Genomic DNA, 71,659 nt, shown 5'->3' on the forward strand with positions numbered 1-71,659 from the left:
GTGGAGACGCTTCAATCAAAACATACAATGCTATATATTCTACACAAAAAGCACAACTTTTAATTAAAGGAATTCTCTCATCAGAATTTAAAATCGAAAAAGGTGCTAGACAAGGATGTCCGCTCTCTCCACTGTTATTTGATCTATCAATGGAAGTTTTGGCGAACTATATAAGACTTGACCCAAAAATTAGAGGTCTTCAAAGTGGAAATGAAGAAAACAAAATCAAAAGCTATGCAGATGATGTTGTTTTAATCTGTCAAAATCCAAAGGAAACAATTACGCATTTACAACACCACATCAATAAATTTGCCAAATATTCTGGCTATAAGTTAAACAAAAACAAGATGAAGATATTGACATTCAACCTTTCAAAGGAAGAGGAGACTCAAATCTCTAAAACAACAGGATGTCAAATAACCAAACTTCCGATAAAATATCTTGGAATAAACATATCATCCCAAAATAAGATGCTATTTAAAAAAAATTATGAGAGAGTCTGGGGACAAATAGAAAAAGATTTAAACAGATGGTCAAAGATGGATATTTCCTGGTTAGAAAGAATATCCACTATCAAGGTGAACGTACTTCCAAGACTCAACTTCGTATTCCAATTTTTACCAATAAGCCTAACAGACAAAATGATAGAAGGCTGGCAAAGACAGTTAAACCACTTTGTTTGGAATGAGAAAAAACCAAGAGTAAGATTCAAAGTACTGCAAGATGACAAGAAAAGAGGCGGATTAGCATTACCAAATCTTAAATTGTATTACCAAGCGGCGTGTCTAACATGGATTACGGACTGGATTAAACAACCAAAGGACAGAAACATTACATTAGAAAGAGTTGATTTACAACGAGGTTTCCATAAGGCGTTATGGATCTCGAAACCCCATTCCCAAGCAGGAAGAATATCAGAAGATTGTGATATTAAGCCACCACTTCTAAATGTTTGGAACAAGTATAAAAAAAGAAGAAGTTCTTCCCCGCCACCAATAATGTCTCCAATGGAAGCATATCTAGAAGATGCTGTGCCAAATGTGCCCTACATAACATATCAAGAACTGATGAATTCTGAAAGGGAGATCAAAAGTTTTCAAGTCCTCCAAAAAGAATATAAGAATATCAACTGGCTGACATATCTTCAATTAAGATCCTGTCTTAAACAAGATTGTCTAAAAATTGGAGATATGAGAGATCTAACAGAGTTTGAAACAATCATAACCAAGAACAATCAGCACCTTTTGGGAAAAATTTCTTAGCGGTCACTGAAATAGGACTCAGAAACCGAACAGGTCAAAATTAACATGCTAAAATGGATGCAAAACTTTGGCGAAATGATAACCGTGGAAACATGGGGGAAACTGTGCACGCAAGAACTAAAATACACAGCAAGAGAGGAAGTAAAAGAAAACTGGTGTAAGATGTATCACAGATGGTATATCACCCCCAATATGATTTCCCGTATGGAACAAACGAACAAGAAAGAGGGGGCATGTTGGAAATGCCGGGAGACAGGCGGTTCTTTCTTTCATGTTTGGTGGACGTGCCCGAAGTTACAAGTGTATTGGGAAAAGATTCGTGGGGAAATACAGACAGTGCTCAATTTAAAACTTAGCCCGGATCCAAAAACTTTTCTGCTGAATATAACACCATCAGATTTACCAGTGAGACTCAAAGAAAAAGAAAAAAAAAAAAAGAAAGCCAACATTGTGGAAAGCTGCTTTCTAGAACAGGCACCCTCCTCCAATAGAGTGAAACAGCATGCAAGTTAGCAAAATTCCTCATCCCAGAGCCTTTTGCAAACCAGTAAAACATTCTGGTTAAATACGCTGCATCCACCGGCCCGCTCTGTTCTTATCGCTCTTCAGCTCCTGTGACATTTTGAGATGACGGCCCCTTGAACAAAAAGACAATAGAGGCAGGGGTTTCTGCAGGGATTGTTCATGAGCAAGCACCTGACTTTGGACAGGTAGAAGGAGGAGGAGGAGGAGGAGGAGAATTGGCTTTTATATGCTGACTTTCTCTACCACTTAAGGGAGAATCAAACTGGCTTACAATCACAACAGACACCCTGTGAGGTAGGTGAGGCTGGGAGAGTGTGACTAGCCCACAGTCACCCAGCTGGCTTCATGTGTAGGAGTGGGGGAAACAAATCCAGTTCACCAGATTAGCCTCCGCCGCTCATGTGGACGAGTGGGGAATCAAAAAGGCTATCCACAGGCCAGCGTGGTGTAATGGTTAAGAGCGGCGGTTTGGAGCGGAGGAGTCAGATCTGGAGAACTGGGTTTGATTCCCCACTCCTCCACATAAGCAGCAGAGGCTAATCTGGTGAACTGGATTTGTTTCCCCACTCTGACACAGGAAGCCTGCTGGGTGACCTTGGGCTAGTCACACCCTCTCAGCCCCACCTACCTCACAGGGTGTCTGTTGTGGGGAGGGGAAGGGGAAGGTGATTGTAAGCCGGTTTGATTCTGCCTTAAGTGGTAGAGAAAGTCGGCCTATAAAAACCAACTCTTCTTCTCAGAAGCAGGTAAGAACTGCCTCCTTTGACATAAACTACTAGGCAATTTTAACTGAGCCCCCCCCCCACACACACACACCAGTTAAGTGCTTTGTTTGTGGTATACTTTGTTGGCAAAACTCTCCCGACACTATGAAGGGATTTGCAGACCAAACAGCAGGCTACCCGAGGAAAGAAGGAAACGATCCGCTCCACCAACGATCCATGAACTTTTCTGCTGGATCCATCCCTATGTGTCCATTTTACACAAAAGCAAGTTGCTAACCCATATGGATGCAAAGGTCAGAATGAAAATACATTAGCCGTACTTTCTGAAATCTCAAGAGCCCGGAGGGTGGCTGGATAAGATTCCAGTGGTGGTAGGCAGAGCTTCAATGCCCTCTGTACCTTTTTATCCCTCTGCAAATCCATTAAAAATTGTGCAAAATAAAAATGACAAAATTATTCAAAATGCTAATGTAAATGCTTGCTATTTGCATAATGTTTCCAAATTGCAACAACGGCTAAATTTTTTGTAGCGCTGACTATGCACAGCCCTGCATTGTGAAGATATCTTTACAGTCCTCTTTCTGTGAGCGCTCTCTCAGAATAAGTTTTCTTCTCTGAAGAGAGGAAGTTCCATGCAACAAACATTTGACTTACCTCAGTGTACTTATAGTCACTTCTCTCCTTTTCTTTTTGACGTCAAGTCACAGCTGACTTATGGCGACCCCGTCGGGCTTTCAAGGCAAGAGATGTTCAGAGATGGTTTGCCATTGCCTGCCTCTGCAGAGCAACCCTGGAATTCATTGGTGACCACCTGTCCTAACCAGGGCCGACCCTGCTTAGCTTCTGAGATTTGATGTGATCAGCCTAACCTGGGCTATCAGGGTGAGGTCAAAGCCGCTTAGCAGTCTGGTTACATCAATTGTCTGTCAGGTAGCAAGTAAAATCTTTCCATGCTGATCAGAAATCACACACACGAACACACGAAGCTGCCTTATACTGAATCAGACTCTCGGTCCATCGAAGTTAGTACTGTCTACTCAGACTGGCAGCGGCTCTCCAGGATCCCAGGCAGGGGTCTTTCACATCACCTACTAGCCTGGTCCCTTTAACTGGAGATGCCGGGGACTGAACCTGGGACCTTCTGCATGCCAAGCAGAGGCTCTACCACTGAGCCACGGCCCCTCCCAATCCTGGGAACCTGAATTAGTGGTGGTAGCAAAACAATTCTTACTACTTGGTAAGATGATAGAAATGACCAGCTTACCAAGTGATCACACAACCACTGCAATAAGTTACTTTGTGGTATACGATTGTTTGAATTCATCCAGAGAGACGTAAGTATTCCTGTTTAAAAAGAAGGGCCTGTCTAGTAGATCAGCTTTTTCCAAGATTTTTTTTTTAAGTTGACTTTCTGTGCAATCGGGACCCTGTGAGAAGACCCTCACAAGCAAAACTACAATCCATACACCCTGGAAAGTTTGAGAGAGAAGAAGGCCAAGCCAGGGCTTGCATTGCCAGTACCTGCTGGGCACATTCACACGAATATTTCCGCAAAATCTCAGAGGAAAGTGAATCGTAAGAACATAAGAAAAGCCCTGCTGGATCAGACCAAGGCCCATCAAGTCCAGCAGTCTGTTCACACGGTGGCCAACCAGGTGCCTCTAGGAAGCCCCCAAACAAGACAACTGCAGCAGCACCATCCTGCCTGTGTTCCCCAGCACCTAAGACAATAGGCATGTTCCTCTGATTCTGGAGAGAATAGGTATGCATCATAACTACCGGTAGTATCCATTTTAACTAGTAGCCATGAATACCCCTTTCCTCTATGAACATGTCCACTCCCCTCTTAAAGACTTCCAAGTTGGCAGCCATCACCACATTTTGGGGCAGGGAGTCCCACCATTTAAGTATGCGTTGTGTGAAGAAATGCTTCCTTTTATCCGTTTTAAATCTCTCACCCTCCCGCGTTCTAGTATTATGGGAGAGGGAGAAAAACTTCTCCCTGTCCACTCTCTCCAAACTGTGCATAATTTTATAGACCTCTATCATGTCTCCCCTCAGCCGCCAACTTTCCAAGCTAAACAGCCCTAATCGTGTTGTCCTCACATGCAAAAGAAAAAGAAAGAGCGAAAGGAAGAACAAAAGACATCCCAGTCCTATGGTCATTGATGAGAATAAAGCTGTTAAAGCACTTTGAGGCTCTAACTGAAATACCTGCTTGTGCAAATGCACGGTCTTTACGAGAGCCAGTGTGGTGTAGTGGTTACGAGTGGCGGACTCTAATCTGGAGAACTGGGTTCGATTCCCCACTCCTCCACACGAAGCATGACGGGTGACCTTGGGCCAGTCACAGCTCTCTCAGAACTCTCTCAGCCCAGGCGGAGGCAGGCAATGGCAAACCACCTCCCAACGAACGTCTCTTGCCATGAAAACCCTGCGGGGTCAGCTGTGACTTTATGGCACTTTCCTCCACCACCGCGGTCTTTAGATGAACCAATTTATATATAGGGATTGCAGTCCGAAAAAAATAGCTGTGAATCCCTGGTTATGCACACATACAGGTATCTGCATATTTACACATGTAGGCATGAACACTTGCTGGCATGCAAGTTTACCAGGAGAGACTCTCGCAAAATTCTCAGCCTTGATTGAGTCACCATTTAGAGGCAATTGTGGGAGCCGTTTTAATTCTCACAGTCCGTCTCGCCTAACGGATGGCACGAATCATTACAAGTGTTATCGTGAGTCAGAGACTAGTCCAGCTGTAAACAAAAGGAGGTCAGTTGTTGCAGTCACTATAAAATGAGCACAGGGGAGAGGAAAATGGCGGCCAAGGGAGACGCTCTTCCGGAAGAAGGCCCCCCCGCTTGCTGGCTACAGGCAAGGGGAACTGGGACTCCTCGCATTTGGCCTCTTGCAAGCCCGGCTATCTGGGCACGACAGCCAGTCTCTGGCGGGGCATCGTTGTCAACGCTCCTCGAAGCCAGGCATGGGGAAGGCACGGGCAAAGGTCTCGACACGTTGCCGGAGGTCAGCCAAGCTCCTCTTCGTCTCTGGGTCAGTCAGCAAGAAAGATTTGAAATCTTGAAGCTTGGCTGTGGGGGGAAAAGAGGAGGGGGAGAGGGGTCAACTCAGGATGGCACACACACAGGGAAATGGAGGTACGGAGGCCTCCCCGGAGAACGCACACCATTCGTAATTAGGCATAACTAGGGATGCCAGCCTCCAGGCGGGACCTGGGGATCCCCCGGAGTTACAGCTTATCTCCAGATTGCAGAAAACTATTCCCCTGGAGAAAATGGATGCTCTGGAGGGTGGACTCTACGGCATTATGCCCCTCTGAGGCCCCTGTTCTCCCCAGGCTCCATTCCCAAATCTCCAGGAACTTCCTAACCCAGATCTGGCAATTCTGCCCCCTCATCCCCCACCCAGTGGCCATGGGCAACCGGACATAACCTTGGCATAACCTTGCTTTCCACTCTGCCCTAAAAACACCAGGGACTTACCAGTTTTCTTTTTGACATCCAGGCCAATCTGGATTCCTTCATCCATGAATTCTACCACTTTCTGGAAATCAGATTCCCGGAAACATCGGGAGGTAAGAGCAGGGGCCCCTGTGGGGGAATGGAAGAGTACGGGGTAAGGGTAAAAAGCTCTTACTTTTCTAAAAGATCAACCATGTGCACGAACAGCCATGAAAACACCACGGCCCTTCACTCTCCTTCCTCCGGCCTAATCCTACTGAATGGCTGCCCACACAGTGATCATCAAGAGCAGCCATCCGTTGGCAAAATACTAGGCTTCCCAATTAGTGTGCCACATAAAGGAGCGTTCTTGTACGTTTAGGATGTGTGGTTCTGCCATGATAAATGACAGGCAAAGGGGTGGGAGCTGGAAGAAAGAGACACGGGTTCAACTGGCCCAGCGTGGTGAAGGGATTAAGAGCAGTGGACTCTAAGCAGGTGAACTGGGTTTGATTCCCCACTCATACGCATGAGCAGCGGACTCCAATCTGGTGAACCGGGTTGGTTTCCCCACTCCTACGCATGAAGCCTGCCGGGTGACCTTGGGCAAGTCACAGCTCTTTCAAAACTCTCTCAGCCCCACCTACCTTACAAAGTGTCTGTTGTGGGGAAAGGAAGGCGATTGTAAGCCGATTGGAGACTGCTTAAAGGTAGAGAAAATCGGGGTGTAAAAACCAACTCCAGATTAGAGACCACAGCTCTTAACCACTGCTCCATGCTGGCTTTTATAGCTGCAGGGACATCTGCATGAGCATGCAGGTGAGTATGCTGAGACTTAGAATAATAGTTGGAAGAGACCACCAGGGTCATCTAGTCCAACCCCCTGCACAATGCAGGAAATTCACAACTACCTCCCCCCTCACACCCCTAGTGACTCCTACTCCATGCCCAGAAGATGGCCAAGATGCCCTCCCTCTCATCATCTGCCTACGGTCATAGAATCAGCATTGCTGACAGATGGCCAACTAGCCTTATCTTAAAAGCCTCCTGGGAAGGAGAGCCCACCACCTCCCGAGGAAGCCTGTTCTACTGAGGAACCGCCCTGTTAGAAACTCCTTCCTAATGTCTAGATGGAAACTCTTTTGATTTAATTTCAACCCGTTGGTTCTGGTCCAACCTTTTGGGGCAACAGAAAACAACTCGGCACCCTCCTCTATGTGACAGCCCTTCAAGGGCTTGAAGACGGTTATCGCCTCAGCTCCTGACCCTCAGGACGATAAAGAGAAATGCAGAGTTATGGATCATGCGGTGAAAGGTCACATGCTGAGAGTGAGCAGCGGCTCTGGTCACCTGTGCATCCCTCATGTGCTGCTGCCGCTTTTCCCCCAGTGCCAGAAGTCAAGTAATTCCAAAGCTGAAGCCCGCAGCCAGTATCAGTTGTGTCAGCTAAGCTGATTTGCATCTATTGACTTCCTCTGCATAATTTATTTTGCTTCGGCTGGTTACGGTGAAAAGCAGAGATCCACACGAGGCACTCCAAGCACCACTTTTGGCTTCCATGATACTTTTCAAGCTGATTCAGACAGCCTTAAGGACTAGAAACGTTGCTTTTGAAAGAGGGGAATTGAGATTTTTTTCCCCAAGATGTTGAACTGCACTCCTGATACTAACTTCAGAGCACGCACTAGGAGCCACCATGTTGTAGCTGTTAGAGTTTCGAACTAGAGTCTAGGAGGTAAAAGGTAAAGGTAGTACCCCGTAAAAGCACCGGGTCATTACTGACCCATGGGGTGATGTCACATCCTGACGTTTACTAGGCAGACTATTTTTATGGGGTGGTTTGCCAGTGCCTTCCCCAGTCATCTACACTTTACCCCCAGCAGGCTGGGTACTCATTTTACCGACCTCGGAAGGATGGAAGGCTGAGTCAACCTTGAGCCGGCTACCTGAAACCGACTTCCATCGGGATCAAACTCAGGTCGTGAGCAGAGCTTGGACTGCAGTACTGCAGCTTACCACTCTGCGCCATGGGCCTTTTAGGCCATTTCTTGCATGGTAATTAGCAGTGCATTCCAGGCTGAAGTGCCCTGCATATTTTTTTGAATTGCACGCTGAAGCCGGGGCATACCTGCTTCGCATTACAAAGGAGCCCATTTAACGCGACCTTTGGTATTTGTCACGAAGAATCCCCCTCAAGGAACAATACAAAACAACAGAGGTGTGTTAGCTATGCATATGCTAATGGCTATGCAAACAGGAACAAAGGAGCAGGCGAGTGAGGGGAGTGGAACTTCTTCTGCATCAGGACTGTGAAAGGCATTTTTTAAGTCGCATTTTTAAAAAGAGCTTTGAGCGAGCATCAAAACTGACTATGCAAAAATGGCCTTAGAGTCTAGGAGACCTAGTTTCAAATCTCAACCCTGCCATGAAGCTTTGCGGTGTAACCTTGTGCCAGGTGACTCTCGCAGGTGCATAGGCAACAGCAGAGGGGTGTTTGTGAGAGTAAAACAGGAAAGGACGATGTTCATCACTTTGAATTCCTTGAATGAAGGGTAAGATAAATATGGACAAAACAGGCAGATTTTGGGGAACATACACTGTGCACCCACCTCCCGATCTCCATACCTCTTCCCTCTTTTCCTTCCCTAGAAACCTTGGGCAAAAACTAATCTCTAAAACTCCAGGAGTTTGAAAGCAGAATCTGAATTTCCTTAGCACAGTTTGTATTAGTGCAAATTACACACGGGCCTGGTAAACACCTTCCCACTTCAATTGTGTGTTTTGTTCTTAAATTTACAAAGAAACTAAAAGTTGAGCTGAAAATTATAACACAATATTGATATGATTTATTATACAGTGTAAAGGTAGTCCCCTGTGCAAGCACTGGGTCATTCCTGACCCATGGGGTGATGTCACATCCCAACATTTACTAGGAAGACTTCGTTTGCGGGGTGGTTTGCCATTGCCTTCCCCAGTCATCTTCCCTTTACCCCCAGCAAGCTGGGTACTCGTTTGACCGACCTCGGAAGGATGAAAGGCTGAGTCAACCTTGAACAGGCTACCTGAAACCGACTTTCGTCGGGATCGAACTCAGGTCGTGAGCAGAGCTTGGGACTGCAGTACTGCAGCTTACCACTCTGGGCCATGGGGCTCATATTATACAGTGTATACTGAATTAAAAACATTGGGCCTTAAATATACAGGCTGATCAATTAAAAGGACACATAAAAATAGTTGCTAATATTCCAACCAAGAAAAACATATCCATATAAAGGTATGCTGTGTAGAGCGATCACCTTCTATATCGTGTTGGCCCGTTGTCACTTGTTGTAAAACATGGTATTTTCACCATTTAAATTGGCTCAGACAGAGGCCTTACAATGTATTTCCAATGTCGTACAGATGTGTATATCATCAATCAATGATAAAACGTATTGTTCTTAAATTTCCCTGAGCTTACCAAGCCGCAAACCTCCCGGAGTTAATGCACTCTTATCTCCTGGACAGGTGTTCTTGTTCGCCGTTATGGACACCAGTTCCAGCACCCGCTCGGCCCGGGCCCCGTCGATGCCTTTTGGCCGCAGGTCCACAAGCACCAAGTGGTTATCCGTGCCCCCTAAGCCAAAGACAGATAAACAGAAGTTTTATTATCTGCCTTCCATACTCACAGCCACCTTCTCGATACCCTACAGGAGTGTACCCCCAAACATTGTAACAGCCAGGTAATTACTAACCTGGATGGCCCAGGCTAGCCTGATCTTGTCAGATCTTGGAAGCTAAGCAGGGTCAGCCCTGGTTAGTATTTGGATGGGAGACCACCAAGGAAGTCTATGGTTGCTATGCAGAGGCAGGCAGTGGCCAACCAATGTCTCTTGCCTTGAACACCCCATGAGGGGTTGCCATAAGTTGGTCACTGCACTGGTCCAGTCACACCTGGATTACTGTGTGCAGTTCTGGAGGCCTCACTTCAGAAAAGATGTGGACAGAATGAAGCAGGTGCACAGGAGAGCGACACGGATGATCAGGGGCCTGGAGGAGGTTGAGGGGGGACATAGAATCATAGAGTTGGAAGGGACCACCAGGGTCATCTAGTCCAACCCCCTGCCCAATGCAGGAAACTAACAACTACCTCCCCCTCACATCCCCAGTGACCCCAACCCTCCCCCCACCATGCAGGATCCCAAGCACTCCTGACAGATGGCCATCCAGCCTCTGCTTAAAGACCTCCAAAGACGGGGACTCCACCACCCTCCGAGGCAGCGCATTCCACCATCGAACCGCCCTCACCGTCAGGAAGTTCTTCCTAATGTTTAGGTGGAATCGCTTTTCTATTAGTTTAAATCCATTACTCCGAGTCCTAGTCTCTGGAGCAACAGAGAACAAGCTAGTTCCCGCATCAACATGACATCCCTTCAAATATTTAAACATGGCTATGTTTCCCCTGAACCTTCTCTTCTCCAAACTAAACAAACCCAACTCCCTAAGTCTCTCCTCATAGGGCATGGATTCCAGACCTTTGACCATTCTGGTCGCCCTCCTCTGGACACGCTCCAACTTGTCAACATCCTTCTTAAATTGTGGAGCCCAAAACTGGACACAGTATTCCAAGTGAGGTCTGACCAATGCAGAATACAGTGGTAGTATTACTTCCCTTGATCTAGACACAATTCTCCTATTGATGCAGCCCAGAATTGCATTGGCCTTCTTAGCCGCCATATCACACTGTTGACTCATGTTCAGTTTGTGGTCCACTAAGACTCCCAGATCTGTTTCACATGTACTGTTGTCAAGCCAACTCTCTCCCATCCTGTACCTGTGCTTTATGTTGTTTCTGCCTAGGTGAAGTACCTTACACTTCTCCCTACTGAAATCCATTTTATTACTTATGGCTCAGCTCTCCAGTCTATCAAGGTCATTCTGAACTCTGACCCTACCCTCCAGGGTATTAACTACCCCTCCTAACTTGGATTGCTCTCTTTAAGTATTTGAAGGTCTGTCACCTAGAGGAGGGCAGGGAGCTGATCCTATTGGCAGCAGAGGATAGGACTCTCAATAATGGGTTTAAATTGTGGGTGGAAAGGTACCGGCTGGATATTAGGGGGAAATTTTTTACAGTAAGAGTAGTTCAACAGTGGAACTGGCTCCCTAGGGAGGTGGTGAGCTCCCCCTCACTGGCAGTCTTTAAGCAGAGGCTGGACAAACACTTGTCGGGGACGCTCTAAGGTGATCCTGCATTAAGCAGGCAGTTGGACTAGATGGCCTAAATGGCCCCTTCCAATTCTATGATTCTATAAATCAGTTGCTACTCGACGGCATGTTCTTCTTCCCTTTAGTGCCTCTTTTCTTCCCACTGCTGTGCCTACACCAGAGAGTTGCCACAAGTTGGTAGCAACTTTATGGCACTTTCCATTGCCAATTACTGACAGTATAACTAGAATCACCCTGACGCGTTAAGCTAAAAGTCTTCCCAGTCCGGCGTTCCTCCGCTAATGAGGTCCTTTTTCCATGTCTAGAAGATACAGGCAGACCTTTCCCTCCCTGAAGGGTCCTCTGCGCCTTAGTGGCTAGCAACCCAAAAATAAAAATCCTACAACAATGAATTCTATAGCTTAACTATGGGTTGGCAGAAGAGGTCATTTTTATACCAATCCTGAACTTCCTTCTAATCAGTTGTATGAACAAAATGCTCTACGTTATCTTTTTCACATCTCTTAAGTCTTGAACGCATGAAGCTGCCTTGTACTGAATCAGACCCTACTAGTGTGAGGTAAAGGGAGGCTTTGGGCTGGGATGTAAAGGTCTGGAACAGCTGTTGATGGGGTAACAACAGCAGGCTGTTTCAGGGATGTAGGGTTAAAGGTCAGAAGGGTTGTGGAAGACTGTGAAATGGATTGTGGTCAGTGGGCAGATGGCTAGACCTGTGTTCAAATACTGTCTCAGCCAAGGTCCCAGGTTCAATCCCTGGCATCTTCAGTTAAAGGGACTAGGCAAGTAGGTGATGTGAAAGACCTCAGCCTGAGACCCTGGAGGGCAGCTTCCAGTCTGAGTATGCAGAAGGTCCCTGGTTCAATCCCTGGCTTCTCCACTTAAAAGAATCATGTAGTAGGTGACGTGGAAGGCCTCTGCCTGAGGATCTGGAGAGCCACTGCCAGTCGGAGTTGACAACACTGATCTTGACGGACTAATGGTCTGATTCAGTAGAAGGCCCCTTCATGTGTTCATGAAGGACCACTTGCTCCTTACCCAAAGCAAAGAACTGATCCTAGCCTCCCTCTACCTCACACTATGGCAGCCATTTTGTGGTTGGGTGTGTCCACTATGGCAGCCATTTTGCGGTTGGCTGTGCATACTCAACCTTCTCTAAATTCCAGAAATTCCCACAGGCTTAACAAGCTTTGGGACACCAGTACTAAACCAATGGCCTGGTTCAGAGGCAAGAAAATTCACACGTCCATAAGGCTAAGACAGAGTGCTAAAAAGCATGGTCTGAGGAATCACATTCCAGGCAGCAGGTGATACGGTACAGCCCAGCCAAAACTGCACTAAGCGACCCTCCAAATGGTACATTCCAGCTCAGAGGCAACCCATAACGCTCGCTGTACCTGAGACGAGGGTGTATCCCCGCTGCAGCAGGGACTCCGCCATGGCTTTAGCATTCTTCAGCACCTGCTGGCTATACTCCCGGAACATGGGTGAACTGGCCTGCAGCAGGAGAAAGGAGGTCAGGTAAGCCAAAAAACCCCCACAAAACAACCAACACAACTTTAAGCAACACAAGTTACGGCATCTGATCATATCTGCCCACCCACACCAGTTCTCTCCACTCCTGCCAACATTCATCTGATCAAAACAACTATACACTTGAGCTGCCAATGTCATATTGATAAAGAATATTGCAGCCACTATGGCTAAACTCCTATTTCCTAAAAATATTATAAATCACAGCTTTGATTGGTTATTAAACTCACTGAGTTGTATTTTGGTTATTACGTTCACTGAGTTGTATTTAACACAGTCACTCAGTTTTGTATGTACAAATGACAGCCTTTAGTACAGATCAACACTATAAAGTGGCTTAAGGTTCCAAATATAAAGTGGCTTGACAATAACGGGTGGCTGACGAAGGACACCACGAAAACAGGGATTGTTTTACCAGATACCTGTCCTACCCTTTACCATGGTTTGGACTGTTCAATCTTGACTGGAACCTTAAGCAGCTTTGTATTTATGTTGATCTGTACTAAAAGCTGTCATTTGTACATACAAAACTGAGTGACGGTGTTAAATATTCATCTGATGGCTGAGTCCTTTCCCTTCAGTCTCTCTAAAAGGTGGTCATTCTAAAAGAAAAATTGGCCAACTGAACAGTCAAGCAATGATCAAGCCAGCACGGTGTAATGGTTAAGAGTGTCACACTAGGATCTGGGAGACACCGGTTCAAATCCTCATTCCTCATCAAATCCTATTCCAACACACAGACCACGACACCATGCTGGCTTCTTGATTTGATGGGACGTTGGACAACGAATGTGGTCAAGTCAAGTTTATTAATACGGTCGACTGACCAATCACGTGCCAGCACATCAAAATTTCCAGACACAATAGTTTTGCACCGCAGAATCACAGACTGCCCGTACATATAAAGGTGTAAGGTCAATAAAAGCAACCCCTGGTTAAAATTATCATATTAAAATTGATAAAATTGTAAAATATTCTAACAATCATTCTCTAGTAAAGCTCTGCGTATTTTAATAGCAACAGCGCAGAACTTGGCAGTTTGGAGCGTAAGCTGAGGGTCTTCTCCTAATAGGAGCTTCTTTGCCAAAAGCTCAACTGACTCATCTGAGAATTTACCAAGTAGGGGAGAAATAAGTTTGATCTAACTTCGTGATAGAATAGGCAACATATCAGTGCATGTTCAGTGGTTTCAATGTCCCCTGTTCCACATGGACATAACCTCTCTGATCTAGGAATCTTCTTACATTTCCCTTCTAAAACAGCCAATGGTAGGGCCTGGCATCTGGCAAGGGTAAAGGCCTTCCTATAATTAATAGACTCAAGATGATAAAAATAAGCTGCAGGTGAGACCAAGTATCTAGATTTATCAGGTACTAGGGAAAATGGTGATTTTCCAAGGTCTGTCTGGCGTTCAATGTCTTCCATCCTTTGCTTCAAGAAACATGATGCTTGGTCTACACCCATGGCTAACAGGGTAGGTGGAGAAAGGCCCAGGGAGGCCATTTTATTAAGGACCATCTTCAGCCATGCTGACTGGAACTTATCCTGTAGAAGCAGGGGTAGCTGTCCTTGAGGGATAAGATTAAATTTGGGCCAAAGAATAATGGAAGCATTATTACAGACCCTTGCCTCCACCCTCACCAGTCCTGCCTCAGCAACAAATGTGGTCAAATAACAATACCGGCAATATTTGATGGGTCAGCTGACCTGTGTCTAGGGTTGCCAACCTCCAGGTGGGGCCCGGAGACCTCCCGCTTTGACAATTGATCTCCAGATCACAGAGATCAGTTCCCCTGGAGAAAATGGCTGCTTTGGAGGGTGGGCTCTCTGGCGTACCCTGCTGAGGTCCCTGTCCTCCCCAGGCTCCATCCCCAAATCTCCAGGTGTTTCCCAACCTGGATCTTTCAACCTGATCCCCCCTTCCCCTGCTGGTGGGCCAGGGGGACCTGGCAACCTTACCTGTGTCCCAACTCAGAATGGGCCCTCTGTTGCCACAACACTGCAAGCAAACATGGGCTGGCAGCCTTTCCAGGATCAGGATCAGGACCAGGACAGGCAGAACTGAGGTTCAGAACAGTAGGCAATACAGAACTGGGTCCAGAAAACCAGGCACCATTTCAAGGAAGAGGCAGGGAGCACTGTTAAGGTGCAAAGCAATTGCTCTTGGCCAATTGCTCTTCACCAGCCTGTTCCTGCTTCCTGGTGCAGGGACTGCTGGGAGTTTGGGGGAATGGGGCCAATGTGTGTGTGTTAAGTGCCGTCAAGTCGCTTCAGACTCATGGCTACTCTATGAATGAAAGTCCTCCAAATTGTCCTATCTTTGACAGCCTTGCTCAGATCTTGCAAAGTTAAGGCTGTAGCTTCCTTTATTGAGTCAGTCCATCTCTTGTTGGGTCTTCCACTTTTCCTGCTGCCCTCAACTTTTCCTAGCAAGACTGTCTTTTCCAGCGACGTGTCGTCTCATGACATGACCAAAATACGATAGCCTCAGTTTAGTCATTTTAGCTCCTAGGGTCAGTTCAGGCTTGATTTGATCTAGAGCCCACTGATTTGTTTTTTTGGCAGTCCACGGAATCCATAACACTCTCCTCCAACACCACATCTCAAAGGAGTCTACTTTCTTCCTATCCGCTTTCTTCACTGTCCAGCTTTCACACTCATACATAGTAATAGGGAATACGATGGCATGAATTAATCTAGTCTTGGTGGCCAGTGACACATCCTTAAACTTCAAAATCTTTTCTAGCTCCTTCATGGCTGCCCTTCCCAGTCTCAATCTCCTAATTTCTTGGCTGCAGTCTCCCTTTTGGTTGATGGTGGAGCCAAGGAATAGAAAGTCTTGAACAATTTCAATTTCAATTGAAAAGGGTACAATGAGATCTAGCTAAACCTCATTCCAGGTCAGCAAGGCAGAGAAAGGCAGAGAAGAGGAACTTCTCTGGGTGGCATGCCTCCAAAAGCTATGCACTTTCCCTCACACACCTTCCCCACGGAAAAAGACAGAGTGCCTGCCAACATACAGACACAGACGCTTCTTTCTTACCTGCTTTAGGGCCACGGCAACAGCAGCAATGGCATGGTTGTGAGGCCCACCCTGCAGTGACGGGAACACCGCAAAGTTGATCCTCTCCTCCAGATTGTAGGGAATCTCCTTGCCCGTCTTCTTATCCACAGAACGGACACCTTTGCGGTAGAAGATCAACCCAGACCTGCAGGCAACAAGGTGGTGGAAAGGTCAAAATTCAGGTCCACTCAGCACATTCCCTCTCCTGGTGTCCCACCACAGCCTCAGGGATGGTGAAGATGATGATGAAGAAGAAGATGAGGATGAAGAAGATAAAGAAGAAGATGGAGAACAAGATGAAGAAGAGTTGGTTTTTATATGCCGACTTTCTCTTTCTTTTAAGGAGTCTCAAACTAGCTTAAATCGCCTTCCCTTCCTCTCCCCACAACAGACACCTTGTGAGGTAGGTGGGGCTGAGAGAATTCGGAGAGAACTGTGACTACCCCGAGGTCACCCAGCTGGCTTCAAGTGTAGGAGTGGGGAAACCAACCCAGTTCACCAGATTAGCCTCCGCCGCTCATGTGGAGGAGCGGGGGATCAAACCCGGTTCTCCAGATTAGAGTCCACTGCTCTTTAACCACTATACCACACCGGCTCTCAAAGATGGCTACCTCTGCAAGGCCATTTTTTCCCAGCTTGGGGTCTTGACTCCCGCCAAACCAACCTGCACCTAAACAAAGCCCTGCCAACAGGGCTGGGCACGTGCCATAGTTCTGCAGGAGACCAGAGCAAGAGAAGCGTGCAGAACCCATGGCGGTATGGAGGACCCTCAAATCTCCCAAGCAGCTATCTTCCCCACCACCACCACCAAGCAGGCTGGCCAGGGTCCAAAGCAAACACGTCCCCTGCTTCCTGGTCCTGCTCACCTGGCCCCACGTAATGTCTTGTGGGTTGTGCTAGTCACCAAGTCAGCATAGTCAAAGGGCGACGGGATGACTCTGGCTGCCACCAAGCCACTGATGTGGGCCATGTCAGCTAGCATGTAGGCCTTCACCTCCTCACACACCTGACAGAGAAGGACAGGTTAGTCGGCTGCTCATGTTTCTGTGCCCATGAAGAAGACAGGTGGTTTTTATACGCCACCTTTCTCTACCTTTTTAAAGGCGAATCAAACTGGCTTACGATCGCCTTCCCTTCCTCCCCCCACAACAGACATGTTGTGAGGTAGGTGGGGCTGAGTGAGTTCTCAGCGAACTGTGACCAGCCCAAGGTCACCCAGCTGGCTTCGTGTGGAGGAGTGGGGAATCGAACCCGGTTCTCCAGATTATAGACCGCCGCTCTTAACCACTACACCAAGCTGGCTCTCACAGATGACTCAGGGGAGCAGCTCTGTCATCCCAAGGGCAGTCCAGCTGAAGGCCCGCCTTACCCACATATCCAGAGTCCTTCTTTCATTAAAAGAAAACGGGGCCAACCCAGGAGTGCCACCAGTTTTTATTCACACAGACAGTCCCGAATTTTGGTCCTTGCACCTGAATTTCTATTGAACTCTACAGGGGAGGGAGGGAGGGAGGGAGGGAGGAGAACAGAGTCTGACCCCGGTTTCTGCTCATTCAGCTTAACTGTTGTCTGCCCTCCCACTGCACCCAAGGGGTACCTTCTTTCTTTCTTTCTTTTTTGTAAAGATTTTTATAATTAAGGGAATACAAAAAGGAAAAAAAGGGAAGGGTAAAAACCGTTTGATATGCAAAAACAATATAGCAGATTCAATGAAAAAATAAACTTAGTCGAATACATTATCATATAGCAAGCATGAATATTAATCGAGTAAAATAAAGTATATCTAAATATGTAATTATAAAAATATAAAAGTCGACTTATAAAAATATAAAAGTTGAATTATAAAAATATAAAAGTAGAACCAAGGGGTACCTTCTTGATGCGGGCATAGTCGATAAGGCGGGCGTAGGCACTGGTGCCAGCAATGATAAGACGTGGGCGGAACAGACGGGCCGTTACTTCCAGTTGGTCGTAATCAATCAGCCCCGTCGCTGGCTGTGGGGAAAGGGGGAAATAGGTCAGTGGACAGGAACTACGGCAACGCGGCATCATCCCTGTCCCAGGAACGCAAACACACTCACACACACCAACACACGGGGATAGACACACTGTGCAGAATCATGGTAACAGGGACATAAGAAGAGCCCTGCTGGATCAGGCCAGTGGTCCATCTAGTCCAGCATAGTGGCCAGACTGTTCCTCTGGAGGTCCAACTACAGGGCGTAGAGGATGGGGACTTCCCCTGATAGCACAGCTGGGCATGTTTAGCCTGAAGAGGAGAAGACTGAGAGGGGATATGATAACCATCTTCAAGTCCTTGAAGGGCTGTCGTATAGAGGAGGGTGCCGAGTCGTTTTCTGTTGCCCCAGAAGGTCGGACCAGAACCAACGGGTTGAAATGAAATCAAAAGAGTTTCCGTCCAGACATTAGGAAGAGTTTTCTAACTGTTAGAGCGGTTCCTCAGTGGAACAGGATTCCTAGGAGAAAAGAGCAAGAGTCCAGTAGCACCTTAAAGACTAACAAATATTTTCTGGCAGGGTATGAGCTTCCGTGGGCCACAGCTCACTTCTTCAGACACAGCTAGAAAGCTCACGAAAGCTCATACCCTGCCAGAAAATATTTTTGTTAGTCTTTAAGGTGCTACTGGACTCTTGCTCTTTTCTACTACTGCAGGCAGACTAACACGGCTACCCACTGTGAAGGCTTCCTAGGGAGGAGGTAAGCTCTCCTTAACTGGAGGTTTTGAAGCAGAGGCTAGATGGCCATCTGTCAGCAATGCTGATTCTATTACCTCAGGCAGATGATGAGAGGGAGGGCATCTTGGCCATTTTCTGGGCATGGAGTAGGGGTCACTGGGTGTGTGTGGGGGGAGGCAGTTGTGAATTTCCTGCATTGTGCAGGGGGTTGGACTAGATGACCCTGGTGGTCCCTTCCAACTCTATGATTCTATGACGTTGCCTCCTGGCACTAGGATTCAGAGGTTGACTGCCGCTGGAGGCGGAGGTTCCTCTGAATGAGGTCAGCATCCAGCAGCCTTTACAGCAAACCTGGCCCACGTATGAACAGCCATCGTCTTAGTGCTTATCTTAGAACTTAGCCTGCTTCTTAGAACTGGGAGCCACAGCAAAGTAAACTGTATAGGTCCCACCACCCATATTAACTACCATGACTTTCCTAAGTGAAAATTAAATCACACTTCCAGAGGGGTTAAGTCTGTTGCAGCAGAAACAGACAAGGAGTCTCACGGCACCTTAAAAACTAACACAGCGTAAGCGTTTGCAGCCTAGGCTTCATCTGAAGAAGGGGATTCTACCCCACAAAAATGTAAACTGGAATAAAATTGTGTTTGTCTTTTAAGGTGTCACAAGGGCTGCTACTAATTCAATCAAACCCCGGTTTCCCAGCTCCACAGCAAATCGGTATTCCCCCCAAACACACATACATGAAGGGGGTGGGGGGAAAGATGGCGCAAATGAAGCAGGCCTGCGCACCACTTGGGTCTCGGCAACTCGGACTTTCTGGGGTCTCAAGAAACAAAAGGAAAGAAGAAGGAAGAAAGAGGAGAAGCGGAGTTGGTTTTTATAAGCCGACTTTCTCTACCACTTAAGGAAGAATCAAACCGGCTTACAATCACCTTTCCCTTCCCCTCCCCACAACAGACACCCTGGGAGGTAGGTGGGGCTGAGAGAGTGTGACTAGCCCAAGGTCACCCAGCTGGCTTCGTGTGTAGGAGTGGGGAAACAAATCCAGTTCACCAGATTAGCCTCCGCCGCTCACGTGGAGGAGTGGGGAATCAAACCCAGTTCTCCAAATCAGAGTCCACCGCTCCAAACCACTGCTCTTAACCGCTACACCACGCTGGAACACACAAGACACACTGATACACCTGCTATTTCTGTTCACTCACATTTAGCTTGTAGGGCATGGATTCGAAGAAAATGGACGTAGCCGAGATACGCTTGACATCCGACATATACCCATGGGTCAGGCTGGTGGGAAGAGGGAAAGACATGCTGTCAGGACGAAACCGAGACCCTCGGCCACCGCTATGAACCTGCCGGACCTCTGCGGTCACCTTCCAAGCCCCCACCTCCTCACATTAGGTGGGGAGGCAAGTAGATCTGCCATTATTACAACCCATCTCCAGGCTGCAGAGATTAGTTCCCCTGGAGAAAAGGGCCGCTTTGGGAACTGGTTAAAAGGACTGGCTTTAATGGAAATAGAACCATATATGATATTGATTTACCAGGACTATGATATGTTTGAAATGAGTGTTAGGGTGAAATGGAAGACTTACAATACAATTAATCTTTAATGGAAATGGAGGGAGGTGTAGGGGAAGTCAATAATTTTTTTGATTATATACAAACATCTTTACCAACGGTTCCTATTTGTTTTTATCTTTTACTGTTTATCTCAACTGTTAAACTATGTGTTTAATATTTTTGGAAAAATTTAATTCTTAATGGGACCATTTAAAGAATACTTTTTGATCTAATTCCTTATTTACACCTTTTATTAATTTTATATTAGGTATTGATCTAATGATGTTAGATAGGATAAGAATATGTTAATTAAAATAGTATAGGGATTAGTTCCGTTAGCAAAAGTTTATACAATTTATTTTCAGACGGAAGAGGGAGAGGGGGGTCAATTTATTGTTAATTTAGTAATATTATTTGTTTTGTTTTTTACTATTATTACTATTTTTTAATATTGGATATTGTTTTACATGTTGATATATCAAATTAAGAAAATAAAAAATTATTTTTTTAAAAAAAGAAAAAAATGGCTGCTTTGGAGGATGGGCTCAATGGCATTGTACTCTGCTGAAGACCCTCCCCTCTCCAAACCCCTCCCTCCCTCGGCTCCACTCCAAAATCTCCAGGTTTTTCCCAACCCAGAGCTGGGAACCATAGTGGCAACCTAGGAGAGGGCCTTCTTGGCTGTGGCCCCCAAACTCTGGAACTCTCTCCCTAGGGCCGTGTTGGCGAACCTATGGCACGGGTGCCACTTCCGGCACGCGTAGCCCTTTCTGCCGGCACTCACGGTTCCTCCAAGCCGCTGGCCTTTCCGGCTCTTCCCCACCCCGGATGGGGGAGGCTGTAGCCCAGGGGTGGGGAACCTCCGACATCATTGGCAGTGGCCCCCGGACTCTCCCACAGAAGCTGCCGCCATTGCTGCCGCTGGAGCGTGCGCGGCCAGCCAGGCGGGTGGGAGAGCGGGGAACAGAAGCCGAGCGCCCACACTCGGCATGGCTGGCGGCTTCTCCGGCGCCCTCTGGGCCTGTGTGGGCGGAGGGGCATGGCTGGTCGGTGGGTGCGAAGGAGGCGCCCTCTGCCCCACCCTGCTCGCCTCTCACAAGCCTGCCGCCGCGCCCCACCGAGTGGCAAATCCAAGGCAAAACCTCCCATGCATAAATGGCCTCTTTCTTTTTCTGTCTCCCTCTGTCCTTTTCTTTCTCTCCCTTGCTCCTTTTCTTTCTCTCCCTTGCTCCATTTCTTTCTCCCTTTCTCTCTCTTTTTCTTTCTTTCTCTCCCTCCCTTCCTTCCCTTTCCCCCTCCCTTCCCTTCTTTCCTTCCTTCCTTCTTTCCCTCCAGCGGCTTCTCCAGCACCCTCTGGGTCTGTGCGGGCGGAGGGGCGTGCAGTCCTATTCTACCTTTGAAGTGCCCACAAGCTATCCTCCAAACACCTTTCCATTTGTCTTGATATGTAGAGAGAAAACACTAAGGAACTAGTTGCCAATCTCCAGGTACTAGCTGGAGATCTGCTATTACAGGTGATCTCCAACCAATAGAGATCAGTTCCCCTGGAAAAAATTGCCACTTTGGCAATTGGACTCTATGGCACTGAAGTCCTTCCCCAAACCCTGCCCTCCTCAGGCGCCACCCCAAAAACCTCCCACTCATGGCGAAGAGGAACTTGGCAACCCTAGCCTCTCCCTCTGGGCCCCCTCTGGGGGTGGCATTCAGGTTAAATTGCCGCATTGGCACTCAGCAATAAATAAGTGGGTTTTTGGTTGCAGTTTGGGCACTCGGTCTCTAAAAGGTTCGCCATCACTGCCCTAGGGAGACTCATGTGTCCCCTTTTGTTACCATCTTCCACCAGTCAGTGAAGACTTTTTGGTTTTATATGGCATCCTCTCTGGGATCCCTCCTTCCCGCCCCGTATTTTAATTGTTGTTTTTATATACATGTTATTTCAGCTCTGGTTTCAACAGCATTTAAGATGTGATTTTATTAGGCATGCTTTTGATTTGTTAAGCGGCCTTGGTGGCCTTTATGAGGGCGGAAAGGCAGGATATAAATTTTGAAAATAAATAATAAACAAAATTAACTCTTCCATCCAAAGAAAGCCCCACAGACTAGTTAGATAGCCCTCCTTCAGGCAAGATGGATTTAATAAGGCAGGATGAGATTTAGTAATTGCAACGGACCGTGTGGCCGGTGAGGAAGAGAACCATTCCCAGCAAACTCCTCTAATGAAGAAAGACACCGGAAATGTCCGCAAGCCACACCTACTGCCACGGGACGGTCACTGCCCAGGCAGGCAAATTTCCTTCTTGCACCTCACAGAAGAATCACACAAAATCAGCCCTAAACATAATTGCTTGAAAAAACATGCTTTCCACCCTTCTATCTTTTTAATTTAGCATCCAGCCCGATGAAGAGTTCTGGTGAGCTCGAAAGCTTGCCCCGTGGTTTGGGTCAATTCAGTCGGCCCTAATGTAACCTGTTATGTGGGTTTTGTTCTTGATTATGTATGTCTTTCTGCCATGGAACCTGTGGCTTACCTCACGGGGGATTTCATCTGCAGTTAACAAAACCGGCAACCCTCTCCCACATACAGGCCCTCTTCTCCCTGCCCCTTGATTTGGCCATTTGTTTCATCTTCTCCCCCTCAACACAGACTTAGTTAGCCCCACCAGTCTCCAGCCTTCTCTGTTACTATTGTGCTTCATCTCCAGCTGGATCAGACCAAGGCCCATCAAGTCCAGCAATCTGTTCACACAGTGGCCAACCAGGTGCCTCTAGGAAGCCCACAAACAAGACGACTGTAGCAGCATTATCCTGCCTCTGTTCCACAGCACCTAATATAACAGGCCTGCTCCTCTGATCCTGGAGAGAATAGCTGAGCATCATGACTAGTATCTGTTTTGATACTAGCCATGGATAGTAGCCATGGATAGCCCTATCATCAGAACATAAGAAAGGCCATGCTGGATCAGACCAAAGCCCATCAAGTCCAGCGGTCTGTTCACACAGTGGCCAACCAGGTGCCTCTAGGAAGCCCACAAACAAGACTACTGCAGCAGCATAGTCCTGCCTGTGTTCCACAGCACCTAATATAATAGGCATGCTCCTCTGATCCTGGAGAGGATAGGTATGCATCATGACTAGTATCTGTTTTGATACTAGCCATGGATAGCCCTATCATCAGAACATAAGAAAGGCCATGCTGGATCAGACCAAAGCCCATCAAGTCCAGCGGTCTGTTCACACAGTGGCCAACCAGGTGCCTCTAGGAAGCCACAAACAAGACGAGTGCAGCAGCACCATCCTGCCTGTGTCCCACAGCACCCAAGATAATAGGCCTGCTCCTCTGATCCTGGAGAGAATAGGGATGCATCATGACTTGTATCCATTTTAACTAGTAGCCATGAATACCCCTTTCCTCCATGAACATGCCCACTCCCCTCTTAAAGCCTTCCAAGTTGGTGGCCATCACCACATCCTGGGGCAGGGAGTTCCACAATTTAACTATGCATGTGTGAACATAAGAAAAGCCATGCTGGATCAGACCAAGGCCCATCGAGTCCAGCAGTCTGTTCACACAGTGGCCAAACAGGTGCCTCTGGGAAGCCCACAAACAAGACGACTGCAGCAGCACCATCCTGCCTGTGTTCCACAGCACCTAAGATAATAGGCATGCTCCTCTGATCCTGGAGAGAACAGGTGTGCATCATGACTAGTATCCATTCTGACTAGTAGCCATGGATAGCCCTTTCCTCCACTGAACATGTCCACTCCCCTCTTAAAGCCTTCCAAGTTGGCAGCCGTCACCACATCCTGGGGCAGGGAGTTGCACAATTTAACTATACTGCAGTTATTCCAGCTGCAGTTATTCCAACTGTTGACGGTTCTGTTTTATTCTCGCAGGCGCTTCCGTCAACTACAACTTTTCCTTTGACTTCCCTCACCCAGGTTCCGCTCCCTAACCAGTACGTACTGGCCTCCGTCGGGCAAGTCCAGGCCCATGAGGCGCTCATGGGGCTGCAACAGGGCCGTGTACGCTGCAAAGTTGGCAGGGGACCCGGAGTAGGGCTGGACGTTCACTCCCCAGCGCTCGGGATCCAGGTCAAAAGCTTCCAGAGCGCGGCGTTCGCACAGCAGCTCGATGCGGTCCACCACGTCAGCACCTCCATAATACCTGTGTCAGGAGGTAAATGGAAGAGAAGCATTGAAGACAGCCCATCCACAACCACAGTGCTTCTCTAATAACTGAGCCAGGGAAAGACAGAATTGAATACCTCAGCCTCACCCCACGTATAGTTATTCTCTCTAGGCCACCAGTATGTTTAAGAGAGTTTACCACGACAATCATCCCCTAACAAGAGTCTCCTGGATCCCCCCGCCTTATCTGCACCTAAGCCTTCCACAATCGACTTTTCTTCTGCCCCCTTCTTCATTACCATATCATTTCCTCAAATTTCCCTTTTCCGACCAACCCTCAATATCTAATATCTAAACCCGACATGGCTTGCTTTCATGGCCAACGCCTGTGATGCCACACATGCAGCAGCAATATCTGTAGGACACAAATATCTTGGCCTCCCCTATCTCTTTTAAAGCCCTACATGACCTGGGACTAGGGCATCTGGAGGGCCGTCTTCTCCCGTGTGTTCCTGCCCAGAAACTAAGATCACAGGATGAGGGTCTCTTAACTGCCCCACTGACCAAAGAAGCTTGTCTGGTGGTTACACAAGACAAGGACTTTTCCGTGGTAGCCCCACAGTTATGGAACAACCTCCCCAGGGAGGTGCTCCTGGTTCCCTCACCATTGATCTTTAGGAGGCAGCTGAAGACAGTTTTATTCATTAAAGTATTCCATTAGTTTTTCTGCCTTCCTGCAGAAATTGATTTTAACTAGTGGTTTTCATGCATTTTATTTTATTATTATTATTATTATTATTATTAAGAAGAAGAAGAAGAAGAAGAAGAGGAAGAAGAGTTGTTGTTTTATATGCTGACTTTCTCTACCACTTAAAGGAGAATCAAACCAGCATACAATCACCTTCCCCTCCCCACAACAGACACCCTGTGAGGTAGGTGGGGCTGAGAGAGCTCTAAGAGAACTGTGACTAGCCCAAGGTCACCCAGATGGCTTCCTGTGTAGGAGTGGGGAAACCAACCTGGTTCACCAGATTAGCCTCTGCCGCTCATGTGGAGGAGTGGGGAATCAAACCCGGTTCTCCAGATTAGAGTCCACCGGTCCAAACAACTGCTCTTAACCACTACGCCATGCCGGATCTCATTTACATTGTAAGCCACCTTGAGTTCCTTTAAGGTAAAAAGACTGAAGCTACATGTTTTAAATAAATGAACGAATAAATAAAATCTCCCTTCATGGCACATTTTTCTGCCACTCCCATCCGCCTGCTCTCCTTCTTCTCTTGTCCTCTGATCCCTTTCATTATTTATTGATCAGAAATGTTTGTAGATTGTCTTTTCACATAAGGAGGCCCAAGGGAGCTCACAGGAAATAACAGCACATAAAATCATAAAAGTAAGGTGCCTGGCAACTAACTAGATAAAACGCCACCATTTCCATGGAGAAAATAACCACACCATCCCAATGGAAACTAGACAAGCAGCTAAAACACAATTCGGCCCAAAAGGGGGAAAAAAGCCCTTCTCAACAATACTGTTTTATAAGCTCTTCTAAATGAAACTAGGGATGTAATAGATCTTGACTCAATGGACAGCCCGTTCCAGAGCTGAGAATACCCTAGAATGGGCCACCATTTTTTATTTCTTCTCCTCGTGCTCCCCCTTTAGAGAGCAGAGCCAGAGGGGTTCAACCGGAATCCCCTTTATCTATGGTCCAGAAAAAGCCTGAAGTCAGACCTAATATCTATTTACCTCGTATTTTTTTACCCTGTCTTTTGTTCAAAGGCGTTCGGGGCAGCATTCCTGGTTCTCCGTTCCTCAGTTTATACGACAACCCCATGAGGTAGGTTAGACCGAGAGAGAGATTGACTGGCCCAAGGTCACCCAGCAAACCTCAAGGCAGTGTTGGGATATGAACACGGATCTCTGCGGTCCCAGTTCAACTTCACCACACTGTCTTTCCTACTGCCTCCACCCTCCATGATTTCTACGTGACGAGTGTTAACGGGTCGGTTCCAGGGCCCCACCAAGGCCTGACAGTAGAATTTTGGTTCTCTGTATGGTGTTGGTGGCAATTGCAAATCAAAATCCTTTCCCCTCTGGAATAACTTCCCCTTTCCTTCCTGCCCTTAGCCACTGCTTTGCATTACGTATGCGCTGTTGCAAACAACCACTAATGCAAAACAGGCTTCCCTCCTGACCAAGGTTTGCAAAGGCGCCGCAAACCACGGTTGTGCTCTGTGGTTTTCAAAAGAACCTTTATTTGCACTAACTGTGGTTTACATGGGTGTATATACGATATGAACCCATGCGTAACAGGAAAAGAGCAAAGAACTTGGAGGCGGGGGGGTGGGGAGCTGGAGGAAGATATGTTAAGTGTGAGGCTGGTACCCAATTTTACAAACCATGTTTTTTTAGGGAGCCAACCTTACATCTGCCACCAGACACAAGGATCAAGAAAAAACCAGGCCCACAATTCAATTCACTTTGAAATAATGCTAAGAACACATCTATAACATTAATGCAGATTAGCAGTGCAATCCTGAACAGAATTATGCTTCTAAGCCCATGGAGAACTTGCAAGCTAGTGAGCAGCCCCAACCAGTCAACCTCCCTTAATCCACTTTTGTGCATCTTCTTGCAAACCAACTAAGTCGTTTCTGTTACCAACACTGCCACACCATTACCTTTTGCCAGGATAGCCCTCCGAATACTTGTTGTTCAGACAGGAGCCCAGGGCTTCCAGTGCAGCTCGGCTGCAGAAATTCTGAGGTCAGGGGCACAAAGAGAACATGGAATCACACGAGAATCAGAGAGATGGGTGGAAACATCCAGCATCCAGATATGATACAAACAAGGCCATATTTGAATACTTGAAGGGCTGTCATATAGAGGATGCTGCCGAGTTGTTTTCTGTTGTTCCAGAAGGTTGGGCCAGAACCAGCGGGTTGAAATTAAATCAAAAGTTTCCGGCTAGACATCAGGAAGAATTTTCTAACAGAGCAGTTCCTCAGAGGAACAACTTCCTTGAGAGGTGGTGAGCTCTCCTTCCCTAGAGGTTTTTAAGCAGAGGCTAGATGGCCATCTGTCAGCAATGCCGATTTTATGACCTTAGGCAGATGATGAGAGGGAGGGCATCTTGGCCATCTTCAGGGCATGGAGTAGGGGGTCACTCGGTGTGTGTGGGGGGGAGGTAGTTGTGAATTTCCTGCATTGTGCAGGGGGTTGGGCTAGATGACCCTGACGGTCCCTTCCAACTCTATGATTCTAGATGGGTGGAAACATCCATTATCCAAATCTGATATAAACATGGCCAAAGATGAGCCTTCTCTGATATGGTATAACCAGGGGTAAAAGTAAGCAAGTATGGGCTTGTAAGGAGTACTGATGAGAAAGGGGCCAAAAGGTACATCCTATCTTCCGCTTTCAGCCCCCACCACCATGGCTGCTTTCACGCATGATGGATAATGCACTTTAGCAACTGTTTGAAACTGGATCGCTAAAGTGCATTAAAGGTAAAGTTCCCCTGTGCAAGCACCGGGTCCTTCCTGACCCATGGGGTGACATCACATCCCGATGTTTTCTAGGCATACTTTGTTTACGGGATGGTTTGCCAGTGCCTTCCCCAGTCATCTTCCCTTTACTCATTTTACCGACCTTGGAAGGATGGAAGGCTTAGTCAACCTTGAGCCGGCTACCTGAAACCGACTTCCGTCAGGATCGAACTCAGGTCGTGAGCAGAGCTTTGGACTGCAGTACTGCAGCTTACCCCTCTGCATGTGAAAGCAGCCCAACATGTCAAAGTGGCCCAAGAGAGACAGTACTTTCACCCCTGGGACAACTAATGCAAATTCAAATCTCCCTTCTAGAGCTGTGCATATCAATAAACTGGAGCCAAAAATAAGCCAAAAAATTGGAATTTCAGCTTATTTCGGGCTTTGGGTTTACCGGTAGCAAAAGGCAGGGGAATTAGCCGAGCCGAATAGGCGATTCCCGGTAAAGCCGATTAGAGAATCGGTTTTTTGGGAATCAGCTTTCCCCCCAGCTTTTGTTGCAAGGAGAGCTAACTTTGCTTTTTCCTGAAAAAAATCATACCCCATAAACCCGAACCTGAAATTTACCCAAAAAAGTTTTTTGCACACCCCTACTCCCTTCCATTGGCTGGCATGCACTGAAAGAATCCAGAAGCCTTGTACCAACAACATATCCACACATTGACTGAACACAAGGGGAGGGAGAGAGGGCACGGGCATGCTGGCCAATCGCCAAGTGGTCTACATGGTGTGAATGCATCCAGGCGATATCTGTGCATAGGTTCCCTCCCCATTATCAGCCAGGTTGGGAAAACAGTGTCACAGGGAGGGAGGGGTCACAGAAAGGGAGCATATGAATGGGTACTTCCTCTGCATGTTTGTGCCCTCCAGATGAATTGGCAATCATGGGGAGGCAGGGAGAAACACACATGGCCGCTCTCCCTCCCCGCACTGTGAGTCGTCCCATAGACAGGTTGTCCTTACGGGGCTACGCTATTTATGATTCCAACCACCCCACTGTTACATACACAAGATCACACCTGCATCCCCCTGTTTTAATTAGTCCACCACCATGGGTCTTTGGTTCAGTACTGATAACCACCCTGGGGGCCTTTAAACCATTCTGTTTGTTGCTCAAAGAGTTAAGCAAGGCTGGGGGGGAAATCCCAGCTGTTTTGAGCTCTAAAAGTTTGATGGCTTTTTGAAGAAGAAAAAAATCCTAGTGCTAAAGAACTTTGAAAGCTTTTCAAGCCCTACAAAAACAACAATATTGTCACCGAAGACAGGGATTCTTAAACTTTTTCCACTCACAACCCCTTTTTTGTCCAAGAAATTTTTACGCGACGACGGGTATATAGGTATATAAAATAGGTATACAAATCAAACATTTACTGATAATAAATCATAAAGAAATTTATACTGTTGCCAAATGTTTCGCGACCCCCACATTCTGTTACGGTTGTGACCCACAGTTTAAGAAGTTTGACCTAAAAAACTGAAATATGTTTACATGTCATATAAAAGATCTTTAAAGTAAAAAAGGTAAAGGTCCCCTGTGCAAGCACCGGGTCATTCCTGACCCATGGGGAGACGTCACATCCCGACGTTTTCTAGGCAGACTTTGTTTGCGGGGTGGTTTGCCAGTGCCTTTCCCAGTCATCTTCCCTTTACCCCCAGCAAGCTGGGTACTCATTTGACCGACCTCGGAAGGATGGAAGGCTGAGTCAACCTTAAGCCGGCTACCTGAAACCGACTTCCGTCGGGATCGAACTCAGGTCGTGAGCAGAGCTTTTGACTGCAGTACTGCAGCTTAACACTCTGCGCCACGGGGCTCCTACAGATCTTTACCTCTCTTTAAACATTACATTTTATAACTTTCATATATACCCAACATCACTTTTAAACATGTGCAACTGTCATATTTTTACCTCCACTTAACTCCCGTTCCATCAATACATCCCTCTCAAACTCCTGTATATATTACATACGCTATTAACTATAGGTTGGAGCCTGCTGATGATTTCCATGTGCAAAGCAGAGGGGAATTTTTCACTAATTTGTGCCCTCCCCAATAGCAGATCCCAGACTCCTTGGGCATCTCCTGACTCACAGAAGCAGCATCTCAGGGGTATTATGACTCTAGCAGGAAGGCAGGCATGCTCCGCTGATGGAAATCTCTCCACCAGCAGAGATTTTTGGTGAGATCCAAACCTATAGAATTTTTGTAAAGCCTCTTATACATCTGAATGAAAGGGAAGGCAGCATGGTATAGCCCGATCTCATCAGATCTCGGAAGCTAAGCAGGGTTGGTATAGAATCATAGAGTTGGAAGGGACCACCGGGGTCATCTAGTCCAACCCCCTGCACAATGCAGGAAATTCACAGTGGGTGGAAATTAAATCAAAAGAGTTTCTATCTAGAAATTAGGAATAATTTTCTAACAGAGTGGTTCCTCAGTGGAACAGGCTTCCTCGGAAGGTGGTGAGCTCTCCTTCCCTGAAGGTTTTTAAGCAGAGGCTAGATGGCCATCTGTCAGCAATGCTGATTTTATGACCTTAGGCAGATCATGAAAGGGAGGGCATCCAGGCATCTTCTGGGCATGGATTATGGGTCACTGGGGGTAGTTGTGAATGTCCTGCATTGTGCAGGGGGTTGGACAAGATGACCCTGGTGGTCCTTTCCTATTCTATGATTCTATAGGGTTGCCAGATCTAGGCTGGGAAACTCCTGGAGACTTGGGGATGGAGCCTGGGGAGGACTGGGATCTCAGGGGGTACAGTGCCATAAAGTCCACCCTCCAAAGCATCCATTTTCTCCAGGGGAACTGATCTCTGTAGTCTGGAGATGAGCTGTAATTCCAGGGGATGCCCAGGTCCCACCTGGAGGCTGGCATCCCTACCTTTGCCCAACACCCCAGAGAGAAGCAGCCAATCAGAGCAAACAACTCTGACCTTGACAAGCCAGTGGTCTGACTCAGTGGAAGGCAGTTTCACGTGTATGTGTTCGTGTGTGACTGAACTGTCCTGTATCTCCCCTACGGGGCCAAGGCACGGACAGCCATCTTCCCATCACTCACCTCCGAGGCAATAAGCTCCAGCCCCCGGCACTGCCGATCCTTCTCCTGCCGTACTAGTTCCCACATCTCAGGGTCGCTCTCTGCCAAGCTCTCTTGCCCCGTCCATGCCGGAGCATCCTTGGCGGACGCAGTGGCCGCTTTGCTGTGCTGGGCCCGCAAACTTCCCCCGGCCTGGCAACATCTCCTGAGGGGCTGGCCCGGTTTAAAAAAAAAATAGCATGGTTATAACACAACCCGTTCAGGACTTTTGAGTGCCATCGGCAGAAAATCCACCCTTCCCACGCGTTAATGAACACAGGACATAATCAACCAGGATGTTTCCATGTCCAAGGAATACTTTGAGCGCTTGCTCTATTGGGGGGGAAAAACACGTAGAAGCGGTTTGATTTAGTGAAAACCCTTCCTGATTCCAGGCGACTCACCAGCCGGATAGAAGGCGTCTTCACGAGAAGAAGAAGAGTTGGTTTTTATATGCCGACTCTCTCTACCACTTAAGGGAGACTCAGACCGGTTTACAATCACCTTCCCTTCCCCTCCCCACAACAGACACCCTGTGAGGAAGGTGGGGCTGAGAGAACTGTGCCTAGCCCAAGGTCGTCCAGCTGGCTTCATGCATAGGAGTGGGGAAACAAATCCAGTTCACCAGATTAGCCTCCGCCGCTCATGTGGAGGAGTGGGGAATCAAACCCGGTTCTCCAGATCAGACTCCACCGCTCCAAACCACCGCTCTTAACCACTACACCACGCTGGCTCTCTTGCCAGCGAACGTGTGTGCAACTGTGTACAGGGTACACTTAGATTTTTCTTTTTATGTGTCGGATAGTTCTCATGTTACATACAACGCACGTATAGTAGAAGTAGAGGAGGAGGAGGAAAAGGAGGAGTTGGTTTTTATATGCTGATTTTCTCTACCTTTTAAGGAGAATCAAAACGGCTTACAATCTCCTCCCCACAACAGACACCTTGTGAGGTAGGAGGGGCTGAGAGAGTTCGGAGAGAACTGTGACTGGCCCAAGGTTAACCCAGCTGGCTTCATGTGTAGGAGTGGGGAATCAAATCCGGTTCACCAGATTAGAGTCCGCCGCTCCTGTGGAGGGGTGGGGACTCAAACCCGGTTCTCCAGATTAGAGTCCACTGCTCTTAACCACTACACCATGCTAGCTCTCTGAACGTGTGATTTAAACCCCACATTTATCCACATACTGGTCCCCAGTTTCATTCGTAAAGTGAACGTACATTGGCTCTTTCTTCCTGCACATGCATGCAGGAAGCGTGTAGTTTCATTGTAACTGGTGAAGAGGGCTACAGAAACAAAGAGATGTGGTCCCGATTTGGGGAGGAAGAGGAGGGCAGTTTCTAGGAGAGGGCTGGCAGAGAAAATGGCAGAGAAAATGGCAAAAGCAGTGTGCTAAGAGCTAGCTGGGGCCCACACCAATCGGGCCCCGAAGCTTGCGCCATTCATTTATGCACTCAGGAAAATTCTGCGCCCGCTCGAGGAGGCTTCCAAACAACATCAATTATCAAAATAATAAATGTTATCAATTATTAATATAAAAAGAAAGAAAGCCATCCGACATTAAAAATAGCACAAAACTATCCATGAAACGAACAGCAGAAGCAGACCCGAAGACAGTATGGTAGGCTGAGCAAGGCTCAAGCAGGAGAGCATTCTGCAGGCAAGGCGCCACCACTGTAAAGGCCCTGTCTTCAGTTGCCAGCCACCTCGCATTTGAAGACGGGGGCACAGAGAGCAGGGCTTGTGAGGAAACCTGAACTGATGGGGGGGGGGAGTATGGGAGGAGACAGCCAGTCGTGTGCCTTCCCACCATTCTGACTCCATTCTTAAAATGGATTTTTTTTCACAAGGTCACAAGACCCTTGGGTTCCCTTAAGACCTAGCAAGCCTATTATGAAATGTAAGGTAAAGGTAAAGGTCCCCTGTGCAAGCACCGGGTCATTCCTGACCCATGGGGTGACGCCACATCCCGACGTTTTCTAGGCAGACTTTGTTTGCGGGGTGGTTTGCCAGTGCCTCCCCCAGTCATCTCCCCTTTACCCCCAGCAAGCTGGGTACTCATTTGACCAACCTCGGAAGGATGTAAGGCTGAGTCAACCTTGAGCCGGCTACCTGAAACCGACTTCCGTTGGGATCGAACTCAGATCTTGAGCAGAGCTTTTGACTGCAGTACTGCAGCTTAACACTCTGCGCCACGGGGCTCCTATTATGAAATGAACATCCTGCAATACAGTTAAAGGGCTGCAACTCTTGATGCTTCCTGCTACTGGTCACGGCTGACCTACGGCAACCTCTGGTGGGGTTTTCAAGGCAAGAGGCGTTTGGAGGTGGTGTGCCATTGCCTGCCTCCACGTGGGCCGAGAGAGTTCGGAGGGGACTGCTTTGTCGGCAGCTGCCACCAAAGCCCAAGGATCCATACTGTGTTATTGAAGTTAAGCTGCGGCAATCATGTTGTGGCTGGCTCCGCCTTCTGCGGCAGCCATCTGTTACTACGCTAGGGTTGCCAACCTCCAGTTACCAGCTGGAGATCTCCTGCTATCACAACTGATCTCCAGCCGATAGAGATCGGTTCCCCTGGAGAAAGCGGCTGCTGTGGCAATTGGACTCTGTGGCATTGAAGTCCCTCCCCTCTCCTAACCCCGCCCTCCTCTGGCCCCGCCCCAAAAACCTCCCGCCGGTAGCAAAGAGGGACCGGGCAACCCTACCCTACGCCCATTGTGCTGTGTCAGAATTCCAGGCTCAAAAAGGTTGGGGACCCCTGCTCTGACTCTGAAAGATACCTGTATTATTACTCGGTCCACAGATGAAGATTTAACAGAATAAGAAATGGCTTCAAGCAACTTTAGTATAAACAGCAACTAAAATATCTTGTACAGCTGCCTTGCTCTAAGACTTAGGTCATATGACCTTAGGGCACGTCCACAAATTACCAGCTCTTTAATTCTGCTAAATATAGTGGAATGTCCCTGAATTATAAATTCAACCATTACAACACCGATAAGATCCCATCAAGCCCCCACTCTCTACTCTATGACAACTGCCCTAAGTTTCCCAAAAGGGCAGTGAAACAACTTAACAGGATCTACTTTATCACAGCGCATCTTCATTCCAGCCTCCTGCAAGGGTGGCATAAATGGGGAGCCTTATTCCATATTTCACCACTACTCCACCCCCACCCCACCCCCGCAAGGTAGAAAAGACAGAAACCAAGGTCAGTGACATTTATGCCCAAACAGGGATTTGAACCCAAGATTTCCCCAGCCTCGGTATTCCATTCAGTATATACCCTGGCTGTTGGAGTTGTTGACTGGGGTTTTCATTTACAGTCATGTGCATGTCCGAACTACATCATCATGCAAACCATACGAGCGCAGAGGGTTTAACGTTACAACCTTCTGCAAGGCACCTGTTTTCCTCACTGAGTCGTTAACAGTACTTTAGATAAAGTCATAAAAGCGATATATAAAAAAATCACCATACTAGCAGGCAGCAAAAATAGCAGCTCAGTCGAGAAGTTAACCAGCTTCTTTCTAAGGGGCCCCCAATGGATTGACAGGATAACATTTGCCATCTGCGTGGCATTACACCAGTGGAGCGGAGAAAAAAAAGGAGGAAAAATATTGCCACTTCAATCACAGAGAAAGCGGCAGGGTGAGAGAAATAAGAAGGGTGTGTGTGGACAGGACAGTCAATTTCAAGGCTGGCTGAAACAAAGCGGGCTTTGTGTTGCGTAGGGGTAAGCGGGCTTCATTCATGCAGAATAGCTAAGGCATCAGGTTCTGCTGCTAACGCTGAGTTGGCAAGTTTGGCCCGGAAAGACAGAGAGAGAAAAAGTTTTGCCCGGGCAAAAGTTTGCAGATTTTCCTTCTGAACAAGTTTCAAAGCAAGCCAGGTCAGCTCAGCAGCAGGTTGACGGCAGCTGGAAAGAAAAAACACACGGCTCTCTTTTCTTTATATAAAAAAAAAGGATGGGGGGCCGCTAAGAAAAGCGCCTTTGAACCATTCTCTCCGCAGATGATGTAACCGACTCATCTCGGTTGCATCAGCGAGAAGGGAGAGCTCAGGAATGCCACGAAAGCGCGTCCAAAGACTGAAACGTGTCTCAGTCAAAACCAAAGAATCTACTCCCTCTCCAAACCGCATTAGATTTAAAACAGGAGGGGAAGGGGGCAACACACAAACACATGTTTGTTTCTCACAACAAGAAAGCAATTGTTCTCTAATCGTAAGCGTTTTCACGGACTGCGGCCGATCGGCCCTATTTTTAAAAACGTTAACTGTGTTACCTAAATCCACAGAGCGAGCTGGCAAATCAGAAAGCCGTTTTCAAGGGGCAGGCCGCTTTATTGACCAGGTTCAAGGAGTTTAAACAGCAGGTTATCAGTACAGCAGGTGCCAGAGAGACTTTGGTAAGGTGATAAAGCCAGCCAACTGCAGGTTCTTTTTAAAATATTGTCGAAGGCTTTCACGGTCAGAGTTCATTGGTTCTTGTAGGTTATCCGGGCTGTGTAACCGTGGTCTTGGAAGTTCTTTTCTTTATTCCCCCCCCCTCACCTCCACTTTTTTCACCCAACTCTAAGGCCTCTTTCCTAATGCCTTCCCCCCCCCTTCTTCCCCCAAAGCTGCAATGTCAGATAGGACAGCGCAGAGAGTGAGGAGCCGCTTACAAAAATTAGCCTATAAAAGTCAGCATAGCGTGACTGCTTGGAAGGGCTCCGGCAGATAATAGCGTCTCAGTCTTGAACGTGGAGATAACTCTTCGCCCTGCGCCGCATCCAAGAGCCATTAGCCAGAATTAAATAATAATTGAGCAGCAGAATGGCAAAGATCTGTTGGTGCTATCACATCCGTCGCTATAACCCCCAGGCGGGTATAAACTCCTTACCCAAGACGCTTGCGCTTCTCAAGTTGCACAACTTAATGCTCCCATTGCAAACAGACAGAGAGAGGGACCAGCATCATCAGGGATAGATCTTGACAGCGGATGCAGAAAACTTTACTTTCTTGTGCAGAGGCTGTTAACAGCAGGGAGAGACAGGGGCAACTAGCTATAGGAAACAGGCTTTTCATAGGCCCCTGTACCCCTCTCAAGGGGGGTGGGGAAAGGGGACTGGAAGGTCTGAACCCACAGGGCTGCTTTGCAAAAGAAATAAAGCCCACCCGCAGCATCAAGATGTCCCAGGTCTTGGAAGTCTTTCCAAGAAATTGCCTCTGTGACTTAAAAGCTGCTTCCCCCCACCCCCCACTTCCCCAGCCCCTAGCTGGCATACCTCTGCACCCAACTTGGGTGTCCAAAGAACACTGATCTCTTCCCCCCCCCCTTCCTAAAATAAAACATAAAACTGTCATTCACTCAACGCCTTACCTTGGCAAAATGTCTAAAGGGAAAAGGCAGCATGACAGCCCAAGGCGGAAGGAAAGTGCCAAACTGTTTTCTTTTTTTGCAAGCTTGTTGCCCCAAGGAGTCCCAAGAATGAAAATCAGAAGAGAGGCGGTGGGCTGGGGAAAGGGAAGCACGTGGCCCTCCCTCCTCCACTGCCAGTGACTACCGGGTGCGAAAGGGATCACGGGAGATGTAGTTTTCCCGCGGTCCTTGCTCTGATCTCTAAACAGGCGGCTAGGTTGTGTGTGTGATAAAGATGGTGCAATGCCTTGAAACTAAGGCTCGTTTCGCCATTGGTTTTCATTATATCACAAAACAATGAATAACAGAATCTTACGCTCTATATGCGTATATGTATTTTTTCTTTTATATGTATACTTTTTCTTTTTCTGTTTTCTGTTTTCTTTTTTTTGGTTTTATTATAAAAATGCAATAAAAAAATTATTTTTTAAAAAACTGTATTTTTACATTCACTCCACCGTCTGCAGGGTTGCCAACCTCCAGGTGCTTAGCAAAAATAAAGCACCGATTACTAAATAGACCAGCTGCGTGAAACAATAGCATCAAGCTCCCTAAGTGATATGCAAAAGTGTGATTATATTATATACAAGGGCAAGGAGCCAACAATGATAAGGATACATACATGAGCATATGTACAAAGACAGAATGTAGCTAGCAAGCTACCAAACAAGATGGTCAGTTTCAACAGTTTCAACAATTGTCTTTCAAAGGTAAGTACAATGACTTATTCTATTCATGTGTGTGTTAAGTGCCACCAAGTCGCTTCCGACTCATGGCGACCCTATTAATGAAAGTCCTCCAAAATGTCCTATCTTTGACAGCCTTGCTCAGATCTTGCAAATTGAAGGCTGTGGCTTCCTTTATTGAGTCCATCCATCTCTTGTTGGGTCTTCCTCTTTTCCTGGTGCCCTCAACTTTTCCTAGCATGACTGTCTTTTCCAGTGACTCTTGTCGTCTCATAATGTGACCAAAATACAATAGCCTCAGTTTAGTCATTTTAGCTTCTAGGGTCAGTTCAGGCTTGATTTGATCTATAACCCACTGATTTGTTTTTTTGGCGGTCCAGGGTATCCGTAACACTCTCCTCCAACACCACATTTCAAAGGAATCTATTTTCTTCCTATCCGCTTTCTTCATTGTCCAGCTTTCACACCCATACATAGTAATAGGGAATACGGTGGCATGAATTAATCTAGTCTTGGAGGCCAGCGACACATCCTTACACTTCAAAATATTTTCTAGCTCCTTCATGGCTGCCCTTCCCAGTCTCAATCTCCTTCTAATTTCTTGGCTGCAGTCTCCCTTTTGGTTGATAGTGGAGCCAAGGAATAGAAAGTCTTGAACAATTTCAATTCTATTCTTATTCTATATATTTCTTTCCAGGGAAGAAGATGGAGCCTGGAGCAGGTAGAGGCACATCCAGCTTTTGATGTGCCTCTATCTGCTCCAGGCTCCATCTTCTTCCCTGGAAAGAAATATATAGAATAAGTCATTGTACTTACCTTTGAAAGACAATTGTTGAAACTGACCATCTTGTTTGGTAGCTTGCTAGTTACATACTATCTTTGTATATATGTTCATGTATGTATCCTTATCATTGTTGGCTCCTTGCACTTGTATATAATATAATCACACTTTTGCATATAACTTAGTGAGCTTGATACTATTATTTCACACAACCTCCAGGTACTAGCTGGAGATCTCCTGCTGTTACAACTGATCTCCAGCCTATAGAGATCAGTTCACCTGGAGAAAATGGCTGCTTTGGCAATTGGGCTCTATGGCATTGAAGTCCCTCCCTTCTCCAACTCCCGCCCTCCTCAGGCTCCACCCCCAAAATTTCCAAGCACTACCCGACCCAGAGCAGCACCCCTAACTGCACCATCCCCACGTCCAAACCAGGGAGTGCTAGGGTTATTGAACCACACAGTTGCTATACTCTTCTCTGATGCCCTTCACATTGGGGGGGGGCAGGAATAACAGGTAAAAATTCAACAGGTGCAGCTTCCCCATCATTGCATTTTAGTGTTGAGGGAGACAGAACTTGTTTGATTTTTTTCCTGGAACCGTTAAAGGAACAAGGGCCCTGCCAGAGAGGAAAATCCAAAGGAAGGCAACCCTACATTTTATAGGGTGACAAGTGGCTCCAGCAATTTGGACAAACAAAAATCCAACAGGTGTCACATTTCTTGCCCTGGAAAGCAAATCTCAGAGAAAAGACCTCACTCCAGAATGCTGCAAGAAAAGAAACATGTAAACACTAGCTTTTGAGCAATCATCTTTAGCAGGCAAGCCGAAAGAGGTCTCCTAAGAAGTAAGCCCCATTTTATTCCCCAATGCTTACTTCCAGGAAAGTGTTCCTAGGCCTGCAGCCCCATGGGTCCTTAAATTAATTAATTTACTAAATGCCAGGGGATCTGAGCAACTGAGCAATTTCTTTGCATAAATTAAAAATGGATCAAACCAACTGGAAATCCTATCTGGAAAAAGTTAGGTTTGGGGCTGCTGCCTGCAGTGACCCCCTGGTGTCCTCCTGGTAGGGGTGCCAACCTCCAGGTTGTGGCTGAAGATCTCCCACTATTACAACTGATCTCCAGGTGACAGAAATCAGTTCACCTGGAGAAAATGGCTGCTTTGGAAGGTGGACTCTATGGCATTATAACCCACTGAAGTCCCTCCCCTCCCCGAACCCCACCCTCCTAAGGTTCCATCCCCAAAATCTCTAGGTATTTCCCAACCCAGATCTGGCAACCCTATTTGCTGGTGTGTATTGGGTTGCCAACCTCCAGGTAGTAGCTGGAGATCTGCTGCTTTTACAACTGACCTCCAGCTGATCGAGATCAGTTCACCTAGAGAAAATGGCCACTTTTGCAATTGGACTCTATGGCATTGAAGTCCCTCCCCTCCCCCAAACCACTCCCTCCTCAGTCTCTGCCCCAAAAACCTCCCGCCGGTGGCAAAGAGGGACCTGGCAACCCTAGGTGTGTAGCTAATGGGCATCACTGAGCAGACTGGTTCTGTTGCAGCGTCAAGAGACTGGATAATACAAGTAGTAATAATATTTAGCAGTTATATTGTGCTTCCCTTAAGTGCCGAAAGGGCTTCACCTACATATCTTAGACCAATAGCCAGACCTATGCTTCAGACTTCATAACTCATTCCCTTCTTGGGCAAAGTGCTTGAGTGAATGGAGGCCAGCCATGCGGCAACAATCGTTCTTAGGTGAAATGGATTATCTGGAGTCATTTTGGCTACAGGCCTGGTTTGAGGAATGAAACTGCCTTGGTCACCCAGATGTTCTGCGCCGGAAGCAGAGAGAGTGCTACCCAGATGGTGTGGTGGTGGGAAGTGCTGTCAAATCGCAGCCAACTCATGGGGGCCCGGTAGGGTTTTCACGGCAAAAGATGAGCAGAGGTGGTTTGCCATTGCCTGCCTCTGTGTAGCAGCCCTGGACTTCTTTGGTGGTCTCCCATCCAAGTGCTGATCAGGGTTGACCCTGCTGAGCTTCTGAGATCTGATGAGATTGGGCTAGCCTGGGACATTCAGGTCAGGGCAGAGATGAGCAGGGGTGGTTTGCCATTGCCTGCCTGTGTAGCAGCCCTGGACTTCCTTGGTGGCCTCCCATTCAAGTACTAACCGGGTCTGACCCTGAGATTGGGCTAGCCTTGGTAGGGTTGCCTGCTCTGGGTTGGGAAATACTGGAGATTTTGGGGGCAGAGCCTGAGGAGGGTGGGGTTTGGGGAAGGACTTCAGTGCCATAGAGTCCAATTGCCAAAGCAGCCATTTTCTCCAGGTGAACTGATCTCTGTTGGCTGGAGATCAGTTGTAATAGCAGGAGATCCCCAGCTACTACCTGGAGGTTGGCAACCCTAAGCCTGGGCCATCCAGCGTGGTGTAGTGGTTAAGAAAGGTGGTTTGGAGCCGTGGGCTCTGATCTGGAGAACTGGGTTCGATTCCCCACTCCTCCTTATGAGCGGTGGACTCTAATCTGGTGAACCAGGTTGGTTTCCCCACTCCTACACATGAAGCCTGCTCAGTGAGCTTGGGCTAGTCACACTCTCAGCCCCACCTACCTGACAGGGTGTCTGTTGTGGGGAGAGAAGGGGGCGGTGATTCTAAGCCGGTTTGATTCTCCCTTTAGTAGAGAAAGTCGGCATATAAAAACCAACTCTTCCTCTTCTTCTTCTATATTAAAGTTAGGTCTAACTGAGGTAGTAACTCTGTCCCTGGCTGTACTACTTGAGAATGCAAACAGGATTGATGAGCTCTCTATACAATATATTCCCTTCACATAGGCAACATTGGCCGGGGGTGGGGGCTGGCCTTGTCTTCTAATAGATATGCTTTTTGTGTGTGTTTTTGTATGGAGGAACATTCAATCTTGCGGGCCCTCCTTTATAGCCTAAAAAGCAATAGAGCCCAGAGCGTTTTACCATCTCCTTGAGAACTAGGCCTATGTTTCAGCTTTGGCCTGTCACTTTGGCAACACAGAGGGGATTCCCTTCAGGAGGGTGGGGAGACATCCTATACTGTATTTTAGTCCTATGGTAAATTATTGCTAAGGAGCACTCATATCTATGGATAATATGAGGCACTAAAAATACCCCCAACAATTGCTCTTAAATAGGGTTGCCAACCTCCAGGTACTAGCTGGAGATCTCCTGCTATTACAACTGATCTCCAGCTGATATAGATCATCAGCTCCCCTGGAGAAAATGGCTGCTTTGGCAATTGGATTCTATGGCATTGAAGTCCCTCCCGCCAGTGGCGAAGAGGTACCTGGCAACCCTATAAAAGACACTTTTTGAAAAAAATTCATGTTGCTCACATGAAGGTGCTTTATACTGCATCAGGCCATTCATCTATCAAGGTCAATACTGTCTACACCATGGGTGTCAAGCATAAGGCCCGTGGGCCAGATCCAGCCCCTTGAGAGCTCTTATCCGGCTCGTGAGGCAGCCACCATCACCCCACTCTCGATCTGGCCTGGCAAGGCATGGCCTGGCCCGACCAAGTGACATTTGTGTCATATCCGGCCCTCATAACAATTGAGTTCGACACCCCTGGTCTACACCGACTGGCAGAGGCTCTGCAGAGTAGCAGGTATCTTTCTCATAACAGTAGCAGAGCATCTTTCTCATAACTTACCACTTGATCTTTTAACTGGAGATGCCAGGGATAGAATCCTTCTGCATGCCAAACCGATGTTCCACCGCTAAGCATAGCTTTTCCTCAAAGACAAGGTCTTCAAACCTTGCTGTAAAACCCTTTCCCACCCCATCTTTGCAAGAACCATGAAATGGTGTTCTTGGCTGAACCTATGTTCCTGTGTAGTCTTTAGATGTGTTTTATACCTCTCCGTTTTTACTTACAATTTTAATCAACAGTTTAGCAGATGGTGAGAATCTGACATTAAGTTTGCAAATTTCACTTGTAGCCTCGTGGTATAACACTTCTGTAATATTTTAGTCCGTGGCTTACTCAGGATTTCCCCCCACTTCTCATAAAGTGTGCATTTTAGTTGCTGATCTAGCAATTTGCCCATCTTTCATTTTTAATTTTTTGCTCTGCTGAGCCAAGCCTTCTTTAGCCCCGGCAGCAATGCTGAGTAGGAGTCAGCAGTGTCTTTTTTCATCTACGTTTAAAAACACCCCCCCAAAAAAACCCTTACGGAGATTTGCGATAGATGGAGTCAATAGTGTCACTGTTCTGAACCTATAACCCACTGTGAATTGGCTGCTTCCCCCTACAAGGGTAGAAATTTAGCCAATAAAAAATGGGGTTTATGTTGTTTGGAAGTTCTTCTTGTATTAGGGAACTGGGGCTGGTGGAGACACAGAAATATCTTCCACGTAGGCAAGCCGGATAGGCTGTTCTCTGCAAGTCTATTGCTTTCTGGAGGACATGATTGATGAAAGGCTTGTTTGACTGGCCCAGTGGTTTTCACGCTGTTTTCTGGGGTGCCTGAATATGAACGGCCGTCACGATTCTCTGAAAGACAACATGCCTTTGAATCCACTTTTCTCCTGCAATGCGCTGTCACTAGGGTTGCCAACCTCCAGGTAGTATTAGGAAAAAACAGTACCAAAGAACAATAATAATTACAATAACTACAAAGAGCGATATATTTGCAAAACGTGCTGTACAAGTGAAAGTGCAAAACATGCAAAATACCTGCAAGACAAATCTACAAACAGGAATACAAAACAAGAATGACATGAGACTTGGAAAATTCACAAAGCCAAAATGGCAATCAGTACAAAAGTCCAAACAGTGAGACGTGAGAATCTTCCAGTACGTGTTATCTAGATCAAATTGGCACGTTTCGCTTATTTGGCTTCATCAGCCCAATGTAGGGTTATCAAATAACATGGCCATAATAGGCAGCAGATAAAAAACGACCATCATCGTTCTAACACCCACCTCTAATGCGCATTGGAGATCCGATCGGTTTAGGACCTTGATGGTCATTTTTTTTTCATTCTTTAATCATGACAGAACACGGCTGCGTCTTCTAATGGATTCGTCCACTTGCATTTGCCTCTATTTGGACTTTTGTGTTGATTGCCATTTTGGCTTTGTGAATTTCCCAGGTTTTATGTCATTCTTGTTTTGTATTCCTGTTTGTTTGTTTATTTGTCTTGTAGGTGTTTTGCATGTTTGCACTTTCACTTGTACAACACTTTTTGCAAACATATCACTCTTTGTAGTTATTGTACTTATTATTGTTCTTTGGTACTGTTTTTTCCAAATACTACCTATATCTACAGTACCCAGCCTTTTTGCAGTCTGAACCTCCAGGTAGTAGCTGGAGATCTCCTGCTATTACAACTGATCTCCTGCTGACAGAGATCAGTTCCCCTGGAGAAAATGGTCGCTTTGGCAATTGAAGTCCCTCCCCAAACCCTGCCTTCCTCGGGTTGTGCCCCCAAAACCTCCCGCTGGTGGCAAAGAGGAACCTTGGCAACCGCTGGAGGGCCGACAAACAGTGCATAGGGGCTCTGTAGGTATCCGCTTATAAGGACTCGAGGAGGGAAGCAATTAAAATATAACAACCCATGCTTGTCAACTGATTCCGTGCATTGGGCTGATTAAAGTCCTTTGACTTTTAACTTACCAACCAATTAATCAATTAAGCCCTGCGACACAGCAGAATCTCAATGCAACATGACATGGTTTTCATAATTCTCATTGCCGGCCAGCCTGTTTCCTTTATTCAGACAATTTTAATCTGCGAGCTGCGCTTTGCTCAATGAATATTTGCAGCCCTAATGATAAGTCTATACTATCCATCATTTTAATAGTGCTTCAGCCTAGGTGCAAGCACAGAGAGAGGAGCTGAAACAAATGCATTCCCTTTCCAGGGCTTATTTTCTAAAAAGAGAGGAGGCGGGGCTCAAGACGGCTTAAAAGTCGTTCCATCTGAGCTGGAACTTCTGTATCCAAGAACCGAGGACTTATTAGGGGCCAAACTAGATGCTTGGTAGGGTTGCCAGCTCCGGGTTGTGAAATACCTGGAGATTTGGAGGGTGGGGCCAGAGGAGGGTGGGGTTTGGGGAGGGGAGAGACTTCAGTGGGTTGTAATTAGGGTTGCCAAGTGCCCGGTGGTGGCAGGTAAAATCCCGCCGATCCACTGGGCTGCCTGCCGGCCCACTGGTTTACCCGAAAGTGACGCGGGTTTACCCAAAAGTGACATGGACGCTCTGGCAATCTCGGATAAAACTCTATGGAAACCATAGAGTTTTGACTAAGATTGCTAGAGCGTCCGCGTTGCTTCTGGGTAAACCTGGAAGTGACGTAGGTGCATCGCGCGCCGCAGCCACCACCCCGGAAAGCTCCTGCCAGTGGAGCTACGGGGCCTGGCAAGCCTAGTTATAATGCCATAGAGTCCACCTTTCAAAGCAGGCTTTTTCTCCAGGTGAACTGATCTCTGTCACCTGGAGACCAGTTCTAACAGCAGGAGATCACCAGCTACCACCTGGAGGTTGGTAACCATCAGGCTTGTCTTTTCAAAGTGTTGGGTCTGGGTTCTTCAGACCCAGCTCAGGTTCCCCACAGCCACACATAGCGTTGCCAGCCCCGGGTTGGGAAATACCTGGAGATTTTTGGGGTGGAGCCTGAAAAGGGCAGGGTTTGGAGAAGGGAGGGACTTCAGTGCCATAGAGTCCAATTGCCAAAGTGGAGATCAGTTGTAATAGCGGGAGACCTCCAGCCACCACCTGGAGGTTGGCAACCCTCCTGCCTTGTCGCCCCAGTCCTGATCCAAATAGTGCCCCCAAATGCCTGATAACTGAGCAAGTTGGAAAAAATAGTGGAAGCTCCAGACATGCTACTCCTAGTGTCCCATCTGGCCCTAAGACGCCGAGGAATACCTGCTTGTAGTAACTACAACATGTGTGGTTTTGGAGATGGGAAGCAGTAATCTGACACAAACTATCTAGATTTTACATCCATATTATTTTATTTAGCCACGTAATTTTTACTGGACACATTCAGAGGCGTGTGGCGTTTTGAAATACGACTGATATTCAGTGGGGGGATCACCGGGCCATATCCCAGAGGTCAGCAACCTTTGATAATTCAAGAGCCAAACTACGTCAAAGTTTCAAGCAGGAGATTAATAAAGGGCCAGTGTAACAAAGCCCATTTGCAAAACTGAAAATATACCACTCCGTCACTGATAATTAGGGTTGCCAACCTCCAGGTGGCACCTGGAGATATCCTGCTATTACAGTTGCTTCCCAGATGACCAAGATCACTTCCCCTGGAGAAAATGGCAGCTTTGGAGGGTGGACTCTAGGGCATTATACCCTGCTGAGGTCCCTGCCCTCCCAAAACCCCGCCTTCCCTAGGCTCTACCCCCAAAATCTCTAGGTATTTCCCAAACCAGAGTTGGCATCCCTGATAATTGACATGTGGAACAATAATCCATAACATTCCTACAGGCCAATCACTGATAGTTGTGAATCCCTATTTAGGAAGAAGCAGACATGAGGTCTCACAAGTCATAAATAGGGTTGCCAGGTCCTTCTTTGCCACCGGCGGGAGGTTTGGGGGGCAAAGCCTGGGGAGAGTGGGGTTTGGGGAGGGGAGGGACTTCAATGCCATAGAGTCCAATTGCCAAAGCGGCCATTTTCTCCAGGTGAACTAATCTCTATTGGCTGGAGATCAGTTGTAATAGCAGGAGATCTCCAGCTAGTACCTGGAGGTTGGCAACCCTAGTCATAAAGATACACAGAAGTACCTTGCACCATCGTTTTAGAGAACTGGCACAACACTGCACATGGTTCACATTTGGATTACCGAGAACTGTTCACTTCCATCTTTTCCCTTTCTGTAACACATCTCTTTAGTCACCTGTACATCTTTGCCTGCCATTCCCTTCACATAACAGATTATTCTAGCCACCCCCCAAAACCTCTAATATACTTCTACTTAAAGATTTTGTTTGCTTTTTTAAAGAGCTATGTTTGATTCTATGTTTGGCTTCAGAGCCATAGAATGGAGACCCCTATATGGACCATGATCTGACCAGATGTTACTTCAGAAGTCTCAGAATTTGGGATGTTTGGGGACATGGCAACCCTAGAAGGCCCCCAATGAGAGTGAGTTCCCAGCAAAGGAGAGGTTTTTCCTAGCCTGTGCCCACTGCAAATTAAACCACCATACCACACTTGAAGGAGGGCCTCCGAATCAGAAGTAGGGTTGCTGGAGAGCCAGCACGGTGTAGTGATTAAGAGCGGTGGTCAGGAGCGGTGGATTCTAATCTGGAGAAGTGGGTTGGTTTCCCCACTCCTGCACATGAAGCCAGCTGGGTGACCTTGGGCCAGTCACAGCTCTCTTAGAGCTCTCTCAGCCTCACCTACCTCACGGGGTGTCTATTGTGGGGAGGGGAAGGTGATTGAAAGCCAGTTTGATTCTGCCTTAAGTGGTAGAGAAAGTCGGCATATAAAAACCAACTCTTCTTCTAATACATCTGATCTCCAGGCGACAGAGATCAGTTCACCTGGAGAAAATGGCTACTTGGGAAGGTGGACTCTATGGCATTATACCCCAATGAGGTCCCTCCCCTCCCAAAACCCCACCCTGCTCAGGCTCCACACCCAGAATCTCAAGGTATTTCCCAGCCCGGAGCTGGCAACCCTAACCAGAAGCCATGCAGAAGGACTGATAGTTCTGCCTCCTGAAAAGACAAAAGTCCTTTACTAGTACTTCTGTTATAGTTTCCATAGAGAGACCCCAATTGTCCCGTTCCATCGCTCTCCTCTTCTCTCCGGCCTCCAATATCATTGGAGACTGAACATTGGGTTAGATGGATCATTGGTCTTACGCTGTCTGGCAGCTCTTATGTTCCTGCGCTGCTTGATTCACACTAAGGTGCCCCCGGGGCCTCTTGTTCGGGACGAAAGGTGCTTTATGATGTAGTTACTGCACAAACATATCCCAGTCACTGAAGATCATTTCTGGCAAGAGTTGTGGCTTTAATTCCAACACCCCCCTGGCTCAATCCCAACTTGGGTTATTGCTTTCTCACTCCGTAAGCATCCTCTATCCTTTCCGACAGATACACCCACACGTAAGGGGCCTTCGCTGACAACTAGCCATGCTGCTGCCCGGGTCCAGGAACGGCTGCATTTCAACCGAGCGCTGAGGGGAAGTCAAGCCCAAAGAGCTGTTTGGATATTGAAACCTGGAAGATGGTCAGCGAGCCCCAGGCTTTTCGTTTGTCCCCTGGAGCTACTGGAAATATATTTGAACAATAGTGTCTCTCCGATGCTCAGCCCCAAGAAGAGAGATGGACACCGTTTTTGGGTCTTGTAGTGCGATTTTCCTCCAGTGGGTTCTATCAGTAGGGTTGCCAGGTCCCTCTTTGCCACCGGTGGGAGATTTTTGGGGCGGAGCCTGAGGAGGGTGGGGTTCGGGGAGGGGAGGGACTTCAATGCCATAGAGTCCAATTGCCAAAGCGGCCATTTTCTCCAGGTGAACTGATCTCGATCGGCTGGAGATCCTCAGGCTCCACCAGGACCAGATTTAGGTTTGATGAGGGCCTTAGCTATTGAAGGTAATGGGGCCCTTTATATGTCCAGCTGTCCTTTGTCCACAACAAATTGTCGCTGTTCTTTGTGTTGAATATATGCTATATGGTAATTTATGGACCTAATAGGTATCTAAAGCCATTTGCTGTATGTAGGTTTTATTTTATTTGTTTTTTATCTTATATTTTGGAAATGTACATCCAGTTGTTTTTTTCCTTTAAATTTTTTGGGGGCCCCCAAGAGAGTGGGGCCCTAAGCTATAGCTTGTTTAGCTTACATGTAAATCCGGCACTGGGTTCCACCCTCCAAAATCTCCAGGTATTTCCCAGCCTGGAGCTGGCAACCCTATTAAGCATCTAGTTTGGCCCCTAGTAAGCCCTCAGCTCTTGCATATAGAAGTTCAAGCTCAGACAGAATGACTTTTAAGCTGTCTTGAACCCCACTAGAACCCGGGGGTTGGCAACCCTACCCATGAGCGAGGTTAGGCCAAGGGTCATTCTAGGATGCGCGAGATCTCCCCTTCTCAAACCCCACCCTCCTCAGGCTCTGCCCCCAACATCTCCAGGTATTTCCCAACCCAGAGCAGGCAACCCTACTCATGTTGCAAGAATAAAAAGAAGGAGAGAACCAAATACATTGCTATGAGCTCTCTGGAGGAAGGGTGTGATAAAACTCTAACAGCTAGCTGCTCTCTTGTCCACTGTTACCATGTAGGCCCGTGTTGGCGATCCTATGGCACGCGTACCGAGTCCGGCACGCCGAGCCTTCTCTGTGGGCACTCGTGGGGGCTTTGAAGGGAGCGCGGAGCCGTTCAAAGCCCCCCTTCCCTGGACTCACCGTCACCCACTTCAAAGCCCCCCCTTCCCTGGACTCCCCACGGCGCCCCCCACCCCTTGCCGAGCTAGGAGAAAACCTCAGTATTCAGGTTAAATTGCCGTGTTGGCACTTTGCGATAAATAAGTGGGTTTTGGGTTGCAGTCTGGGCACTCGGTCTCTAAAAGGTTCACCATCACTGATGTAGGCTGCTGTACACCCCTTCCCCCCTCCCCACAACTAGCCCCACCTTCCCCAATCACCCCCACCCTCTTTCTTCTCGGCCCAAGTCTCCGCTCCTGTCTGGCTCTCTTTTTACTGTGTACTCCAGGCAATAATGATACAGTGTGAAAGCACTAACAGAACAGAATCTAATTAAAACAGCAACAAAGCCAAACATCTGGGCTCAGGAAATAAAGCCTTCGTGGTGGGAAGCAGGAGATAAATTTCACGTGACGCGTTCACTGGCGAGCATCACGGTACAGGAGCAGAGAATGCGGGGAGAGAGAGGAGGAGAGGGAGGGAGAAGCCATTTGGGAGAAGCCCCTCTCTGTGTATCATTTGGCGGGGCTTTGAGCGGGGGGTACCTTGCCTGTCCCAGTTCAGTGGGCATACCAGGGGGCCCTCCCAGCAACATCCCCCCAGTGCCTTCCGCATGTGGTTAATTTGCTGCACTGTTACGTTTGTTGCTAGCAATGAGTCGGGGAAACTTTGATTTAGTGCTGATCCATTGACACCCGGGGAGAAGCTCGGGTTTGGGAAAGGGAGGAGGAAGCGTGTTGCAAACCACCTAGCAAAAGCCGAGGAAAGTTACGGGGGGAAATCCACACGGAGTCGCTCCTCCAGAGTATCTCCAGAGGCAGAAAATGGCTAAACATCAGCAGAGGTTGGAGACACTAGCCCATCTCCTTGTTTATAGAAACTTTCCTCTCCTCGTAAGGTTGCCAAATCTGGGTTGGGAAATTCCTGGAGATTTGGAGGTGGAGCCTGGGGATAGGATTGCCAGGTCCTTCTTCACCACCGGCGGGAGGTTCTCGGGGCGAAGCCTGAGGATGGTGGGGTTTGGGGAGGGGAGGGACTTCAATGCCATAGACTCCAATGGCCAAAAGCGGCCATTTTCTCCAGGTGAAATGATTTCTATCTGCTGGAGATCAGTTGTAATAGCAGGAGATCTCCAGCTAATACCTTGAGGTTGGCAACCCTACATAAGAAGGGTGGGGTTTGGGGAGGGGAGGGACCTCAGTAGGGTGTAATGCCAGGGAGTTCAACCTCCAAAGCAGCCATTTTCCCCAGAGGAACTAATCTCTTTTGTCTAGAGACCAGCTGTAATTCCAGGAGATCTCCAGGGCCACCTGGAGGCTGACAACCTTACTTCCATGAAAAATCTACTTTGTGATTTTGACTTTATTGGGAGCCGTTCTGGTCATTGGAACGCTGCGGATATGAGGAATTTGTCCTAGTTTATTTTTATTTTTCTGTGATGATTATGATCAGCTGATGAAGCCTTTGGCGAAACGTGAATATTGATCTAGACGACACGTCCTTAGCTTTCACCTCTTCTTCAGCTGTCTTCATTGTGGACTTTCATTGTCTACCTTCTATGCTGATAATTCTGCAATACAATATTATCTAAAGTATACTTACCTTGGAAAGAAGAATCCATCGGTCCATTTTGTATCTTTGTATAATTGTGTATATATTGTACATATTTTGTTTATCCTCTTAGAGTTAAGTATTCACTTGTCACCTTGCACTTTTAATGTAATTGTACTGCATTGAGATTTGTGTGCTATTTGAATAATGGAATGAGCCAGCCTGCTGTAGTAGTTAAGAGCGGTGGACTCTAATCTGGAGAACCAGCCAGCCCCTGGAGGTTGGCAACCCTAAGTCATGGGGATCTTGGAACAATCTCAGAGTGTTAGGAGGTTGCAGGCCAAGCGGGCAGCTGTCCCTGAACTTTTGTGGCCTGCAGACACAAAGATGATGCTTCTCGAATTCTTCTGAAGACTCTCCTGCTCTTATGAGGCGAAGGAAAGCCAGAGTTGGCTCTTTGTTTTGAGGAACAGACGGTCTGCCAAAGATCACATACATGATGCTGCCTTCTACTTAGGGCCGCCAACTCCGGGTTGGGAAACACCTGGAGATTATGGGGGTGGAGCCTGAGGAGGGTGGAGTTTGGGGAGGGGAGAGACTTCAGTGGGGTATAATGTAGGGTTGCCAACCTCCCGGTACTAGCTGAAGATCTCCTGGTATTACTACTGATCTCCAGCCTATAGAGATCTGTTCACTTGTACAAAATGGCTGCTTTGGCAATATGACTCTATGGTATTGAAGTCCCATCCCTCCCTAAACCCCACCCTTCTCAGGCTTTGCCCTGAAATTCTCCAGGTATTTCCCAACCTGCAGCTGGCAACCATAATATAATGCTGTGGAGTCCACCTTCCAAAGGAGTCATTTTCTTCAGGTGGACTGATCTCTGTCACATGGCAATCAGTTGTAATCCCAGGCGTTCTCCAGACAGCATCTGGAGATTGGCAACCCTACTTATATCAAATTGGATCATTGGTCCATCAAGGGCTGCACTGTCTACGACTGTTCAGGGTCTCAGGCAGAAGTCTTTCACACGCTGATAGCAGAAGAAATGGCAATTCTGGCCACCTTCACACAGGAATACAACCACAGCTGGCCCCAAGCAGCCAAAAAAAATAGTGCCTTTTTGGAGACTTAAAACGCTAAATATACCAGTCTGGTTTTGATGCAGCCTCAAGCCCCAATGCAACAAAACTGATTCAACAGAAGGCAAGATCGGTACCCTGTTTGTCTTTCAACACAGCGGCAAAACTACAGGGATCCGGATGCGCCCCTGTTTCGAACACTGTTCCCATCAACCCAGCAGCAGGCTAGATAGCTGCCAGTGTTGACTCCTGAAGAAGACATGGTTCGAAACAGGGGCACATCCAGATCCCTGTAGTTTTGCCGCCCAGTGCCGCCCGCTGCCCACGGTTCGGCACTGCATATGGTTTGTGCTTAAGCCATTCGCTTATATCATTGAAGGTGCCTACCTAAAGGCTACCCACGTATATGGTTGTTTTGAAATCCAGTGCACAAAGCTTGGCTTGTCCACGTTACATCTTAAGTCACTTGGACTGACCGGACTATTCTTCCCGGATATCACTTTGGGATTCAGGAAAACAATAACCATTTGAGGATACAGGAATCTACTCTTATGTAGCAGAGGTATTTCAAAAGCACTTTCTCTTGAAGAAAGAGCATCTGTTTGTTTCCCTTTATGGTTGTGTACATGTTATTCTATGTCTATGTATTCACGCTATGTATATTTGTATGTGGATTGTTAATGCACTTTTGAGGTTTTGGCATAATTGCTGCTTAACTTTTCTAACCTCCAGGTAGTGGCTGGAGATCTGCTATTACAACTGATCTCCAGCCAATAGAGATCAGTCCACCTGGAGAAAAAGGCCCCTTTGGCAATTGGACTCTATGGCATTGAAGTCCCTCCCTTCCCCAAACACCCTCCCTCCTCAGGCTCCGCCCCCAAAACCTCCCGCCGGTGGCGATTAGGGACTTGGCAACCCTAGCTGGGTGGGAAATGAGGGGGACGGGAGCCTGTGCCTTCTATAACCTGAGCTTGTGAGAATGTATATGAGTTTTAGCACTTGTACCAGAGCCATGAGATTTCCTGAATGTTCTATGGAGTTACAATAAACCGCTGGTCATTGCTGATCAACTACTTGGGTTATTGAATAATTGCCCGGGCAACGAGAAGAGACCCAGTAAAACGCTAATAATCATATTATTGCTTTTCCCCAGCACTTGTCTCAGCACTGCGATCTCGTGATGCGGCTGATGTTTATAAACGGTGGACTTGATACTCCAGTTTACTCCGAACATGACTCCAGTACAGTGGTGGCGAACCTATGGCACGCGTGCCAGAGGTGGCACTCAGAGCCCTCTCTGTGGGCACGCGAGCCATCGCCCCAGCAGAGTTTGCCTGAGTTCGTTCCCCCGGCTGAGGAGGCTGGGGACCAGTGGTGCCTTCCTGGCTCCTCCGGGAAGCGCCGGGATCCTTCCCAGTGCCTTCTCCACAGTTGCCGGCTGCGCGCTCCAGAAGTGAAGACAACAATGAGCCTTCTGCCGAGGACTGGAAGAGGCAGAGCCGGGACGGGGCTGGACCGGGAGTGGGATGCCTGGGCGGCCGTCTGCAGCAGGCTGGTTGGTGACTGCAGCGCAGGGGTTTGGCGGTGAGGGCCGAACGGGGGCCCGCCTGGCGTTTGTGCTGGAGCCGAGCCCTTCGCTTAGCTCGGGTTTCCACTCTGCTTGTTCATGCAACCGAAGGTGCCTCTGAGCGCGTGCAGAGGGCTGTCCCCACCATCAGCCCCCCCCTGCATAACAGTCTTTTAAAATTAGCATGAAGATAACAGTTGGAAAAAGAACCAAACTGAAGGGGTGGGGGCTATGCTCCAGCTGCTTTCCTTCCCCCGCTCGGCCGCCCATGCAGGGTTGCCAACCTCCAGGTAGTAGCAGGAGATCTGCTATTTCAGTTCACCTGGAGAAAATGGCCGCTTTGGCAATTGGACTCTATGGCATTGAAGTCCCTCCTCGAACCCCACCATCCTCAGGCTCCACCCCAAAAACCTCCCACAGGTGGCAAAGAGGGATGTGGCAACCCCTAGCCCCATGTGGACTTCTAGCTGTGTTGTCACTTTGCAATAAATAAGTGGGTTTTGGGTTGCAGTTTGGGCGCTCAGTCTTTAAAAGGTTCGCCATCACTGCTCTAGTATTTTGAGGCAAAATCATTCCCAAAAAAGGATCGTCTGCCACTGATTTGTATTAAGCATATCTCCATTACAAGCATGTTTCCTGCTTTTCGGCTTGCGGTCTGCATTTTCCAGACGAGGGGTTCGGAAAGGTACCTGCTTCTCTCGGTGCGCGTCCGCCGATCGCCGAATTCAGCTTGAACTTTTAAAAACGGGTATGTAATTGACTGAATAATACCCTGGCTCCTGCATCATAGCTGGAGAAATAATTGCAGGCAGGAATTTCATATGTGTCCCATGTATCATGCAAATGTGACCTTTTAAAAAAAGCAAATCATAACTCCAGCCACTGGGCGGGGGGGGGAGGCGGGGAACAGGCTGAGTATTGGGCGGTGGGGAAGGGGACTTGAAGCCTGAAAAAGCCACCCTTTGGAAATAGAGTAGCCAACTCTGGGTTGGGAAGTTCCTAGATATGTGGGGATGGAGCCTGGGGAGGGCCGAGTTTAGGGAGGGAAGGGGCCTCAGAAAGGTATAATGACATAGAATTTACCCCCCAAAGCAGCCATTTTTTCCTGGGGAATTGATTTCTGTAATCTGTAGGATTGCCAACTCCAGGTGGGTAAATACCTGGAGATTTTTGGGGTGGAGCATGAGTAGGGCGGGGTTTGGGGAGAGAAGGGACTTCAGTGCCATAGAGTCCAATTGCCAAAGTGGCCATTTTCTCCAGGTGAGCTGATCTCTATCGGCAGGAGGTCAGTTGTCGTAGGGGGAGATCTCCAGCTAGTACCTGGAGGTTGGCAACCCTAGTCATCTGGAGATCAGCTGGTATTCCGGGAGGTCTTCAGGTCCCACCTGGAGGCTTGAAACCCGTTTGGAAAATTCACCAAACAAACCAATCAGATTAAAATAATAACGTGGCAACCACGGTATACCAAAAGTAATTGGATGTTTTGTCTTCTCCATTCTCTAATGAAATCCTGCTTCAGATTCCTGCATTGGCTGATGCCTGGTTAGCATGTGCTGAAATCTTTGGTGCCATCTGGGCTAAGTGAAAACTGGGAACTTATATACCTTATTTAAGTGGCGCAGAGTGGTCAGCTGCAGTACTGCAGTCCAAGCTCTGCTCACAACCTGAGTTCGATCCTGACGGAAGCTGGTTTCAGGTAGCCGGCTGAAGGTTGACTCAGCCTTCCAGCCTTTCGAGGTCGGTCAAATGAGTACCCAGCTTGCTGGGGGTAAAGGGAAGATGACTGGGGAAGGCACTGGCAAACCACCCCGTAAACATAGTCTGCCTAGGAAACGGCGGGATGTGACGTCACCCCATGGGTCAGGAACGACCCGGTGCTTGCACAGGGGACCTTTACCTTTTTTTTTTTTTAATCAAAGTTATAGCATCCTGTAATTGAGTGGAAAAGGTTTATTTTGGTATAAATAGAACCTGCTCAGCTCTAAGGTGTTTTATACTCTGCTATATAAAGAACTGACACACATCATCTTGTATATACAATGATACTAAAAATGCTTTTGAACTATGGTCCTTTGAAGGGTTAAATTAACCCCTATTGCATCAGATTAAATAACCCCTTGAGCCTCACTCTACTTTTATAGCTCAAGGTGAGACTGGAGACTTATGCTACGATAGGGAAGCAGAATAGTCGTTCAGTTACCCATTATTTCATTTAATCATTAATGAATTTTGCTGCTAGTTTCCTAGGGTTAAATTATCAAAGGTCGTTTGTCTCACACGTTTCTATCCCGATATCAAAAAATTGAACGCATGGTGAACTCCGCCCTGCAGCAATCCCACAAAAGATCAGGGCTGAATGTTCCCATACACAGCGCCCAGGATAGTAGGGGAGCGGTCATCATTTTCATCACTGCCTTGTGATTGTCAACCTAAGGGTTGATCTAACGCCAAGGTTTTTAAAATATATATATATATTTTTTTTAATACCGGCATGCCATCGTTTCAACATTAAACTTCCTCTTTTCTTTTCTTCTTTTTTTTTTTTTTAGCAAACATGGTTTTAGACCTCCCCCCTCCTCTCGGATCTATCTTTCTCTGCCTTTGCAGAATAAAAACAGTCTGGCGTCATGACTTTTAGGGTGCAGCGAGGCAGTGAAAGAGCTCTGAGGGAGGGGAAGGCTTCCTGCTGACCTTGGATGAGGGCTGTCTCGTCGTTCTTGGCCGGGGGGGGGGGAGTCCTACTCTTGTTCCTTCCCTAGGGTTGCCAATCCCCAGGTACTAGCTGGAGATCTCCCACTATGACAACTGATCTCCCGCCAATAGAGATCAGTTCCCCTGGAGAAAACGGCCGCTTTGGCAATTGGACTCTCTGGCATTGAAGTCCCTCCCCCAAACCCCACCCTCCTCAGGCTCACCCCCAAAACCTCCCACCGGTGGCAAAGAGGGACCTGGCAAACCTATCCTTCCCGCACTGTGGGCCCCTTTGCAGCAGCGGCTGCTGCAGCAGAAGGGTGCATTTGTGCGAGTGTATACAGGAGCAAAGCTCCAAGCCATACTGCTCCACTTCTGTGTTTCTTATTACTGCTGTGTTTTCTCAAATACTGAAGCACTGCCTGCACGCCACTCCGTCAAAAAATAAATTCTTTAAAAAAATTAGAATGAAGGAACACTCGGGAGATGTACGGGCATTCTGGGCAATGGCAGACATGTTCCCAGGATCCCCTGGGGAGGGAAATGGAAGGAGGAATGGGAGCGGGGAAAGTGGAATAGGGGAGTCGACCCACGAAGGGGTGTCGACCCCACATATTGAAGCACGCACCAGCAAGCACTTGCAATTGCCACTATTCTTTATTTACTTTCGTGACAAAACTGGGATGGGAAAACCTGGGAAAGTTTCGCAACGGACGTAGGTTGGGCCGCAGGGCGGGAGATGACCATGCGTTACGACAATGGAGATTCACCACATTCGTGAAAGAATCGCATGCGTAAATGACCAAAGAATCTTCTAAAATAATACTTAAATTTTCTAAAAGACTTTTTCAGGTTGTAAGGTTCTTAGTATTTTTAACCTACTTAAAAAAATATTCTACATGAATTGTGTTTGGTTATATATATGTTTTATGACTTTTATTCTATGAGTGTATTTTCCCTGACGAAGCTACAGGCAAAAGGGGTCAGGATCAGGAAATAATAAAGGATTTATTCAACACCTTGATTCTTTTCTTCTGCTTGCTACTGCTGGTGTGGCCCTGACTTCTTCCTGAGCATATACTATATGCTCAGGGCCCTTTCCGTGGTGGGACCTTGCTCCTATCACATTCTTCCAAAAGAGGGTGTCAGGCTGATGCCATCAGAGCAAAGACAGAAGTAGCAAAATATATTGGTGGTGGTGGGGAAACATTCTGCTTCTCCTATTTGTAAATACAGTTGTGTTTTATATTACGTTTATACATTAGGCATAAATCCCATATTTGTTTGCCACCTCTTGGCCGTCCGACTCCCAACGTGGAAAGCATTAAGAAGATACAGGATTTACAATATAATCATTTCACAATTAGAAACGTGTCCGAACCATAAACCGAAACAGTAAAACTGAATTAAGATTAAATTATGTACCAATTACAGGAGCAGGACACGGAAAGAAAGGGGGAAAAATGTGTGATTTGTTGCAGCTTAGTCAGAGAAAGCTCCTCAGCATTCCATAAATAACTGGATGTTCTGTAAATGAGTAGCCAATGCAGAAAAGCCTTGTAAACTTATTGGCACCCACCTCACTTCTGAAGATGGGGGCATACAAAGAAGGTCCTCAGCCAAAAACATCTGGCTTGGATCCGAAGTAGGCCTGCCAACCTCCAGGTGGGGAAGGGGCCGTGGCTCAGTGGTAGAGCCTCTGCTTGGCATGCAGAAGGTCCCAGGTTCAATCCCCGGCATCTCCAGCTAAAGGGACTAGGCAAATAGGTGATGTGAAAGACCTCTTCATAAGACCTCTGCCTGAGACCCTGGCTGTGGCTCAGTGGTAGAGCATCTGCTTGGGATGCAGAAGGTCCCAGGTTCAATCCCCGGCATCTCCAGTTAAAGGGACTAGGCAGGTAGGTGATGTGAAAGATCTCTGCCTGAGACCCTGGAGAGCCTTGGAGAGAGAGGGCTGTGACTCAGTGGTAGAGCCTCTGCTTCACACGCAGAAGGTCCCAGGTTCAATCCCCGGCATCTCCAGTTAAAGGGACTAGGCAGGTAGGTGATGTGAAAGATCTCTGCCTGAGACCCTGGAGAGCCTTGGAGAGAGAGGGCTGTGACTCAGTGGTAGAGCCTCTGCTTCACACGCAGAAGGTCCCAGGTTCAATCCCCGGCATCTCCAGTTAAAGGCACTAGGCAAGTAGGTGATGTGAAAGACCTCCGCCTGAGACCCTGGAGAGCCGCTGCCGGTCTGTGTAGACAATATTGACTTTGATGGACCAAGGGTCTGATTCAGTATAAAGCACCTTCATGTGTCAAAAGCCTTTCCGAAGTCCAAGTATGTAACGTCTACCTGATCACTCTTGTCCACATGCTTGCTAACCTGCTCAAAGAACTCCAAAAGGTTGGTAAAACAGGACTTCCCTTAGCAGGCTTTTTCCCTCGATGTGCTTAACAGTTCTATCTTTAATAATAGTTCCTACCAATCTACCTGGAACAGATTCTAGACTAACTAGTCTGCAATTCCCTGGATCACCTCTGGACACCTTTTTAAAAATTGGTGTGACATTTGTAACTTTACAGTCCTCTGGCACTGACGCTGATTTTATTGACAAGTTACATATACTGGATAGTAGATCAACAATTTCGTATCCGAATTCCTTACAAACCCTAAGGGTCTGATTCAGTATAAGGCAGCTTCGTGTGTTCATGTGAGATGTGGAATTATCCCTGATCTCCAGACTACACGGATCAGTTCCCCTGGAGAAAATGGCTGTTTCGGAGGGTGGGCTTTATGGCATTATACCCTGCTGAAGTCCCTCCTGTCCCCCAGGCTCCCCCCCCCAAATCTCCAGGAATTTCCTAACCTATTGTTGGCAACCCTAACACAGCAGTTTGAGCAGAGGTGTGCTAGACGGAGGAAGATCCCCCACCTCCCCCTTTCACTGCAGCCAGCATGGTGTAGTGGCTAAGAACAGTGGTTTGGAGCGGTGAACTCTGATTTGGAGAACTGGGTTTGATTCCCCACTCCTCCACATGAAGCCTGCTGGGTGACCTTGGGCCAGTCACAGTGCTCTCAGCCCCACTGGCCTCACAGGGGTGTCTGTGGTGGGGAGGGGAAGGTGATTGCAAGCCGGTGTGATTCTTCCTTAAGTGGTAGAAAAAGTCGGCATATAAAAACCAACTCTTCTTCTTGTGTTAGCCCCAGCCCACCCCAAATTGTGCTGCTGCAGAGCCCCAAAGCAACAGTGTGATGAGCAAACTGGGGATCTGCAGAAGGAGAGGGGAACCAGCAAAAAATCTCTCTCCCCTTCACTGCAGACAGACTGACCATTCATTTGGACAGAAAGCCTCCACAGGACCCAAGGCCAAGTTGTATAGATAGGGTTGCCAGCTCCAGGTTGGGAAATACCTGGGGGTTTGGGGGGCAGAGCCTGATCAGAGCGGGGTTTGGAGAGGAGAGGGACTTCAATGTCATAGAATTAGGGTTGCCAAGTGCCCGGTGGTGGTGGGTAAAATCCCGCCAATCCACCGGGCTGCCTGCTGACCACCTGAGGGCCAGCGGGCAACGCATGCACGAACGCCCATGCAACGCGTCAACATCACTTCGGTTTTACCCGGAAGTAACGTGGACGCTCTAGCAACCTCTGCCAAACCTCTATGGAAACCATAGAGTTTCGGCAAAGATTGATAGAGCGTCCGTGTCACTTCCAGAAGTGGACCGGAAGTGATGTGGGCGTGTTGCGCGGGTCGCGCGCTGCTGAAGAACTCCCACCGGTGGAGCGAAGAGGTAAGCCTACATAGTGTCCAATTGCCAAAGCAGACATTTTCTCCAGGTCAACTGATCTCTATCAGCTGGAGATTAGTTGTAATAGTGGGGTATCTCCAGCTAGTACCTGGAGGTTGGCAACCCTATGTATAGAGTAGGCAGTCCTTTCAGTTCCCTGCTGTCAGGCTGCTTAAGCTCAAAATGTAAGGAACTGCTCTTGAATTGTGTCCAGAAGCCGCTAGATTGGGCAACAGCTGACAGGTAAGGATACTGGGGGAGATAGGAGCTGGAGAATTCGTACCTGTCAGCAGTCTACCTGCCTTGCCCTGTCCTAATCGGATCTCCCAAACAACCATCAAAAGCTGCTCCACATGGAGAGTGTCTCAATAGGCACAATTAGAGCATAGATAACCATGGTCAAATCCTGCTGATCCTGTTTTAAATTATGAGTTGCTTGATTTTTCTTTTAAAGATCAGAGGCGATGGAAGATAAATCTAACATAAACAAGCTGACGGGTTTTTTCTGGATGATTACCAAAAAAAAAAAAAAACTCCTGTGTTTTGTTAATGCCATCTATGAGTTAGCCCAGTTTGGTGCTAATTGCACACTATGTAGTCGCCATGGAATGGACTGCCTTCTTCTGAAGAGACAGCCAGTGTGGTATTAGGGTTGCCAACCTCCAGGTGGCTGGAGATCTCCCGCTATTACAACTGATCCCCAGGTGACAGAGATTAGTTCCCCTGGAGAAAATGGCTGCTTTGGCAATTGGACTCTATGGCATTGAGGACCCTCCCCTCTCCAAACCCCACCCTCCTCATGCTCTGCCCCCCCAAAGTTTCCAGGTATTTCCCAACTGTATATCGGGAGAGGTGGTCCCACAAGTACGATGGTCCCAGACCCTTTAGGGGCTTGAAGGTCAGTACCAAAACCTTGAACCTGATCCAGTACTCAATCTGGAGCCCGTGCAGCTGGCTGAGCACCAGTTGTATATGTGCCCTCCGTGGGGTCCCTGTAAGGACCCACACTGCTGCATTTCTGGACCAGTTGAAGTTTCTGGAGCCTCAAAGGAAGCTCTGTGTAGAGCGAGTTACAGTAGTCTAACCTGGAGTTGACTGTTGCATGGATCACCATGGCTAGGTCAGGGTGAGATACCAAGGGTACCAGTTGCCTAATTTGAGTGAGATGACAGAATGCATAAATCTCACCATCATGTGGAAGATATGTTAACACAAGCATACGAGTTCAGAATCAGAATTAGAAACCAGCGAATACGCGGTTCGATTATATGATTAGCCACACACAGTATATTTGTGATTCTTGAAGAAGGTATCACGAAACAGGTGACTACCGGATCCCTGTCAGGCTTGTTGGCTAATTAGAATCTTCCACATGATGATGAGATATATGTTCCAGTGAGGCTCTTTTGAGCACTCATCTGCAATTGTGAGTTGGACACCACCAACATCAGGAACTTCGAAGTACTTCATTTCTTTACAGCGCCAGCGCTTATGTATTATACTATCGGATTAATGGACTAAGGATTCTTCATGTTTGATTAGCAGGATTTGTGAACTTGATTTTTATACTCCACTTGAATTGTGCTTGACGTGCAGTAAAGGTAAAGGTCCCCTGTGCAAGCACCGGGTCATTCCTGACCCATGGGGTGACATCACATCCCGATGTTTTCTAGGCAGACTTTGTTTACGGGGTGGTTTGCCAGTGCCTTCCCCAGTCATCTTCCCTTTACCCCCAGCAAGCTGGTTACTCATTTTACCGACCTCAGAAGGATGGAAGGCTGCAGTATGTTACAATATATTTCACCAATTGCATTTTCATTTTCTGCCTTATTGTACGTAATATTACGTCTTTAATAAGTTCCATTGAAAGGGAGGCATCCAAAATCACACATCTCTATCCCCTTTCTAAAAATATAAAGGTAAAGGTCCCCTGTGCAAGCACCGGGTCATTCCTGACCCATGGGGTGACGTCACATCCCGACGTTTACTAGGCAGACTTTGTTTATGGGGCGGTTTGCCAGTGCCTTCCCTAGTCATCTTCCCTTTACCCCCAGCAAGCTGGTTACTCATTTTACCGACCTCAGAAGGATGGAAGGCTGCAGTATGTTACATACAATATATTTCACCAATTGCATTTTCATTTTCTGCCTTATTGTATGTAATATTACGTCTTTAATAAGTTCCATTGAAAGGGAGGCATCCAAAATCACACCCAAGCACCTGACAATCGCTGCTGGTGTTAGTTGCACACCGTCAAGAGCCGGGAGCTGGCATCCCAACCCCAAGTCCCACTGGCCCAGCCACAGAACCTCTATCTTCGAGGGATTTAGTTTCAGCCGGCTGTGTTTCAATCATTTCACCACAGCCTACAGACAACTGGCAAGGACATCCAGGGTGGCATCCGGTTGGCTGCCCCTCAACAGATAAAGCTGGGTCATCTGCATACTGATGATAACCCAGCTTGAAACTCTGGACTAGCTGGGCGAGGGGGTGCATATAGATATTAAATAACATTGAGAAGAGTATTGCCTCCTGAAGGGTTCCACATACCAAAGGGTATTGCGGCGACATCTTCTCCCTTTGCGCCACCTTCTGTCCCCGATCCTGGAGAAACGAGACTAGCCATTTCAGGGCTATCCCATGTATACCAGCATCGGCAAGGTGGTGGGTCAGTAAATCATAGTTGGCCACGTCAAACGCTGCTGTCAGATCAAGTAATAACAGCAGCACTGACCTGCCTCAATACAGCTGTTTATGAAGATCGTTTTTGCATCTGTGGAACGTTTTGCATCTGTGGCTCTGGAGGACTTATACCCTCTACTTATTTGAATGCCCTTTATATGTGGAACCCGGGGTTAAATTTCTTGCCGGGTTGGTTTGTGGCCTAAACATTAGTGCTGAGAAATTAGTATTTTTGTTAAAAGACACCAATGGGTTTGTTTCTTATAGGGCTTCCCTGTATGCTTTGGCGGCAAAGAAAATAAGGTCCAATATGGTTGTTAAGAGAGCTGAACCTTTGAGTTGATTTTAATGGTTGCTAGGTCCCACTGGCCGATTGGGACACCTCCACAATTTGTAATTATTATTTTTTTGTACACATCGTTTTTAACAGTTTTATTATGTATATTTATTACCAATCCAGAATTTTATTAAACTCGTATTTCCTTGTATTATGTATCTGTGGTATCCTTGACATGTTTGTAATGGCCTATGACTAAATGCAAATAAAACTATTCATTCATGAAGATCGTCTGTGAGGGCGACCAATGCTGTCTCCATCCCGTGGTCAAGTCAGAAGCCGGATTGAAATGAGTCCAGAGCTGATGTGTCCTCTAGGAAAGCCTGGAACTGTTCTGCTGCCGCTCTCTCAACTACCTTACCCAGGAATGGAAGATGTGACACTGGGCGGTAGTTGGACCGATCAGTAGGTTCCAAAGATGACTTCTTCAAGAGCGGTTGTAATACTGCCTCTTTCAATACCCCTGAGAAAGCCCCTGAACTTAGGGACAGATTTATAATGTCCATTAGGAGGGCCCGTACCCCATCATGGCTGAATTTTCACCAGTCATGACGGACATGGGTCTAAGAGGCAAGTGGTAGGCTTCACAGCAGCTAAGATACTGTCAACATTGGTCCAAGAGAGTCAACTGAATTGGTCCAACATAGGACCTTAAAATGGTCAATGGATCTTCAGTTCGCTTGCTGTATCAATATTGGTGAGGAGGTCCTGGCGGAGTGACAAGATTTTATCTGCAAAATAGCTTGCAAAAGCCTCACAGCTAATTGCTGAATCACTAGCATTTTGAGAGCCCTTTGAGAGGGAAGTTAAAGGCCTAATTACCCTAAATAATTGTGCCAAGCACAAGCTAGCAGATGCAATGGAGGCCACATAAAAGTCCTTTTCAGAGGCCGCATAAAAGTCCTTTTTAGCGGGCCTTCACTGCCATCTCATAGGGCTATGAGGTGTTCTTCTGGCTTCGTCACGAGTATGTCGCCGCCAAACCCGCTCTAGTCATCTAAGCTCCCGGTTTCTCCTCTGAAGCTCCATAGTATACCACTGAGCTAATTTGGAACCGGGGCAAAGAGGACGTTGGGGAGCGATCTCGTTGATGGCTTCAGAAAGACAGCTATGCCAGTTATCAGATGTGCTGATAGATCATTGGGAGGCATCGGATCCCACAGAGCATTCGGGAAGCCAATTGGACCCATTAGTCTCCGCGGGTGAGCATAAATTAGCTCACTGCCTATACAGAGAAGGGTTGGGGTGATTAGAATGGTACAAAACACCCTATGTGGGAATCTTTATAAAGGCACTGTGGTGCCGGAAGTTTTATAAATCAAGTAAATAAATGGGATGTCATTTACCAAGTGATGCCATGCAAAGCTTCAACCGCCCTCTCCCACGTATTAAGCCCTTGCTTAAAAAGGGACACGTTCTTCCAAACTGGTTGGCAATCCTACTGTCCTCATGCATCCTTCTTCCAGAGGACTAAGATTGATGAGATCAGCTACACACACACACACACACACACACACACACACACACACATGCCTTGGATGTAAGCCTTCCAAGATATCTTGTTGGCCATGGTGGGAAACAGGATGCTAACCAAGATGGGGCCTTGGTCTGATCCAGCTGGGCTCTTATTTTCTTATGTAAGAAGAAGAAAAGAAGAAAAGTTGGTTTTTATATGCCGACTTTCTCTACCTTTTAAGGAGAATCAAACCAGCTTAAAATCTCCTTCCCTTCCTCTCCCCACAATAGACACCTTGTGAGGTAGGTGAGGCTGAGAGAGTTCGGAGAGAACTGAGACTAGCCCAAGGTCACCCGGCTGGCTTCATGCGGAGGAGTGGGGAAACCAACCCACTTCTCCCGAGTAGAATCCACCGCTCCTAACCACTACACCACAATTATTCCACATTCTCCTCTCATTCGTTGGATTAGCCCAGCAAGAGAAACGCTACTGACAGGAAGCCAGAGGTTAAACAAACTCTTTCCTCGCTATAGTTCCAGTCTGTTTAATGCAGAAGAAAATCCTTTGGAGCATAGAGAAAAAGAATCAGAAAAGGTTACTCTCCTAATGCTATTGCAGAGGGAGGAACAGAATATTGGACTAGCAAAATCCGTTTGACTGGGAGTATGAAGATTGAAGAGAGCCCTCTGCACCCTCGCAATTGACGCCAGAGGTGTAGTTCAGCATGTGAGAAATGCAAGATTTGCATCACGCTGGAAAGTTGCTGAGCAATTATCAGGAAACCCACTTGCTAGGCTTCATATTAGCCCATGAAGTGTTGGCTATGCTTCCCTCTCACTTAAATCAACTTCAAACTTTTAAGGGCCAATTTAACTCCTGGTATCTGTCAAAAACCTCTGTAACTGCTCACAATGAGTGGACAGTGGGGCTAAAGAGACCTTGGCCAGTGCCCTGAAGGGAACAGCTGACACATTATATGGGAGATCTGCAACTGGATCCCATTCAAAAACAGCCTCAAGAGGATCCCAGGAAAAATTTGTATCGAGGTCGCAGAACTCTGGGGAGTGTGGTTTTAATCCTTTCTCTCCCTACACTCCATTTCCCTGCCAAAAATTATTTCTTGGAGCTATTCGTGGCATAAGGGGAAAGAAACAGACCTCCCCACATTAAATCTTTTCTCTACCATGGTCAACAGCAGTACTGTGGCCCATTTCTATTGGAAAAATGGAGTGGGGGTGGGGGTATTAAGCCCCCTTTTCTGTTTCCACAGTCTAAATTCATTCCCCAACACAATACACAGCATGGTGGTTAGTGTGTCCAAGTAGGTAGTTTGGAGCGGTGGACTCTGATCTGGAGAACCAGGTTGGTTTCCCCATTCCTCCACATGAAGCCAGCCGGGTGACCTTGGGCTAGTCACAGCTCTCTTAGACCCACTTACCTCAACAGGGTGTCCGTTGTGGGGAGGGGAAGATGATTGTAAGCCAGTTTGATTCTCCCTTAAGTGATAAAGTCGGCATATAAAAACCAACTCTTCTTCTTCTAGGCCTGGGGGGATCCAGGTTCAAAGCACTGTTAAGCCAAGGAAGAAAAAGAAGAGTTGGTTTTGATATGCCGACTTTCTCTGTCACATAAGGGAGAATCAAACCGGTTTACAATCACCTTCCCTTCCCCTCCCCACAACAGACACCCTGTGAGGTAGGTGGGGCTGAGAGAGTTCTGAGAGAATTGTGACTAGCTCCGGACCTTGAGCAGGGAGCTCCGATCATGGTAAGCGACCAGGAGGACAAGCTGGCTTCATGTGTAGGAGTGGGGAAACCAACTCGGTTCACCAGATTAATGTCCGCCACTCATGTGGAGGAGCGGGGAATCAAACCCGGTTCTCCAGATTGAAATCCACCACTCCAAACAAACCCTCTTAGCCACTACACCATGCTGAACACCCCATATGACCTGGGGCCAGTTGTTCTTTCAGAACCAACCTCTTCAATTTCTAACCTACATCACAGGCTAAAATGGAAGGGAGGAGAACCACATATGCCCCCCTGAGCTCCTTGGATGGATAAAAAAGCACTGAATAAATAACAAGGGCACAAGCGCCTTTTATCCACTTCTTGTAATGAGTGACTGAAAACAGGGCAGAGCTCAGCCAAAATCCCCTTCCACACTGAGAAGTCACTTAGAGAGGCCCTCACTTCTGCCTTGGCTCATAAGTAAGACAGCAGCTGAGATGGGCAAGGACTGAGTATACGTGCTTCCTTGGGGAAGTGTGGTGTCTCCAGCATCCAGGTGGGGTCTGCAGATCTCCCAGAATTACCTCTCCAGATGACAAAGTTCAGTTTCCCTGGAGAAAATGGCTGCCTTGGAGAGCGGGCTTTATGGCATTGTACCTGTTCCCCAAGCCCCCGTCCTCCCTAGGCTCCAACCCCAAATCTCCAGGAATGTCCCAATTCAGAGTTGGCAACCCTAAGGCCATTATGCATGGTCAGTTTTGATGCTCGCTCACAGCTCTTTTTAAAAATGCCTATTCACGGTCTCAACGCAAAAAGAGAAATTCCACCCCCACTTGCCTGCTCCTTCATTCCTGTTTGCATAGCCATTAGCATGTGCATAGCTAACGCGCCACTATAGTTTTGCATGGCTCCTTCAGGGGATTCTTCTCAACTGCGGACGCAAACACAAAAGGTCGTGTTATAGGCGCCAGGGTCCGAGCACTTTACACCAGCGTAAGTGGCCTGAACGCCAGCGGGAAGGCCCGGACGCCAGTTGCTGCCATGGCAGTGCCTCCCCGGGACACCAATGGCATTCAAAGCCCACGCTGGCATCCCAGATGTTCCCAGGGCGTCCTGGCACCAGGCTGGGGGAACAGCCGCCTTTAGGCAGCCTCCAAAGCCCTTTCGGGCCAGGAACGCTTTTTTATTTTGGCAAGATATGCCACCTTTTTAGGTGGCGTATCTCCCGTGCAACCCTTCATAGGGTTGCACGGCTTTTTCACGCCACAAGGAGGTTTCGCTGGGGCAGAAGCCTCCTTTGGAGGCAGGGCAGAATTCCTCTCGGGCGCAGGCACTCCTCTCAGAAATGCACTGTTAGAGTGGGAATGCTGTAGAGAACTTAGCTTTATCACCCACCGAGCTTCTTCCCAACCTTAGGCCAAGGTTGGTCAGAAGGCACTGATCACCACCAGTCAATTTCTAGTGGCCCATCCGGTGCCCAGTGGTAGCTGGTCTTCTGGCAAAGCATGCTGGGATAGTTGAGACTCCTAAGAATCACTGCTTATATATTCCTTTTCCTAGATTTAACAGCCACTGGTTATTCATCAACCACTTCACACTTTAAAGAGGGGAAATTAAATTTACTTTTTTTCTTGACACTATAAAGAGAAAAGTTGACACCTCTCTCAAGCAATTGACCGATCTATTTGACAGCAGATAACGCAGAATCCGCTACTCAGAAAGCGTCTTTAGCTGTTTTATCCAGGGTGTGGTATATCTATTTTGTGCAATATTATTGTGTGGACGTGCTTAAAAAATGTGGGCTAGGGAGTCTATTTGATCCGGGCAAAATGGGCATTTCCGTTCTTCTGCAATAATTTTATTGCATCGCCCATGTGTCTCGGCTGAGTGTAAAGCATTATATCTCGCCAATAAGAAAGTGTGTCTGAACTTATGATATTCCAACCAGTGGAAATAGTCTGGCAAGGAAAAAGTTCAGTTGAACGGCTTATATTCTTAAAACACATACAGGGAGAGATTTGTCATACTTTGGGGTGAGATCCTGAATATGCCCCCTCTTGCTTTTTTAATTTAAAACACACCAGGTGGGTCAGAGGGATAAACAGAACCGTGGACCATGTGGGATGGAAGCCCGCCGCAGGCAACATGCCACCAGTGGGATCCATCCCCGAAAGGTGAGCTTCGCTAGTACCATCTGTTTACATCTCCGGTCGCACGTTGGCTTCTTCCCTCGACAAACCAAACAATACAATACACCGGCTTCCATTTATTCTCATTTATTTCATTTAAATATATAAAAATATGAAGAAGTCTTCGCCCTGGCAAAGGGCACGGCCAAGGTGAGGAGGGGGTAGGCGGGCGGAAGGGCAACTCTTGAGAAGGGAGCAACCCCGCCCTCAACCGCTGCCACCTTCCCCACCCCTGCAGTCCAGTGGCCGGTTGCTTCTTCACTGGATACAGACATTGTATAGATAATGACAGCGATGAATGATTGACAGTCCAGAGGGGGTGTCCAGGCTGATTCCACGGGAGGATGCTGGGCCGTTCACTCTCGCTTTCCTGATAATATAGTCTCATTGGCAGGCAAAAATCCGGTCCACAGGCTCTCCCCATTGCTGTCTCTTGATTCCTGGCTTCTACTCACAGGCAATGCCTCTGCCAGCTTGTAAGCTACGGTAAGAGGGCGAGAAGTCGTACAACCAAACACACTGTCCGATACATACACTTGAGACACCCTTGCCAAGACTCCACACAGCAACCACACGGGGATATCCTCATGCATACAAATACTTGGGTGCGCGCACGCGTCTGCGGGCAGGCGCCACACTTCTATCTGCACGCCCGCAACAGACTCGTGCGCAGGCACTTGCCAACAAACGTCGTAGCAACCAGGCGGATGCAACGGGAATAATCACTTGTGGGGATTTGGGCTCGCAACCCCGCCGCACACGAGGCTCCGTATGATCTGATGCATGAAATGAATGTGGAAAACTATGAAATGAGATCTCAATAGCAAAGACTGGCATAATGATGTTTCCCACGCGAGCGGCAACAAGAGGGGGTCTCTGAATAGAAGGAGAGCACTCGTCCAAGTGCAAAAAAAGACCATTAGTAAGCCATAGAGAATGGGCTGCCCTGCCTTCCCCCCCCCCGCATCTGGAGAATTAGACGCTTATCTTTGCATATATTAATACACTGTCCAAAGTTCAATCACCTGTGAATGGAGTGCCTCTTCTACCTAGGGCTGCCAACTTCCAGAGAGTAGCTGGGAATCTCCTATTACAACTGATCTCCAACCTCACCTCCCCAAACCCTGCCCTCCTCAGGCTCTGCCCAAAAGACCTCCGGTGGCAAAGAGGGACCTGGCAACCCTAGATGTCACACGTTGGCTCTGTTCAGACATCACAAACAAACCAGAATGTGTCTGGGAGGTGAATCAGACCCGTGGGTTTGCACCTACCCTCCGCGGTTTAATCCTGGTTTAAGAACATCAGAACAGCCCTGCTGGGTCAGACCAGTGATCCAATCTAGGTCAATAACCTGTTTCATACAGCAGCCAACCGGTTGCCTTGGAGGTAGGGTTGCCAACCTCCAGGTACTAGCTGGAGATCTCCCACTGTTACAACTGATCTCCAGCCAACAGAGATCAGTTCCCCTGGAGAAAATGGCCACTTTGGCAATTGGACTCCATGGCATTGAAGTCCCTCCCCTCCCCAAACCCTGCCCTCCTCAGGCTCCACCCAAAAAACCTCCCGCTGGTGGCCAAGAGGGACCTGGCAACCCTACTTCCACCACCACCCCTCCCAAAGTCTGGATCAAAAAGTAATGAGGTATTTACAAACAGATTTGGTTTCTGCACAGTTCAGAGACATAAGGGTCTATTAAGAGCTACTGGCATGTCTCCAAGCTTTCTTATCTTGCCAGCTTACAAACAGAACAAAACGGAACAAAACTGGTTGGCCTTTCAAAATGAAACATGGTTTTCTCAATAGAAGCCCCTCTTTTGTGTCCCAGCTCGGTGGCCTGGACTCAAGTTCCCAACATCTTTGTCCGAAAGGCTCACAGGAAACAGATGGAATGGACCTCTGCCTGGGACCTTGGGACTTTACTGTGCATCTTATTAACATATATTTGTAATTTTAGCATTTTCTAGCTCAGCCTCTTCGGTTTGGATTCAGCATTTTGGTTGAGTTTAATTTGGCCCCCCCCTTTTTTGTGTGTGTTGAAATCCCAGAAGCATCACCACGGATCAGAAAATACAGTCCAATTCTGAGCCCCGACTTGATAAAGAAGAGGGAAGGACAGCAGGAGGACAAACCAACCTATATCTAAGTGTTGAAATGGAGCATCCCTCCAATTTTAATTCATCAAAAGTTTGGGAACCACTGGTGCAGATTCGAACACTACCTAAGCAGAGACAAGGCACGATCCTGCTTGTTCGAAGGCGGTAGATTTGGTCAACAGCGTCTGCGTGATCACCCACATACAACGACACTCGCGCAACAAGCCTGTACGAGGATTTGAGCCGATCGCTCAAAAGGTCACTCGCAAAACATACTTGTGTACGGTTCCCTCACACCCACACCATCCAAACACCCCGGTAGACATACCAGTCTGCACATATTTTCAGCTAGAGCTGCCCACACCTCTGCTGCAACTTTGATGTGGCAAAAAATGGGAGGGAGAGGTAGAACTCGTACCTCTGCCATCAGGAATGGCGTGTTACGGGATGATTCACCATCCACCAAGCAGATGTTGTTGTTGTTTTTCCCCATAGAGCTGGGATGAGCCTTTGATGCATGAATTCCAGCATGAAACTCTCGATTTAATTTGTAAACATCGCCCATGAAGGTCTGAAAGGCATCTGTCACTTTTAAAAACTTGAATTCGCAGGTGTTTCTGAATGCATCAATCTGCTGGTGGCGCGACCCCCGTAATTCACCATTTGTGAATACAGGGCAATGCCACTCACCTACCTGATCCGTGATTGGCTTGCTATGCGTCACATGGGCTTCAGCCAAGGAGGCAAAAGTTGCTTTGATCCAAAGGCAAAGCTAACCTCTCAAAACGGTTCAAATGAACTTTCAGGCACACTTTTCATCCTTAGTTTTGATTTGAGAATTTGGAAAGAAAAAGGAGAAGAGGAGGAGGAGTTGGTTTTTATATGCTGACTTTCTCTACCAACTTAAGGGAGACTCAAACCGGCTTACAATCACATACCCTTCCCCTCCCACAACAGACACCCTGTGAGATAGGTGGGGCTGAGAGAGCTCTTAAGAGAGCTGTGACTAGCCCAGTCACCCGGCTGGCTTCATGGGGAGGAGTGGGGAAACCAATCCAGCTCACAAAGTAATCTAAAGTTGTCTCCTTTAGTGCTTAAACTCTTTCAGTAGAACGACCCATTCAGAGCTATCATGTGATAAAGATCTCCAGAAAGCAGGTGGAAAACTGCATGTTTGAAAGTTCCCCTTGCAATGCCGTCACCCCCACTCCCAAAGGGAAACAACTCTCCTCCGGGATTTGCTAGATTTACACAGCCAGGGACTGACATGTGTTTCCCTTGTCAGGAATGGCCATCGTATGATGCCTTAGAATAGCCATGATATCCTGACTACTCTGGTTTTGAGGACTTGAATGTTTCCACTGCATGTGACAGCCTTGCTCAGCGTTCCTGGAAAAAACAGATTGTGGGGTTTTCCGAGCCAATCTTGCAGGCTGAAATTGTTTGTGCCAACGGAGTCACAAAATTCTAGCATGCTGCTCTGTGGAACTTCATGGAAAGTTTCATCAACTTTTAGCTTAAAAGAGGAAGGAAAATCAACTTTTGAGGAGAGACAGAGCCTGAAATGATGAACACGCATGAACACATGAAGCTGCCTTCTACTGAATCAGACCCTCGGTCCATCCAAGTCAGTATTGTCTACTAAGACCGGCAGCAGCTCTCCAGGGTCTCACACAGAGGTCTTTCCCATCACCTCCTTGCCTAGTCCCTTTAACTGGAGATGCCGGAGATTGAACCTGGGACCTTCGGCATGCCAAGCAGATGCTCTACCACTGAGCCACAGCCCCTCCCCGAAGAGACTGCTATATTCTTTATGCACGCTTCTTCCTTGGTTTCTAACCTGCATCCCAGTCTTTTGTATACATTCCTTTATAATAAAAACCACCAAAAGGATGCAATGCTTCGGATCCTTTTTATTCTGTTAACAGATTCTCCCCCTTTTCTGGTGGACTGAAGACTGGCAACCAAGTTACCTGGCTAGTTTGGTGGCTTCTCAATTCCTGGCCTGTTGGGCCTCACCAAAAGGGATGCTGTGATATCATTCCCCCCTGCACTCCTGAAGAGCTACAGTCCAAGAAGGAGCTATCCTTTGGAATCACAAGATATTTCTGTTACAGGTTGTTAATGACTGAATAAATGTTTCTGAAGCTGTAAAGTGAAAACGCTTCTCGTGGAAACAGAAGCGTTACCTCTTCCTCCACTGGTTACAAGCCCCATGCAATTCTTGCAAGAGGTGAGTGGGTAGGGTTGCCAACCTCCAGGCACTAGCAGGAGGTCTCCTGCTATTACAACTGATCTCCAACCTTTAGAGATCAGTTCACCTGAAGAAAATGGCTGCTTTGGCAATTGGACTCTATGGCATTGAAGTCCCTCCCCTCCCCAAACCCTGCCTTCCTCGGGCTCCGCCCCAAAAACCTCCCGCCG

At 47.5% G+C, this 71,659-nt stretch overlaps 1 protein-coding gene and 1 non-coding gene across 2 annotated transcripts; one reads left to right on the forward strand and one right to left on the reverse strand.

Annotated features, from left to right (window-relative positions):
• Window positions 1-5,433: 5,433 nt before the first annotated feature.
• Window positions 5,434-36,206, reverse strand: SHMT2 (serine hydroxymethyltransferase 2). The gene is made up of 12 exons (XM_056862721.1): window positions 36,159-36,206; window positions 30,778-30,969; window positions 26,856-26,935; window positions 24,008-24,208; window positions 19,686-19,767; window positions 17,651-17,773; window positions 16,645-16,784; window positions 15,758-15,923; window positions 12,579-12,678; window positions 9,437-9,592; window positions 6,019-6,126; window positions 5,434-5,607 (listed from the first exon to the last, which is right to left on the reverse strand). Exons 1-12 carry the CDS (start codon window positions 36,189-36,191, stop codon window positions 5,480-5,482), a joined length of 1,509 nt encoding a protein of 502 aa, XP_056718699.1. The 5' UTR covers window positions 36,192-36,206; the 3' UTR covers window positions 5,434-5,479.
• A 20,584-nt stretch (window positions 36,207-56,790) lies between these two features.
• Window positions 56,791-56,859, forward strand: TRNAP-GGG (transfer RNA proline (anticodon GGG)). The gene has a single exon. It is a non-coding gene; the product is annotated as a tRNA-Pro (tRNA).
• The last annotated feature ends 14,800 nt before the right edge of the window (window positions 56,860-71,659 follow it).

This window comes from Euleptes europaea, chromosome 1 (genome assembly GCF_029931775.1).
Source record: "Euleptes europaea isolate rEulEur1 chromosome 1, rEulEur1.hap1, whole genome shotgun sequence".
In the NCBI taxonomy this organism is placed as follows: domain Eukaryota; kingdom Metazoa; phylum Chordata; class Lepidosauria; order Squamata; family Sphaerodactylidae; genus Euleptes; species Euleptes europaea.

What these genes read in the sequence shown, in the direction of transcription:
- SHMT2 (XM_056862721.1), bottom strand. Translation starts at nt 36,191, where the DNA reads ATGCTGCCTTTTCCCTTTAGACATTTTGCCAAG. An exon ending in GAGGGCTATCCTGGCAAAAG is followed by an intron (nt 24,209 to 26,855) that starts GTAATGGTGTGG and finishes CTCCTGACACAG; the next exon opens with GTATTATGGAGGTGCTGACG. An exon ending in ACTATGCCCGCATCAAGAAG is followed by an intron (nt 16,785 to 17,650) that starts GTACCCCTTGGT and finishes CTTCTCTGTCAG; the next exon opens with GTGTGTGAGGAGGTGAAGGC.